The sequence below is a fragment of the Sminthopsis crassicaudata genome, chromosome 1 (genome assembly GCF_048593235.1).
Source record: "Sminthopsis crassicaudata isolate SCR6 chromosome 1, ASM4859323v1, whole genome shotgun sequence".
NCBI lineage: Eukaryota > Metazoa > Chordata > Mammalia > Dasyuromorphia > Dasyuridae > Sminthopsis > Sminthopsis crassicaudata.
The window spans coordinates 55,870,288-55,942,376 of NC_133617.1; the positions used below are offsets into that span (position 1 = coordinate 55,870,288).

The window sequence follows — 72,089 nt, forward strand, 5'->3', positions numbered from 1 at the left end:
AGGACACACACACACACACACACACACACACACACACACACACACACACACACTGTGGGGCTGTGGGCAGAAAGGAAAAGACCAAGAAAGACTTGTCCCAGAAGTAACCTTTTAAGAATGTCTTACATATCAAGGAAAGAGGGAGGGGGGCACGAGAGCATGGGGAACTCTGGGGCACAGGGGGAGTGCAATCTAAAGTCAGCTGGGCAGAAGGTATTCAGGCTGGGATACAAAATGAAGCTAGGCTGGACCTAGACCCCTCCCCCCCGGGGGTCAATGGGGAATCCTGGAAAGTATGGCATGACAGAGAGGACTTTTTCTGAATAGTGACAAGAAGTCATGAGAATATGAACCCAGGGGGCAGCTAGGTGGTGCTTGAATTCAGGAGGACCTGAGTTCAAATCTGGTCTCAAACACTTAACACTTCCTAACTGTGTGACCCTGGGCAAGTCACTTAACCCCAGCCTCAGGGGGGAAAAAAAAAGAGAGAGAGAGAGAATGAACCCAGAGTAAGACCAAATAATTTCCTAGAAATATTTTTAAAAGGATAATCCACGAGAGGATTCCGGATGGGAGTCTAAGGTGTGTTTGGAGTCAATGGCGCCATGAAAAGAGGCAAAGGGAGTGACCCTTCACTAGCTGTGTGACTTCAGTAAGCCACCGAGCCTCTCTGAGCCTCTGCCTCCTTATTCAAAATAAGGGGTTCAGACTACATTCTATGAGTGAAGAGAAGGTGAAGTTAAAGATGACAGGCATCCCTCCTGGAAGCTAGGATCAGTACCTTTACGGAGTCAGAGATGGGGATGCTGGGTGCCTTGAATTTCCTGAGACACCAGAAAGAATTAAGGTTCGGAATCAAAAATGGGAACTGGTTTTCCATTTGTTGCAGAAATTTGTATAGAGAAAGATGCAAGAAAGAACTGGAAACTAAGAGGATGCCCATCAACTGATGGAACAAATTGAGGCGTGTGATTATGACGGAATACTCTTGTTCTATAAGAAATGATGAGCATAGGGCAGCCAAATGGAGTAATGACAGAGCATGGTGCCTGGGGTCAGGAGGACCTGAGTTCAAGTCAGACACTTTACTAGCTGTGTGAACCTGGGCAAGCCATTTAACCAATTGCCTGCCTCACACACACACAAAAAGAAATAATGAGCAGGATGCTGTCAGAAAAACCTGGAAAATCCTCCACGAGCACATGCAAAGTGAAATGCATGTGTACAAAGTAATAGCAATGTTGTGGGATGATTAGTTGTAAATGGCTTTTCTATTCTCAGCAATACAAAGATCCAAGACCATTCCAAAGAACTTATGAAGAATTTTATTCATACCACAGGAAAAACTGTGTCTGAATATAGACTAAAGCATACTTTTTAAACTTTATTTTTCTTGGGGGTGGGGAGGTTAGGGAAGAAGGGAGAGAATCTGAAACTTTAAGTTTTAAAAATAAATGTAAAAAAAAAAATGGCTTTACATGTAATCAGGAAAAATAAAATGTTAAAAAAATAAAAGTTTTTTAAAAAGGAAAACAATAGAAAAAAGAACTTGCTACAATGCTTCTCCTACGCTGGTATTCCCTAACAGAACTGTGAGCAATAGTCCTCCAAGGACCCATGTATTTTACATTCCACATATCTGGGAGCTTTGGCAACAGCATATATAAGCAAATTTGTAGCTCCCAAACTCATATACTATCAGGTCCTTCTTAGAAGGCCAAAGTGTAAATAAATCAAGCACTGAGAATTAAAATGCATGTTGATTGGAGAATTTTAGAAAAGTCAATTCACCTCTAATGTTTAGCTTACTTATCTGTAAAATATATCTGTATCACCTGTGCCACGTGGTTATGATCAAATTAAATAATATATGTAATCTGCTAACTTAAAAGACTAATATAAATGTCAATTATTATATTATTAGAAACTTTAATAACTATCATTAGTTCTCATGCATGTGACCATTCAGTGCTTACTATGGACTAGCCAACCAATAACCACAACCAAAGTCTCTGAACTGACAGGAGGGCCCTCACTCCTACCCCCCCAGTAAGCAGACACATGATGGATGGGGTGGAACAGAGAGAGGTAAGGATTATGAACAGGAGAGGAAACACCATGAAGATTTACTGGCACAGGAGAGGAGGCTGCAGGTCACATTGTAGGTACCTCTGAGAAAACAAGGTAGAAGAGTAGAATACCTTTCGGAGGGTCTATGGGAACCATTCCTGCTGCGGTCTGTTAAAGTTCCAAGTTGGGCAGAAACAGGCAAGGTCTGTCCCTTGGAGCCAGCAGTTGTTGAAGTGAGAACTCTAAGGAAGACTTCTATCCTACAAGCCTTTCTCTGCCAGTCTGCCCACTGAACTCCTCTGCCAACCAGAGATGGAGAGAAGAGCAGAATCAACCCCTCCCCCCCACAATCAGCTGTCACAAGTGGTAGAAAACCAAAAACACAATCTCTGCTCAATAGTTTTCTTAAAACTGCAGATAGTATTGTCATCCCCAGTTTTCCCAGGCAGGATCTGAGAAGAGTTCTTTGTTCCCCCTTATCTATTTCAATCTAGCTTTGCAAATACTTGTTTCTTTTCTATGAATGCAAGTTTGATAGTGGTACAGAACATCATGAAACACTGGGTATCTTCTTCAAGGACTAAGGACTCACTGTGGAAGGTAGGGAGTAGGGACTCACTGGTACAGATGCCATGGCTAGTGGTCAGCTTGGTTAAATCTGGTTGGGGCTGGTTTCTTTTCATTCTGGGCAAAATCTGGTCTCGGAATTGCTTTGCAAGCTCTTTTCAGGGCAAAGAATTGGCAATGGAGGGCATGCCCATCAATTGGGGAATGGTTGAATAAATTGTGGTATGGGATTATGAAGCAATATTATTCTATAAGAAATGAGGAAGGAGGATGCTCTCAGAAAAACCTGGGAAATCCTCCATGACTCAAAGTGAAACTTACTGTGTACATTTTAACAGCAAAGTTATGGGATGATCAGCTGTGAATGACTTTGTTATTCTTTATTACTTTTTGTTTTGGGGGAGAGATCTTTCTTTTGCAACATGACTTTTATGTTAAAGTTTTGCAAAGCTTCACATGGACCTTCTCAATGAGTGGGGGGAGAGGAAGAAAAAGGGAGAATCTGAAACTCAAAATTTCAAAAACAAATGTTAAAAAAATTGTTTTACATGCAACTGGGGAAAATTTCAAAAATTAAATTTAAAACAACTGGGGAGGGGGGAAGGGCCTGGTGGAGAATTGTCTTTGCAATAAGCATTTGAGGGACTACCCTGTGCAGGGCTCTCATTATAATAATAAAGGCACTAAGAACTGCTCTTATTTACTTTCCACTGAGTAACCTAACATGTACAGAAGACTAGACAGAATACCAATGGAATATGCACAAAATAAATTTTGGAAGGCAGGGCTGAGAACACTTAATCCGAGGGTTCAGAAAAGGTCTCCTCACACACGAGGTAGTACCTGAGCTGTTCCTTAAATTGAAGTTAGGAATCCTACCAGGTGAAGAAATCCTACCAGGCTCCTGGAGAGTACCTGTACAAATGGAGAAACCAGAAATGGGATGTCCAGGACAGGACACAATAAGTGGGACATTATGGTTCTTCCAATGTCATTAATCAAGGACCCTTTCTGTCCACTCTTTTCTCATTTCATAATCCCTCTACAACCATCATTTCCTCCTTTATTCTGATGCCCATGTACCCTTTCCAGACTTCGAAATGCACTTAGGATTTGCTCCTTCTGGTTTTCTCCAATGAATTGCCTCCACAATAATTTCCTTCTTTTCTGATTTGATCTCTACCTTTGGTTTCCTTTCTTGTTATTTTTAACAGGTCAGTCTTCCTCAACCTTTTAAAATCCGTAATAGGTCCTGCTTTTTCTGTTTATTTGTCCTTTGTCCCTCCCTCCCTTTCCCAACCAACTCTGAAAATGTTGGTTCCATTCAGTGACTCCACTTCCTCACTGTTCTTAACCCTGTGCAATCTGGCTTCTTAAATGAGACTGCTTATTTGTTGTTTGTTGTTCAGTTGTATCCAACTCTGTGACTCCATTTGGGGTTTTCTAGCCAAAGATACTGGTTTGCCATTTCCGTCTGCCTATTTTACAGATGAGGAAATTGAGGAAAACACTATCACACAGCTAAAAAGTGTCTGAGGCTAGATTTGGTCTTACATTCTCCTGACCCCAGGCCTGGCCACCTAATACCTTCTCTTCAAAAGTAAGAGATCTTCTAGTAGAAGTGAGAACTTGAAAATATTGTCCCATTTCTTAGGGGCAGTTGATCTCTTTAGAATATAGCAAAAGGTTCGGCACTATAAAGAATCAGGGCAGAGATAGAAGCCAGAAGTCACTGAATCAGGAGATATAACAGAAGGAAAATGGAAGTTCTTAACCTAGGAGCTAAGATCTTATTTTTTTTCCAAAGATTTTGATAACTATTTCACTATAATTGGTTTCCTTTGAAATTCTGTTTATCTTATGGATTTCAAAGCATCCTAAGAAGGGAAGGTCTCTAGGCTGAAGTAATAGCAAAAGATCTCCCAGACACCCAAAAAGCACTTGGGAGTCTTACCAAAAGTTTTAAAACAATCTGCTCCTGGCAACTGGGTTAGAGATTATTTGGTTGTTTGGGTTTTTTGGAGGCTGTCAGGGTCACCTGTCCAGAGTCACACAGCAAATAGGTTTTTAAGGCCAGATTGGAACTTGAGTGCTCCATACCCTGTGCCACCTAGTTGCCTCAGTACTTATTTTTTTGGGTTAAATTTTATTTTCAATAGAAAGTTCTCTTCATTTCACCTCTCCTCCCCCTCCAACTCCCATCTCCTATTGAGAGAAAAACAAAACCTATTACTAACATGTATAGTGAGAAACATTCCTACATTACTCCTATCCCCCCAAATCTGCTGATTCCATGTAATTAGAATGTAGGTAAATAGCATGTCTCATGTCCTCTTGAATCCTGATTATTGTGCTGCTCAGTTCCCAAACAATAAATCCGGGGGGCAGCTAGGTGGGGCTGTGGAAATTAGACCAGCCCTAAAGTCAGAAGGACCCGAGTTCAAATGTGACCTCAGACATATAACACTTCCTAGCTGTGTGACCCCAGGCAAATTACTTAACCCCAGTTGCCTCTGCAAAAACAAAAAAATCTCTAATTGCAAAATCCAGTGACTTGTCTCAATCTCTTCACCTCTTATTCTACTCCTTGGTTTTGCAGACATTGCTCTTTCCTGGACTGTCACCTACACGTCCTTTCTTTCCCAATTTTCCTTTGCTGGATCATTCATCATCCATGTCACAGGTCTAAGGTTCTGTTCTAGACCCTCCTCTGACCTAAAGACTAAAGACCACCTCTATGAGAAAACTAGGTGCAACAGTGAGGAGATAGAAAGTACTGGGCCTCTAAAGAGATTTGAGCTCAAATGACTACAGATAACCAGTTGTTTGATCCTGGCCAAAAAATATAACTTATGCGATTTTTTCCCCCTCAATTGTAAGGATAATTTTAGCATCTATCTGCAGGGTTGTTTTGGAAAAAATTATAAAGCACTTAGCTAAGCAAGTGCCTAGTACATAGACTATCAATTGGGGAATGGCTGAATAAGTTATGGCATATGAATGTAATGGATTATTGTTCTAGAAGAAATGAGCAGGCCGGATTTCAGAAAAGCCTGAAAAGATATGAACTTATGCTGACTTAAGAACATTCTACATAATAACAAGATTATGTGATCAACTGTGATGAACTTGGTTTTCCTCCGCAAGGTAGTAATTCAAGACAATTCCAGTAGCTTTGGGATTCATCACCTTCCAGACAGAACTATTGGAAACTGAATGAGGATCGAAGCATATTTTATTTGCTTCTCATGGTCTTTCCCTTTCACAAGTATGAAAATATGAATTTAAAATGATTGTATAATCTTGCTTTCTGGGGGAGTTAAGGAGAAAAATTTACAACTCAAAAGTCAAAAAAATAAAAATCAATGCTGAAAACTTTCCATGTGTATTGAGAAAAAATTTTAATGCTTATTCCTTTCCCTTCCACTAAGCATAAGTACCAGATTTCCATATCTTCAGTCCCAGTCTGGCATAACTACATAATCAATATTTTACTGCATATCCCAGATTCAAACTCAACATGTGTGGAGGCATATTTAAAACCCTTTCTTTTCAGTTTAACTGAAGGTATTAATAGGTCCTCCCAGACTTTTCCCCTTTAGGGAAAGTATGTAAAAGAACAAAAATAAAAATGCTAAAGTGTGTCTGTAAAATAGATTATCAAATTCAGAACAAAACACATGGAAAAAATGGAGGAAAGAGGAATTTACAAGGGGAACTTTCCTCCATTCTGAAGGGATTATGGTATTACTTAGGAGAAACATGGTAAGAGGGGGCCAAGAAGGAATTGAGCAGTTTTAAAAACTAATGCTCTAATCAGATAAAAGACTCATTGATCTTTTCCTAAATTAAAGATTCCCAAAAAGTTCCGTTATCTCGTACATTCAAAGATTTGGGAAGATAACATTTTGGACAGTAATTTATAGGATAGAAATGACTGACTCTAATGGTACCCCCCCCAAACAACAGGGCTCATCTTTCTCCCTAAAACAACCTATCTTTCAAATTCTACTCCCAACCCGGTTGGACCCTCTCTGCTATTATAGCTAATCAGCAGATAGAGCAATATTACAATCCTTTGTGCATTTGCTTATGGTCTCCCTGGAAGGTAAGATGCCAAGAAGGTGGCCTCTTCCACTCCCAGCAGGCATTTAGCAGTGTATTCCTTATGCCAAGTACTACTGAGCACAAAATGCTTCACGCTTGCCGTTTCATAAATCTATATGTGAACTATAAACTCCTCAATGAGGTCTGGGTGGCCATCTCCAGGTCATAAGGAACAGCAAGTGTAATACTTGGAATCTTGGAAAGATTAAATCCAACCAAGCACTCTTAAACAGGTCTACTCTTTCCTTATTCCTTGAGACAAGGTTTCTAAGACACCTCATTCTAACTAATGCTGTGACCAGAATCGGAACTACTTTATTCTACATCCAAGTCCTCTTACCTTCCAGTTAAAAAATAAAACAAAAAAACCTCAAGGTCCATTTCTATCCCTGTTCTCCCCAAATCGCCCCCTCAAGTCACCAGCAGATATTAGGTTGGCAGAATCACAGAAAACCACAGTTCAGCCCTGTGAATTAATGAAGATGAATAATTAACCCAACAGCTGCTATCCTGGGCATCCCCATGGGGCTGATTAGAGAAGGGGAAATGCTGCCTTCAGCTAGACTAATCTCTGGGGGGCAAGCCTTGAAACCAACCTAGCCTGGGAGATTATACAAACAGAATCAAAGCTGGGAAACTGGGTCATGAGCAAGGAGGGATGTAATGGGTATTTTCCGGCAACTTCCCATGAAAAAACAAACCCATTCATTTCAGTCACAGCCTCCCACCCTAACAGGTCAGGTGTTAGAAAATAATCACACTTTTAATTAAGAACCTTCTTGTTTTTATTGTTAGGATTTGGGTTACTTGAGAGGGATGAAGCGAGAGGAGTGGGTAGCTCCAATACCCGGCCGACCATGTTTCACAGGCTTATAGGTGATAGAGAATTCTCCCAAGTAGTGTCCAATCATCTCGGGCTGAAAGACAAGATGGATAGCTCATTGTTTACAAATAAGCTGCTGTGGAGGAGGGAAGGTACATTATTCTGTCCAAGGTTACCATCTTTGTCACAAAGGCTTGTTGTGATATTGTGAGTATTAAAGAATATGGAGCATGGAGTCTGGAGAGACCTGTCTTTAGAGCTACCATTCACGACAGATTACTGAGCCTCTTTCCCCACCTGGAAAAGTGCTTACAACTCAAGTCTTTATTGTTTTACCAAGTCACAGAAGCAGCAAAAAACAGAACTGCCATTCAAGTCCAGGGCTTTGAATCCAAGTTCAGTTCTCTAAAATAAACCCCAACAATTTGTGCAGACAAATTAACTGATTGAATAAAATTTGATAGACTGAATTCATAGAAACCATGTCCTATTTTTGGCTCTGTATTCTTAAGTTGTTTTGTCTCCTCCTTAGACCAGTACTTAAAGAACTAAGTAATCTCTTTTAAAAAAGTGTTCCCCTGGCAAAGCACCTTGTGATGCACTCCAGTAGTTGATAACCACAGGATTAACAACTGACCTTGGGACAATTCTCAGATGAGAAAACTGAGGCTCAGAAATAATGATCTGAGCTAATACGGTTTGGTTGTGAGTATTGTACACGAACAAGGAAGACCTGGCGATCCTTATTTATTCAGCTATTAACAGTGCCTGGGCCCTAGTATGTGGTTAATAGTTACTGATATTTCTCAGACACATACTAACAGTTGTAATCCTAAGCAAGTCATCTAATCTCATCTGAACAGTGACTATGGAATGGATTTAACCTCGTCGGCGAGGTCTCTTCGGTCTCCACATTTCCATCTCTGCTGCGTTTGGTCGTATATATGAGAACGTTTCCGCGTGCTCTTCTCCCCTCCAGTATCGTCAGTGGAGTCCTAACACCCTCTACTAGCCAAAGGACCGGAGGGGCTGCTGGCGCTTACCTTAATTTCTACCTGATTGAAGGTCTTGCCGTTATAGACGCCTACCATGCTCCCCACCATCTCGGGCAGGATGATCATGTCTCGAAGGTGAGTCTTCACCACCTCTGGCTTTTCCATGGGGGGTGCCTCCTTCTTGGCCTTCCTCAGGCGCTTCAGGAGGGAGTGCTGCTTGCGCCGCAGACCCCGGTTGAGTCTCCGACGCTGTCGAGCACTGTACAACTGCATGAGTTGTTCACTGTAGGACATCGGGAGGAGAGAAACAAGTTAGCAGGACCACCCAGGCAATGGAGGAAAACCAAAATCCACCTTATTTTTATTTTGGGGAGTGGGAAGAACAACACTAGGAGCAGAGACAACCAAATGGCACCCTTTTATAGTGGGGGACTGGGAACCAGGAAGTTTGGAATCCTGCCTCAGATTCCCAGTCACGGGCAAGTCCTCTTATTTCTCTCAACTGCAAAATTGGAATGGCGGCACGTGGACCATGAGGTACTTGGGAGGATCAAGAGAACAGATAATGTGCTTGAAGATAAACAAAAGCCCCAGAACTCAGAAGGCTTCCTTCTCCTTCCTCAGTCACACACAACTCCCCATTTCTGAGTTTTGCAAAATCTAGTTTAAATATTTCCAGGGCACAAGGATCTAATGTATTAAAAAGGTTTGACGGTGTAGAAACAACGGGGAAGCAGCAATATGGAAGAAACCACTAGAAAGGTCAGCAACATCTTTGCCCTCCCCCTAAAAACAACCCAGGAGAGCAAGCTCAGGAGGTTCGGCCAAAGGGACCAGAGATTACTTGGCCCAAATACTAATTTCACCTAAGAAAACGAGGACGAACGGAGGAGAGGGACCCTCTGGGACTCCCGGTAGTGGGCTTTTTCTGTGTACTTGAGCCAGGGCTCCGTGGGGAACAGATGGGGCTGGCGGCCCCGGCCCCAGTCCTCCTAGCTCAGGAGGAGTCACTTTTCTCCAAACTGGGTGCCCGGCTCCGGGCCGTGCGCTGCCTCCGCCCCCCCTCCTGGCGGCACTCTAGTTCTCCCGGGGAGTGAGCGGATGCGAATGGTCCGGGCACTGCTGCCGCCCGGCCGGAGACCGCCAGGGGGGGCCTCGCGAGGTCCTCTAGGAATACGGCTCAAAGCCAACAATCAAGCAACCCTGGTGTGAGGGATGGGGGAAGGGAGGGCCCAGGACCACCTAGGACAACGGGCAGGCCTAGGCCCGGGTGGGGAGCCGGCTCTTACTAGGACATGTCCAGCAGCTGATCCAGGTCCACGCCGCGGTAGGTGAACTTCCGGAAGGTTCGCTTCTTCTTCTGCTCCACTTCCGCCTGTTAAGAAACGAGGACACGGGTGACTCCCCGCCCGCGGCCCCCGTGGGGCTCCCGGGAGCCCGGGTCTCTCCTCTCCCCCGCCTCCGGCCCACATAACGCCAAGGCCGCCCCGCACAGGGCCTAGGCCCGCCACACCCTCGCTGGGGACCCGGAGGACCGAGACACGGCAGGGCCTCCTGCCGACTCTGCCCGCCCTTCAAGACACGGCGGCTGAAAAGCCCCGGAGAGCCTCCTAGGGAAGCCGAAGTCTCCCGCTCCGAGCGGGCCGTCTCGATTCTGGATGGGGATGGATACAAAATGCCCGCCCGCTCTCCCCCGGTCTCTCAGCAACAGCACCTACCATCTTGTCTGCTGTTAGGAAAAGACCGCTCCCGATAGCGCAGGCGCAGATATCGCGTGACGGCACCCTACGCCGGCGTGCAGCGGTCCCGCCTACCTCTACGTCATACGCAGGCCCCCGCCTCTTCCGTTTCTCCTTCGCGGGCTGGGAGTGCGTCCCCTCCTGGCCTGGAGGCTTAAAGCGGAATGTGTAGTGTTGAGGACTTTCGAATCCTGCTTCAGAGCTTTAGGGCCGCTCGTTGAGACCCTTTGAGGTCGCGCCCCTGGGTAGAAAAAAGTCTTAACTCGTTCGGGGAGCCCCCGCAGGTCTGGTCCCGGGGGCCGAGCCGTACCCCCAGTGACCCCTAGAGCAGTTCTGGGCTCCGCCCCACGGTTCATGCCTACGTCCCAGGTTCCGGGAGCCTCTCCCAGCCCCGCCTCGGACTGGTGCGCTCGTTGGGGCCCACGTGGCCCCCTGCTCTCTCCTCGCAGGGCCGGGCCGCGAAGGCAGGTGGCCAAGGAGGGGAGCATGTGTGCGGGAGTCTCCCGGGAGCCCGGCAGCCCCAGAGGTACCTTCCTTCCTCGGGCGCAAACACGCGAGCCCGGGAGGGAGCCAGGTGTTTCCAGAACCTCTCTCCCCCGAGGTCCCGGGCCTGGGCTCGGGAGCCCGCCCCGCCCCCCGTAAGCCAATCCTCCCGAGAGACTCAGCCGAATCGAATTGAGATCCGGGCCAGCTGCGCCGAGGCTCTTACTGTGGAGCGGCGAGCGTTTTTTTAACCTTTTATTCTAATTTTACTTGTTCTAACGCTTATTTTAGGCATTTTTAGGTTTGCCCACAAACTGGCGGCTTAATCCAACCCCCTTGTTTTTTTAGTTTTGGAGGCAGTTGGGGCTAAATGACGTGCTCGGGATCACGGGTCACCCGACTAAGACGTCCCCGAGGTCGCACCCGAGTCTTGACTCCCGGGCCGGTACTTCAGCCACTCACCGCCCGTTTTGTTTTACGGGTTGAAAGCCAATTTAGCAATTGGACGTGATTTGGCCAATCAACGTCTAGAATTGAAAACAGGTTTGCAAATCCCTAGTTTCCGCCTGGAGGGAGTAGTGGGGGCCCAATTTCCTTGCCCGATTAATAGGTTGCTTCTGTCCTTTGGGCCCCTGGACCCCGGAGTCTCACCAGGCACCCCCCCCTCCCCGGCCACAATTCCCTCAAGAACCAAACTTAGGTTTTCTATTGCCCTGTGCCTTGTGGTAGGAGGGAAAAAACAAAACCCTGGCCTGGAAAGTCCCCCTGGGGTCCCGGACTCCTGGCTCTCCAGCAGCTTGGCCCAGCCCCCTCCCAGCTCGTCCATTCCGTTTCCTAACAATGATGTTGTATAGATAGATGCATGGATTTAAGATTTTTTCCCTTGGAGATTGGCTCTTGTTTTACAGATGAGGGGATGACCTGGGGTTTCCCGTTGTGACTCCCGTGTTCTGAAGCCTCCCTACTCGGAAGCGCTAAGAAAGTACAAGGCTTCAATTTAGCCAGGGAAGAAAACTGTCAAATGACTGAGGCTCTGAATCTTCCCTCGAACAAGATCCGTCTGACATCGAAAACACCCGAGGCTGGTGGGAAAGGTCTGTGTGCAGCCGCCGAGGACTCACATTGATGTTGCACTGCGTGGCCTTGCACAGCACTCCGGTGGGAATTTTAGCATACGGTGCAAAGTACTGTTGGCTCCCTTCTCAGCTCCGTGTTCTCTTATGTTCTCCTCTCCCCGAGGAGGTCCAGCCTTCAGACCTCACCTTTCTTCAGCATCCCTTAGCAAAGCCAGCCGTGCATTTGTTGGCCCCGTATAAGCAAAGGCTCAGAACCCCATTCCATTTGGAGAACTAGATGTCCTGGGTGTTATTGTCCAGTTCTATTTTGTGAGCAAGGGCAGGATTAAGTAAATGACTTATAAAATGCAGCAGCTGCAGATTTCTATGGAGGAGCATGAAAAGCTGGTACCAAGAAAGAACGGCCTGGTTGCAAACCAGGCTGATGGAAAAACTAAAAAAATAAAAAAAATTAAAAAAAAAAAAAAAGGCAACCTGCCAATCACAACTCACAGCTTCCCAGAGCATCAAAGGAGAGGTCGCAGCCCAGAACCCACATGGGAGACTATTTTAGAAAGCAGTGCTTTCTGAAGTGTCAGTCCAAGTCTGGGCAGAGATGTGCTGCTTTGTTTTTGGTTTGTGTTTTTAAAATATAACAAATTTCCAGTCCCTCGAATCATATTAAGTTGGTCTAAAAGGTGAGCTACACTTAGATAATTTCTAGATACTAAATTGCACTGCAAATATGTACTTTCATGTTGATTGGTTCATGGAATTGAGTTAAAACTTGTTAAAAATGGTAGTCCCAATAACTAATTTTTCAATCATCTTTTCATGTATTACTTCAGGGAGAGGAGCCAGTCTCTGAAGTGAATTACCAAGTAGAAATGGCTTGAATGTCATGAAGACCAACCAGTTCTATTCCTTTTTTCCTCCTGACCTTATCTGAGTCTTTGGAGGCAGGGAAAGGGTCAAGGTACATTGGGGTTGGGGTGGGGATGGCTTGTGAGGCCCTCAGAGAGAACATTTAGAGAAATCAGAACACTAATTCCTGCTTGAAATAGGTATCTGTGGGAGTCCTTCCTACTGATGGGTGCTGTAAGACATCAAAAATGATGGCTTAGGCTGTGTCCATCTATATATCCCTTTACCTAATTTATTAAGAATCATAGGGATATGACAAAAAAAAGTATTGACATCCTTACCCTTTTCCATGTCACCTTTGGCAGCCCAGAAGGGCCTGTGGATTCCTTTTCAAAATCAGTTTTCAGTTGAAGGAATTTGCAAATTATCAGTTTAGTCAATATAAAATTTTCCCAATCTAGTACACAAAGCCTGGGGTTTAAAATTCTGCTTTGGTGCAGAAGCCAGGCAAGAGTTTTTAGTGACTTGACCAAGATTGGAACCCATGTTTCCAACTGCTAGTTAAGCATTCTTTTCAACAGATACTTGTTTGCTGAGCAGATAGGTGTTAACATTTCATTGATTTCTATAGTCTTGCTAGCCTTTCTAGCCCCAATCTGAAGAAAAAGGCATTGTTTCCAGGAAGCCTTCCTTGGATCTCCTAGGGCTTAGAATGAACTTTGCTCCTTGGAACTCACATAATTCTTCCATACTGCTAATGTGCTTGTATAAAAGATACAGTACTCATGACTTTCCATTGCCTATGGAAAGATCAAAAGCCACACAGTATCGTAGCTAGTACTGAGTTTAGATCCAGCTTCAGATACTATAACCATGAGACCCTGGCCCAAATTACTTAAGCCAATAACATATAAAAGATTAAAAAAAAAGAAAAAAAAAAAAAAAAAGAAAAGAAAAATCACACAGAGAATTACAAGAAATGTAATGCCCTGGTATACAAACATTAAAAGGCCTAACTAGAGAGGCAAGCCTTTAGCATACTGGGTGGACATGTGGATAAGCAGCTCAGGTAAAAACAGAATGGTTAGGCTACAATATAAAGTTATCAAGGAATTACCGTCATCTCATTAGTTCCAAGAGCAAGCCTGTAAGCTCTAAATATAATCATCTAGTACTTAGCCAATGTTGACTAACCCAAGGTAGACTTAGGCTGTCTAGCCCATTTCCCTCCCCCCTTTCTAGTGTTTTAGACTCCAAAGCAAGAGAAAATATTAGTTTGGCTATTTTTATGGGGGGAGGAAGGGGAAGGGGAAGGCAGAGGTGTAAAAATCTTGTTTTGACCTGGGATTTCATTAATGAATGACCCCTGAAGTGAGCAGACTTGCCAATGAAGAATGACATTTATTTGGACATTAAGAAGTCAAGTCAGTTTATCCAGATTTCCCTGACTCAGGATAGTTGCCATTTGTGCTGGGGCAGATCATTTCCTTGAGGTACAAAATGCAGCCTCCAATTCACCTCCAACGTCCAGGGCCAAAAAACTTACAACTGACAAACTGGTGAGGTCCACAAACATCAACACTAAAGAAGTCAACAATATGTTTGGACTGGCCTTCCCTAAGGAACTGCTATTTTAAGCAAGTGCTTCTTGTCACAATGCCCCCTACCAATCAGGAGAGGTTTTCTTTCAATACTCATAGAGCAATAATCGCAGCATATTTTACCTGGAACCTGGGGTGGCATTCAATCAAGATGCTCAGGATGCCCAAGCTTTCCTAAAGCTGCCCAGAGGCAAGTCCCCCCACAATGAAAGCCTCTCCATGGGTACCAGCCAGAGTACACCGAATTTCACTGACATGCCTCCCTCCCCCCTTCCCAGCACAGAATCTCAATCCCTGCCAGCTGCCTTATTCATTTGAAGATGTCTCTACACCCGTTTGAGGGCAGATACTGCAGTATTAAGTTTGTGATAGGTGGAATGGTACAAGAATTAGTGTCAGTAAACATCTAAAACCACTCTGTGAAAAATCATTAGAGTGCACAGGGAAGGTCTCAGAGGTCACCTAATCCAACCCCTTCACATTACAGATACCTGAAAGGTTTAATGAGTTGCCCATGTGTACTCAATGTGAACTTGTAGGAGGCGCAGGATTAAAATCCAAGTCTCAAAATTCATTCTATTATCTCATCATTGGGATGGGTTTTTTTTTTTTGGAATATGGAGTTCCCCCTAGAATCACAAGAGAAAGCTGATAGCATCTTAAGGACCCAAATTAGATCTAAATCCAACAAGAGCAACTAATTCAGACTCTTCCTCCTTTTGATGAATTGGTACTGGTCACCAGAACACAAAGCTATAGGGTATATCCCTTCCCCACCCCTTCCTCCCATTTACTAGTTAGGTATGTTCTTATATCCTTTGTACTTGGTGAAATGTGGTAGATGAAACTGTGTACAGCAAACTGCTGCCAGGCTATGAAATATTCAGAGAAATCTGAATGCTGTATGCTGGACTCAAGAAATAACCATTTCTTCCCCCCCCCCCCCTGCCCACCTAAGCAGTCAAGATCCAGATCACATCCCCCACGCTGGACACCCAGACCCACATTCCCCACCCAAACTTTGCCTAATTCCAACTGGTGCTCCTAACCCCTCCCAAGGGATCTTGCCAGGCAGAGTTGGAAGGAATCTTTTGTGATCATCTAGTTTAACTCATTTTATAGGTGAGGAAACAGGTGCCCATAGAAGGGAAAGGGGCCTACCCCAAATTCAGCCAGCTTATAAATATCACAAGGTGAGAAGTTTCTAAAGGATCAGCCCGATACCAAAGCCTTCAGGATTCCACAAGCAAGTTCAAAGGCGAAGTCAACTTTCAAGGGCCACTGTTTTTTCAAAGTGCTATCTATTCAAGACAACTGGCAGAATCTTCAAGTCTTACTTGGTCACAAGAAGGCATCTTTTGGAACCAAATTCTGCTATACATGGAGTATTGTGAGGCAGAAGGGTGAAATAGAACATTTGATTGGGAGTCAAAGCCCAAGGTTGCAATCCTCTGAAATCTATTGTGAACTTGGAAAAGTAATTCAATTTCTTTGAGCCTCAGTTTCCTCACATGTAAAATGAAGGCACTGGACAAACAGGACCATTTTCAAAGTATTATGTTGAATTTATTATATGCTTTAAAAAAAAAAAAAAAAAAAAAAAAACAATAGCCATGAACTGTACATAACAGATTCACAGCTTCACATTATCAGTCCTTTATTTCTACTTTGTATGTAGATTTATTTTTGGTGTTTATCAGATTTGAGATTTTTTCTTTAAAAAATGTAAGATTTAAAATGAGAGGATTGGACTAGATGACCTCTAAGGTCCCTTCCAGCTCTAATCTATGATCCTATGGTTGGGGTTCCAGCAGACAATAACTAGCCTTATGACCCTGGACAAGTCATTTAATCAGAGTCTCAGTTTCCTCATCTGCTAAATGGGCTAATAACTTTTATCACCTACCTCATAGGACCAATTTTGAGGAAAGCACTTCATAAATCTTAAAGCACTATAGAAATGTAAATTATTATTATTACTTGTGCATTTAATCTCCAACAGGCACCAAAATAGAAACAAATCAAGATTAGACAATCCACCAAGGGTGGGTGTGTTGAGAACAACAACACTAGCAGGGAGGGCAGGGGGAAAAAATGGAATACAAACTTGTGTTTCTAATCCAAATGTACTTTTCTTTATTCAAACCAGGGGTAATCACTGGTTAGTGCAAAATGCACCAGAACTTTCCGCCTGAGGAAAATCTACGTCTCACCAAGGCCTCCATGACCCCCCAATGAAATCCACAAACCGGATTTAAAAGTTTTGAAGCACAGATCGAAATGCCTGTGCCCTTCCTAAGTGACCCTGTGCGCATCAACACGCCTGCAATGCTACCACAGTTAGTCAGGTGGCAAAAGCAAAACCACAACCAAACTCAGTAGATTTCTTCTTTGAACTCCCAGAGTTTCTGGACCAACTGCCCCAACCCCCAAAGCCAGGAGTAAGGGCTTTAAAACTGACCCTCACTTCCACCAGAACTAACGGAAACCCTGTATTAAATTAAAAAATAAGCCAGCATACATAGTAGAAAATTTCTCTTAAAAATTTCACAATCTGTAAATGTATATTTTTTTCTTTAAACATAAAAGTTTACAATATACGGTAAAACAAAAGGCTCAGGAAGAATCATTTAAAAAAAAAGAAAAGGAAAAAAAAAGAAAGAAAAAAAAAAGAAACCTGAAGTTCTGAATTAAAGCTGAAGACTTTTTTTAAAACCCTGTAGTTTGAACCAGTGACGTTTTGTTTTATTTGTGCTGATGGGCTAGAGAAAGGAATATATTTAAAAACTGCAGTCCAAACACCCACAGCTTTGCCTTCAAAAGCCATTCGCCCCTCCCCACCTCCCCACCCACCCCCCAAATGGTTTATTAAGTTGTTCTCCATCAAGTATGTGATTGTCACAAGTTCACAAGTTTGGAATTCCCGGTTTCAGCTGGTACCAGATATCCCATTGTGGACAGAATTCCCTGATTTCTAGCCCAGGCTAGCGTCTATAAGGGTGAAATCCTTGCACGTTATGGTTCTGTCCTCGTCCAAAACCACTTCCTCCTGCAGGTGGGCCACCTGATCCGGGCACCGAGGGTCCTCCGTAGGAGGGGGGTTGCTGGCTGGGATCTGAGAAACCCTGTCCAAAGCCACTCAAGTCCTGTCCGTAACCTGCTGAGAAGAGAGAGATTACAGTGAGCTTTGATCAAAAAACTGACCTGAATTCAAGACAGGGAGGACATTGACAAGACCACAGTCAAAGCAGTACTTCCCCTCTACCTCCTCCCCCACTAAATGGGTTAACTGGGGAAAATAATTTGATTGGCTTCAAACATAATTCTTATTCATCAAAGTAGACAGGTGACTTGAGTGGGAGATGGAAATTCTTATTTTTTTTACATAGCAATATTAAGAATTCAAATTCAAGTCACTGGCTTATGTTGCTAAAGGCCTAAGTGGCGAAGTTGAGTTTATGTTAAAGCAGTTATCCACTAAAAGCTGAAATTGTCACAAACCCCTCATCCCTTTTGGCTATTCATATCTGCAGAAAATACAGAACAGACATTAAGACTTACCTCCCCCTTTTATCCCACTTGTTCTTAGTAACCCCCTCCCACTGACACCAAGGGCACGTTCTTGTAGGCAGAAGGGTGAAGGCTTCGCATATGTTGCGTCACCTTGTCCCTTGGGTTAAACAGGGGCCCGAGGTTTCAGTTTCCATTGCCAACCTGGCACCCAGTATTAACATTCAGTTCTCTGGATGAGAGAAAACTGTTGTATACCCCCTCTAGAAAGAGATATGGGAAACAGAAAAGATCTAGTTGGGGAATCTATTTTCTAAACCCTTTTATCACCTTCAATAACCATATCCAATTCCAGCCAAGTCACCAAAGCAATGGGAATGTGGGAAGTATGGGAGGGTCAACATACTTCCACATGCAACCACTAGCAGGGTGGTAAGCAAAAGGAATAATCCTCAGTGTCTCTCTTTAAAACCATCCCCCGGTAATGCCTGAGACGTTGCTCAAAGTGGATCGTGGACAGATTTGCTCAAGCACAGAAAGGAAAATTCACTTCAGAGAACTTGATGTAACCAAGAGACCTGCTCCAAGCCCAATTCTTCCTCCTGCTCCTTCAAAAAGGGTCATGTGAAGTGGTTTCTATTGACAAGGAATGAGGTCCAATGGGTTTCTAAAAAGCAGGATGAAGAGATGAATGGCAGTATAGTAAAGTGGGAAGAGGACTGAACTAGGATTCAGGTTCCAGTCCTAGCTTCTCCATGATATGACTTAGGGCATGTCACAACCTCTCTCAGTGTGTTTTCTTATCTGTAAAATAGTACTTATGGTACCTATACCTCACAAGGATACTGTAAGGATCAAGTAAGTGATCTGTAACCACAAAGTGCTATACCTACAAATGTAATATATAAAATGCTATCTAAACAATTTTTCCTTTTGTATAGAAGAGTTTTCGTTTTTCTTTGATGGCATGCCAACATTGGATCTTTAAAGAAAACTTGCTGAAATTAAGATATCTAATTGGCCTATTAGTTCCTGTGATTAGGAAATGTAAAAAAATGCCAATTAACCACAGGATTCACACATACATATACATATATATGTAAAATCCAGACACCACAAAGTCTATACAACCACAATATGGTGCCATAATACTACTTTTAGATGTACAACGTTAATATTGATTTCCAGTATGAGAAGACTTCTTGGGATAACTACAATATTGGTGCCTCTAGTTTTGTTAGCCTGTTAAGACCTGCCTATTTCTAGTAACATTGGTCAATGCATTTGTTACAAGCTGTTTAGGGACTTGACCCTCTTGAACTACTTAATTCAGCATTGTAATGCAAAGGTCAATCATCCATCACAAATATACTTCAAGTCCCCAATGTAGTTGGTGGTGAAGCTCAAGATTTTTACCCCCCCCAAAAAAGACAGAGACAGAGACAGACACGGGAAGGAGGAAGGAAGGAAAGGAACGAAAAGAAGAAAAAAGAAAAAAGGAAAGGAAGGAAGGAACATCTCTCTCATGGCACTGGAAGTTAGAGGGCAACTCTGGATCTGTGGACCACATGCCCTGATCAGAACTCACAACTGTTCTGAATAGAGTCTTACCCAATTAATTTCCCTCTAAGTTCTCTTATTCATTAGGTAGTGATCAACTCCTCTGTTCCAGACCCTTAGGGGGTAATTCCCTACCTGCATCCAAAACATTCAAGTCCAATGGGCCCACAATAGAGGGCAAATGATAAATCAGTACTTCATGGTAAACTTAGTTCAGTCGGCAGAGGTCCGATGAACACTAGCAGCGCAATGACTTGGTCAATGAAGAATGGGATAGGGGTTTTTGGACATTCAAGCTCTTTGTGCTTTAAGATAGTGATAGATTTGTTATGCATTGCTTCAAAACAAAACAAAACAAACAAACAAAAAAAACCAAACCAGCTGAGGCCAGCTGATAATTATAGCCAGTAAAGATCCTCAAACCAGCAAAAGCAAACATTTCAGAGCTGTACCGCTAATTTCCACCCCCACCCAAAATGAAAACAAAGATAGAAGAGACCCTGTTAAGAAACATTCATTTCCCAAGTGCAGATACAGTAAGAGCATTGGTTATAAATAGGCTCCACCTACCTAGGATATATCACTGCTCAGCCTGACCATAAGAGTGTAAACAAAGTATTGGCCCGAAGCCTGAAGGGTCTTGAGAATAGGTACCCAGCCCTAGTAAGAAATGAGGAGACCAGGGTGACTAACCCCAAGACAGCCTTGTACAGATAGTAACTTTTTTTAGGGTGGGGAAGACAAATATACCAGGGCTTACTGTTACTCTACACCCGAAGGTTTACATATACAGCAGTGCTTTAAGGTGCAGTAAATAACTTCTACACAAATGCAAAATCATGATATAGTTCAATATTTTTAAAATTTAGCAATGCTTTTTCCCCTTAGGCATTTTGCTTTAACTATGAATGAAACAAAATACATGCAGTGTTGGTAAACTGCCTTTGGGGCAGTAATCCAGTAAATAAAACTGCAAAGGACATGCATGGGATAAAAGGGGTGCTTCTATTGTCATCTTTAAAGACTCTAAGAAAACCCAGCCCTAACAATGAAAAGGAAGAAAAAACTTTCAGCTTTGGAAATTTGATACTAAGGGGCAGTGTTTTTTACAGAAAGTTTGCTGCCAGATGTGGAACTTCAGGTCCCAAATCTAAGGGCATCCTAGCTACTTCACCCACAACACTTGCTGACTGTTCCTTCCCTGAGAATGGACAAAAGGCAGCATGCAGCATTTCATCCATATTTCCCAAGAAAGTCCTGACAGAACTAGAAAAACAGGTTCTACCGAGATACCTTCTTACAGCATTGTATTAATATCACTTCTCTGAGTAAATGGAGAATTGGGCCTAACTTCTTAAGCTCTCAGTAAGCTCTACCTCCTGCAAGAGCAGTTGAGGCAAATTTACTTTCTACATAGGAAAGAGAGGGGGAAGCTAGTTTCTAGGGACAAGAAAATCTGCTGACAAATTAAAAGATAGGCATTGTGGTATTGGGAAGAGCACTGAATGGCAAGTTGGGAAGCCTGGGTTCTGGTTCTGGTTCTGCTGCTCTCTCTTGCCATGGGCCTGGGGCAAGTTGCTGAAGCTCCCTCTTCACAATCTCAAACTAAAAAGGACCCTGCATCAGGTGAGCCTCTCATGACCCTTTTCTAGCCTGTCACTTTTTTCATACACTCCACCCCAATTTGGGTAATACTCTGCCATTTATTTTCAAGTTCTGAGATCCTGACTGAATCCTGATTCATTGTCTACACCATAGGAGTCACTAATGAGTACTGATTTCACTTGAAGCATTCAGACACAGTGCCCCCTCACCCTGGGGGACTTTGGAGAAAGATGTTGCTGAGGTTGTCACTCTCTCCAGAACTGCTCCTTAAGGTACTTGGGATCAAGCTCTAGCTACCAACTAGAGAAGCTACTTAAAGCATAGTGCCGAGGATTACCCTGACTTCACTCGATCCCTGGGTCATTCAGCATCCCCCAATTCCCCCTGCAGCTGAGGCCAGCATTTGACACTTCAAAACAAAAGCAGCAGGCAAGCTCCTAGAAGTCAAGTTCATCCTGCAATGCTGCTCGGCTAGGATCAGCAGAGCAACTGAAGCCCTGGAGCATGAAATCTTACTCCCCACACAGTCTTCCTGGGCTTTCAGAGTCACATAATGAAATCTCACCTTGACCCTGCTAACTCTCCTTGACCACTTACAGCCTCGAGTTCCACAAACTGACAATGCCCTGAAGGATTTGTTACAGAATTGACTGCTTTTCTATTGCAAGTGCCTTGTATTCTTACTCTTCTGAGACTGAGCAAAAAAACAAACAAACAAACAAACAAACAACAATAACAACAACAAAAAAAAACACCCCAAAACATGCTGAAAGTTTTTCTATAACCTTTGGTAGTTTTGATTTCTTCTCCACCAATTTCTTACTCCACCTTTTTTTCCTAGCGAGCAGCTGGAAGCTCCCAATCTCTTACTAACACTGTGAAGTTTCTTTCTGGGCCTCTCTTGTTTTCCCTACCTCCTATTTCTTATGCACCTTTAAGGTGAGGCACACAGACTTGGCTGGCACTGAGGCTATCTTGGATCAACTCATCAAGAGAAAACATCTGACTTTCAAGGACAATGTTCTGCTAATTTCTATACCAGCTCAAATACAGTTGGGAAATCAGAATGAAAGGGAAGAAGATACAAAACTAGTCAGTGCACACATTCCTGTCCTTCACCATCATAAGTACTCCCTCTTACTGTCTCTCTGGGTATTTGGGGAGCCAGAAAACTTAGCATTAGCTCAGAAAACAAGTACAGGAAGAATGCTGTGTATGAGAACCCTGAAAGGCTGTAGTCAGGCTTTTTAAGAGTTTTTAAAATCATGATGCGCTTATGCTTGGATTATGTGGACCAGTCTGGAGACCTCAACATGTGCACCCAACACATTAACACTACAGGAAAAGCACAGGATTGGGGGGAGAAGCGCAATTCCTAACGACTTACCATACTGACTGTAAGGGAAATCGGGCTGGGCCGCTGGGGGTTTGCTCATGTCCTGAGCTGCCTGAGATGGTGGTGGTGGGAAAGCTAGCGGTGCTGCCCCTGGAGTGGCAGGTGGAGGAGGCACTCCCGGAGGGGCAAATTGATCAGGTGGAGGTGGTGGAGGTCCATAGCCAAAACCTGAAAAGAAAAAGCAAAAGAAAAGAAAATAGAAGATATATAATTGACAAATAAGTAACAAAAGACAGGCAAGTTCTGACTTCTCAGGTTGTCAAAATGATCTTCTGAGGCAATGACAGAATACAAAGAATAGAAGACTTGAAGCCAGGAAATCTGGGTTCCAATCTTGGCTCTATCATGTCTCGTCTCTGGCCCTCAAGTTTCCTTACCTGTAAAAGGGGGATGATGACAACAATTGTATTACATACCTCTCAGGGTTGTCAGGAAAGCCCTTTGTAAACAGTAAAGTGCTACTATCATCTTGGTTAGATTTCCATATGCAAAATATGTTTGCTCTTAAGCCTACTAAAGGTTAAAGGAAAAGCCCATTAGTCTGCAGCTGCCTTTAAAGTGAGCTAGATGCTGCTGGGATTTAGAGGGTATGCTTCAGATAAGGCAAGAACAATTTTTGACAACTTGACTGACACCCAGGGTAGGACTCAAGAGTACCGGATCAGTCTTGACAGAGTGATGGTAAACTGATGCTTTTTCTCAAAATACACACATCTTAGTCCTTCTCCAAATGACCAGCCCAGGCTGTTCCTTGGGTCCAACATTTCAGTTATCTTAGAGTTCACATCTCCCAATCTGAAATTCAAGATGTCTAAGTGGCACTAGACATTCTGGTTCTCTGAAAAGGCGGTTTATATCACATCAGTCTTGAAACACAAAGCCTTAATTATATCACGAAAAACAACTACAATAATCACCCATTCTTTCTAGACCTCGTTTTTTTTCACCTACAAATACTTTTTGCTGCCCCTACTTACACATCCCTCAAAAGACTTGGTGAAAGACTATAACAAATTAAGGACTTGGGATTTCCTGGTAAGGGTGTCCACTCCACAGCTGTAGCCTGAAATCCTCTCTGCCTCACTCAACAGCCTTCGAGGGTTAATCACCTAGATCACTATTCAGACACCAGATACCATCTGCCACCTGGCCTATAGATGAAGCCCCTAGCAGGTGGGTCTTGCAGGGCCTGTGGCTCCACTGATACAGCCTTCAAAAATAAGTAACATTATGCTACTGGGTTTGTATCCCAAAGAGATCTTAAAGAAGGGAAAGGAGCCTGTATGTGCAAGAATGTTTGTGGCAGCCCTCTTTGTAGTGGCCAGAAACTGGAAACTACGTGGATGCCCATCAATTGGAGATTGGCTGAATAAGTTATGGTATATGAATATTATGGAATATTATTGTTCTGTAAGAAATGACCAGCAGGATGATTTCAGAGAGGCCTGGACTGATGCTGAGTGAAATGAGCAGAACCAAGAGATCATTATATACTTCAACAACACTATATGATGATCAATTCTGATGGACGTGGCCCTCTTCAACAATGAGATGAACCAAATCAGCTCCAATAGATCAGTAATGAACTGAACCAGCTACACCCAGCGAAAGAACTCTGGGAGATGACTATGAACCTCTACATAGAATTCCCAATAGCCCTATTTTTATCTGCCTGCATTTTGGATTTCCTTCACAGGCTAATTGTACACTATTTCAACGTCCAATTCTTTTTGTACAGCAAAACAACTGTTTGGTCATGTATACATATATTGTATTTAATTTATGCTCTAATATATTTAACATGTATTGGTCAACCTGCCATCTTGGGGGGGGGAGGGGAAAAATTAGAACAAAAGCTTTGGCAATTGTCAATGTTGTAAAATTACCCATGCATATGTCTGGTAAATAAAAACTATTAAAAATAATAATAATAAAATAAAATAAAATAACACTAGTGGCACCACCACAAAGTATCTTCAGCTTTAGAGAAAGACTGGGAAAAAAACACAGCCCAAACTTTCCCTCAAACTTCTTATAAGACCTGCAATTATAACAACTAGCAGAAAAATAAATGAAACAAAGAAAAGGAAAAAAAGAGGAATTACTCAAAAAGCGGTTACTTTAACTGAATTCACTGATGATTTGATGTCAGTCACTGGGTAGAACATAATTTCTACACTAAGAACTCTACCAGGCCAATCTTCTATAAGTTAATAGCTGTACTAAAATTTCTTTATTGCACATTTATAAGCAGGTTCCAAGTTGAAAATTCAAACTATAAGGTAAAATCATTTCAAAATAAAATGGTTTTAATCAGTACCTCATTATTTCAGGCACTCAAGTGAATATGAATTCTGCTAAAATACAATGATCTAAGAATTAAATTAAAATTGCTCTCTCTAGAATTTTCAGGTGAAAACTGGGAAAAACAACATGGATACAAATTCTATACAGTTCCCTTGTTCTTGTTCCTTGTTCTTGTTCAAAGGAAGTAATAAGTTGTCAGTACAGAAAATATTAGAAAAAAAATCAAGGCATTAACGAAAAAATCTCTGCTTACAAAAAAACAAAATTTTCAATTGTCTACCCAGATAATAATTCTTATTGGGGGGAAAGAAAAGTAAAACAAATTCTTCACACTTAAAACTGCAATGCTCTGCAAAACTACTGACAGCTGGATAGCAAATCCTAGTGATATGGGTTCTTATTCCATATGGCTTACTGTAATAACCTAATCAAGTCTTCCTGCTTCTACTTTCCCTCAATCTACTATGTGTCTCATATTGGTAGAATCATCTTTAAAAAAAAAAAAAAAAAAAAAAAAACCCACGATCAGATCACTCTTTTTAGGGGCTCTCAGCTTCAAAAAAGTTCCAATTCTTTTTTGTTTAGTCAAAGCCCTCCAGAATTCAAGGATACCCTTTTTTCCCCAGTTTTCTCTTCCCTCCAAGAACCCCTATTCCAGTTAAATTAGGATATTCTCTTGCTTAATAAGAAGCATTCTCCTCTGTACTTTCACCACCTGTGTTTGTGCTATATATCTCAAATGCTCTCCCCTACTGTTGGAGTCCCACTTCATGTTAAAAATCTATTTCCCCACATCTTAATATCTTAAGAACCTATAATACCATTCTGTCCCTCTGATGCTAATTATGTTATTTTTATCAGTATTGGTAAATTACTCCTTAACTTGGATTTTAAGATCTTTCAAAGACCATGTCTTATATGGATTTCATTTAAAGACTTAGCTCAGGACATAATAGATCTATCAAAGGTGGGTTTGTTTAGGGACATTCTCATATAATCAGTATTATGAAAGATTTGAATCCAAATTATTTCCCCATATGATCCCATGGAAGACTTACTGAACTGAGGAGGGGTACCGTACCCCTGTGGAAAGCCTTGGGGAGGGGGAAACCCTCCTGGAGGCGTGGATACAATGTATGAGGTAAAAGGAGGAGGTGGAGGTGGAGCTCCCCTTCCTGCAGGAGGCGGCCCATAACCACCTGGAAAAACAAAGAAATAGCATGGTAAGGAAAAGGAGAAAAAAAAGAATATACTCATCCTCAACCTAAAAAAAACCTACCTCATCTGACCTTTTCAGTTAGAGAAGGGGATCCTGGATTCTGTAAGGTCTAGTCCCAGATATTATTAACAAGCACGTGTGACAACCCCACCTATCTTGGTTTATCTTTTCATTGCCCTTCTGTAAAATGACCCACTTCTTCAAGGTACCCAGCCAGCTCAAAGGCCAGTGGAATTAGGCTGACTGAGTTGGGAAGATCTCATTCCCTATCCAGGTTTTGCTACTGGCCTATAGGGTAGCCTTACACAAGACCCCAAAGGAACCCTCCTTGGATCTCATCCTATAATAACAACAACACAGTGTTTTGCTCTTATGTAGTTATTGGCTTTGGCTGGCCATATTAATACTTTATCCTCATTGTAAATTACATTAAGGTTTTTAGCTTGAATCGCCTACAATTATCATAATATCCATATTTCCTGATTTTCAAAGATACTCTTCTCATACTTCACAACAAAGTGCTCTTTTCTAATGCAATACTGTGCATTAATGAAACACGGTGTGTTATTCTCCTGCAAGTTCTTATGTCCTAAAATGTGCTTTATACATAGTGTTTACTAAATGTTTGCTGATGATCAGTTGTTTGTGAAATCAACATCTTTTCAACTAACCTGGAATGTCATAAATCAGTTTTATCATTATAATTTAAAGCCACAACTTCTGCCTTATTATTACTGCTGCCAATCTAGATAGAATATATATAACCTCCTCCTATAACATGCTATTTGAGAGGCTAGATTCCCAGCTAATTCTGTGACCCGTCTATTTAAAAAAAAAAAAAAAAAAAGTTACTTACCAATAGCCTGCCCTGCTGGCACCCACATTCCTAAAACAACGAAACAAACAAAGAAAATGATCGATATTCCCCAGTCATGAAGTCAGTTATTCAAGAAGCAAATTTAGTGTCATTTAGAAAATGAATCAAATTTAAATTCCAGTGGCAGCTAGGTGGCACAATGGATAGAGCACCAGCCTTGAATTCAGGAGGACTTGAGTTCAAATCTGGTCTCAGACACTTAACATTTCCTAGCTGTGTGACCCTGGGCAAGTCACTTAACCCCAGCCTCAAAAATATAAATTTAAATTCCATTTAATTGCCAAGGGATTTGAAGAATACTAAGACCACATCAAAGTTCTACTATATCCTATAATATTTAGGATTTTGTTTTTCCCTTTTCCAATCCCTTTCTGTGTGGTTTGAACATCAGGAATGAGAAACTTTTTCTTCTCAGTTCTAGAAAGAAATGGATCCAGTGTCTGTCTACTTGGATCTAACAAGAATGCTCTCAGATAACTCAAAGCAATGACCAAATATTTGTTATCCACGGATAGATGGAGTCATCTTAGATGTGGCAGAAGAAGCAGGGGGATTTAGCAGATAAAAATGCTAGATGAAGCCTCAGAGAACTTAGGATCAAGTTCTGGTTCTGCTAATCACTAGCCCTATTTGGCCAAGACTAAGCCACCTGACCTTCCTGAGCAGTAATTTCCTCATATATAAACTGAGGTTAGTAAATGTACTCCCTTCCTTATTGCCTTATGAATGTAGAAGTTTGAAACACCACAAAATATTATTTATGCAATAAATTTAAGCAAATATTTATTCCAGAAACGCCATGCTCCCTGATTGTGTTTAACGTATTATAAAAACATCAAAGTCATAGTTGTGTCTGCAGAGTTAACAATGGAAGAGAAAAAGGAAATTAACTGCTCCCTTTGAGCATGATCTAGGACATCTTAACTTAGAAGTGTTTGTTAACACTCCCATCTCCACCTTTCTCTCAGTGGGAAATTTATCCTGCAAAAACATGTATCCCCTTTAGCTGGCAAAACCAACTACAAACATTAAGTCCATATTTTATTATAAAATGTTAACTACTTAGGAGAATTACTCAGAACAAAGATTAACTCTTCCTTATAATGCTTGAAAAACAGAAATGGCTTAAGCCTAATGGGGGCCTTCTGGAGAGTAAGGGCCACTTCCCCCAGTGATGTCTAGTGCCCATCCTGCTATCTGACTGGAGCAGGAAAAAAGGAAGGCAGTTTTCATATCAAGGCTCTTCAGCTGCCTCTTCTTCTCACCCAAAGCAATATATTCTACCCCAACTGTAGAGTTACTTCTTGGCAGGCAACACCAGGACTTGAGCAAAGTTGTAGATGAGCATATTGAATTTTAAGGATTACCCTAGTGCAATGCTTTGGATCAAATTGACTATTCAGATCTGAGGAAATTTCTAAAGAATTTTTAAAAACCTAAAAGCAAAGTTTCTAAGAATGATGTTTGCATTTCAGATTTGGACTAAGATTATTTCTATTGTGTCTAAAAATAGCAATAATTCACTGAAGAATTCAAATGTGGAAGCAGGGGAATGGGGGTGGGGTAACTATAAATTGTAAACTCCTGCTTTTAAATCTGCCTTTCAAGTTGTAATAGCAAGTATACCACATGATGTCTAGTAAAAACCCAGAGCTCTAGATTAGTGGGATCCAACTCATGAAAGGGGAAATGAATGGGGATGGGGGCACAAATGCTGCATTGCATTTTTTTCTTTCAGGCAGTGGGCTACTCAAATTTGATATAGGTCACCCAACTACTTGTGTACCATGATGGAAGTTAGATGAGGATGACATTACCTTGTGGGCCATATCCCTGTTGCCAAGTAGGAGGGGGCTGACCTGCCCAACCATTGGCAGCATTTGGCATGAGCCTGCTTCCCCACTGGCTGGCACCCGGCTGTCCTGGAACTTGGCTTTTGCTATCTCGAGGTTCTGCACGTTTTACCTCCACCTAAACAAACAGAATACCAATTTAAGAAAGATGCTGTGTGTTAATACACCCCCCTTCCCTTTATATACACCCTTAGTTACACTTACAACTACACTTAGCACCTTATGACTTAAATCTAAATACTTAATTATAAAACTTATTTAGGCCAGTAGATTGTTTTGTTTTGTATTTTTTTTTTAATGTTTCTCAGGTACAATAGATGCAATTGTAAGACACAGCAAGTCCTACACATGAATATAAGTATTTAGAGCTAAGAGAATCCTTAAATCTTATTTCCGATATAATAAAAGGTCATTGACTTTTCTACTTTAAAACAGCAGTATCCTCTTTCAATAATCTCTCAACCTATTTTAATATGCTCAGAAATCTTAAGTAATTATGGTCTTTTAAAAAACCATCTGATAATGTTCACTTTCAGATAAACCACCTTAGTGAGCAGGTCACCGTCTCACTTGGAAGAGAGTTTTTTTCCTGAATGAGGGTACTAATGTTTTAAACCATTAATGATACTGGTTGTTGCATTTCGAAGCTAAGCTAAACTTAAAAAGCCCACCCAGTCTGCCTATAATTTTAGCTCTGCTCATACCTGAGAAACACAAGTCTGGTTTTGTTTGGTTTATTTATATTTTGTTTTGTTTTTAAACTTAGGTTTTAATTTTGTTTAAATGTCTAATGGAAGATAAAGACTTACCTTCCCCAGGCTAAGGCTTAAAGAATCTCAATTAACTCAAAATTATGTCAGAGGGAATGGATGTGATAAGAGAATCAATCTTACATTACATCTAACAAAAAAAGTAAACAGACATGCAAATAAATGGACAGTGGAATCAGTAAGCAAAATCTTCATACTGTGTTAGGTCAGTAGCCCAGACCCTGATTTTTGGGAATGCTCTCTAAGCCACAACACTTTATTGTCAATAATAAAAATGAGTGGCTTGGGACAGCTGGGAAGAAAGGAACTTGACCTACTTCTGCTAAGCTGTACGTCCAAAATCAAGCCCTTTCTTCAAAACAATCACTTCTCCCCACCAAAACCTTTCCCCCAATCCAATTTTTTATTCAATGAAGCTCTCTGCATTCATGTCATCAGAATTTTAAAAATTTTATTATAAATTTTAATGGGGGGGTCTGTATAGAAAGGAAACAAATCTGAACTATCAATGGAGGCTTTGCAATAGTGCAGCAGGCATTTTGTATTCAGAATTCTGTCTGCTTTGCTTTACAGGTCTAGCACAGGGACAAAGGTTTAGTATTCCCCGCCTTTCTGCCCCAAGGACATTATACATGATGGTAACAAAATCTCTGTGAGCTGAAAAAAGATCTGCTATATAGCAGAATCAAGGGACTTTTTCAAAGAACTCAAATTAATGAGTCTTCATACACTTTTCCTAAGGGGAATTTGGTTCCTGCTTACAAAGCAAAGTAGTTCTTGTAATTTAAAATTTTTTTACCCTTAACAATGGAATATATATAGATGCAGTCACCCCAGTAATACATTTTTAATCATCAGATGAGATTTCAGGCATTTTAAAAGCTTAATATAGCCAATATATAACCAACTGTTATGGGAAGGGAAGCATCCCAATTGTCTATAAATAAGTTTGATTTTGACCTATGTGTAAATGAGAATTTGGATTGCTTCAGACTTCTAGCCCAAGAGCCAGACTCCTTAAGCAATATACATTTACTTCTTTTCAGGTACCTATACCTAATCTACATGTTGGGTGAAGTAACTTCAAAGTGTTATGCCAAATCAGTTTTGGTATGAAACTTTCTCAAAAATCACTGTTTAACATCAGTAGAAGAGCCCACTGGAATCCTACTAGTAGACACTAGCTAATCTATTAATTCAGCAAAACACATTTTGCTCCATATATAAAGATTACACTTTTTTCAAATTATAAATGTTCAATACTATGTCACAGTACCTTAAAATATTGAACGCAGACTCCTTTGAACTTGTGTTCATAATTGTCATGCATCCTTGCAATCTGTATGCTAATTTTAAACTTAAAAGCTTCAATAAATATCAGTACAAGATATATTTTTTTTCCTGTTTTAGGTAGGTTCAAATAGATTTCATTAAAACTTTGACAAATTCTAAACCACCTATATATAAAAATAATCACACATACACTGAACTGTATAGAGAAATTTAAAATTTTAACACCATCTTTTTTTTTTTTTCCCCAGGGGGAGATTAGTGAATTGATGACATTAACTCTACCACCATCAAAATATTTTAACCATCAGCCAAAGAAATGCCTGTGAGACTAAAGACAAAATAATGTTCTGCATTCAAATTGGGTTCAAAAAACAAAACATTTCATGGCTTTGGGTTATAAATAGGAAAATATATGGCATTATTACTGAAATGGACTATATCCTAATGTACTAATAGGGATTTTTTTTTTAAAAAAGGTGAACCAAACTAAACACAAATTCAGATCCTATATTATCTCTGGTACTAACAAGAAATGCATGTCCCAGTTATTCATTTTAGAGCTCCTTTTGTAGAAATCATAAGGATCCAAGTAAAATGAAGATTTGGGTACTGATTTTGCATAGATGCTCAAATAGGCTCATCTATAGATGATGTTCAGTGTTCACAGTGGAACAGAGTAATCAAGGGGGCTGGGGCTAGGGGTGGGCAGGCCTTCAACTTCCTATTACTATCTTCACATAATGGCAACACAGTATGAAGATATAACAACCAGAGGTCACTTAACTGCATTGTGGTTAAATACTATAATAAAGTCTGTGGGTTTGTACCGAAGTATCACAGTAAGTGACCCAATTTAAAAAAACCAATCCTTCATGATGTTTCATTATTTATTTGCTTTCCTTTTAAATTTTAACTTGGGATTCTTAAAGACTCATTTCTACTCACTTATCAAGTCAAGTGCTAAACAATTTGAATATGAAATCCACATCTGAAGGAGTGGTATCTTAAACCGAACCTTAGACAACACAGAGAGTTCACTGGAAGCCAGACTGAAAACACAGACTCAGACTAAACACCTTTCTCTCCTGCTGAATTTCCCACTCTCATTTTATTTTAGGCATTGCACATCCAAAAGCAATTCTCAAAGAATGGTGTCATTTAGCCAAAAGAACACTTCTTAGGGCAAGTTGTGCCAAAACTTCCTGAAGACCTTATGTCAAATGGAATAGCATCTCTTGACCTGGTTTTTGTCAAATGATCTATTATACTCAAGTTACCTACTCTTTCCCTTCCCGTGAGAAAACCGTCAACTATATACTTATTTACCAGTGAAATCCCCAGTTGCCCAAGACTTGGTTTGGTCTTAAGGTAAAATAAAACTACAACTACACACTTTTTTGCCCATGATGTCGTGAAAATGCATGTTGACAGCCTGGTCCACTGATTGTTCGTCCTCGAAAGTAATAAATCCAAAACCTAGCCAACGACGAAGAGTGAATCAAGGTAGCAGGGTGTTGTGACACAAAACAGGATGATGAACAGTATTAGGGGCGGACCAAGGGATCAAACAAGGGTTTCAGATAAGCCAGGTATGTTCACAAATTTCAGAAAATGTATCAGCCACCTGGAAAAGTAGCAAGGGCAGGGTGGCTCCAAGAAGCCAAGATTCTCAGTTTACCACATGCATTTATAAAACAAAATATACATGTTTTGGGTTCAGATAATTGGCTTAATAACCAAAAGGTTTGACATAGCTGGGAAACAGGCTAAGATGGGAAAAACTATTCAAAGAACAAAGGGAATTCTTTTTTTCCCCCTAAACCATCATGGTTAGTTAAAATTTTAGAGGAAGCCTACAATTTGTCATAGGAACTAATTTTAAAAAAAAGCAAAACCCTACAAACCAACTGCAATGAAAATTAACCAATCCAAATTAAAATAGGAGAAAAATATCCTTTTTAAGAATCAACAGCCAAAACATATAGGAATACTTGGATCATGAAGTGATTAAAACTTGAAGGTCTTTTTCTGTAAACCTAAGGTTTCAGCATATCTCTTTACTGAATGTATCCAATAATACCTTAAGATAGGTTGTTTTTTTCTGGGGGGCCAAAAAGATCTCTGGATCTTGAACCAGAAGAGTCCTGATCTTAAAAAATTTCCTTGCCCCTTGTTTTACAGATGAGGGACCTACACAAGGTTATTAAAAGAGTTAAATGGCAGAGCTATTTCTATCTTCTGGCTCCAAAGCCAGTTTTCCTTCCACTATGGCCAGTGCCTTCCATATACTAAGTATTCAAACAAAAACAAAATTTCTAATGAAGGATATAGAATTAACACATGTCAACCACCTGAAAGGGCTTCTGGACCATGACAAAAGGAAGATAAATTGGACACATGTAGTCTGGATGTGTGTGTGCTTTTCTGAAACCCAAGATTTTCCACCTTGGCTTGCATTTTGCTTTGCAGCTAGTGCTGACAGCAGCCATATATATATATATATATATTGCTCTAAAGCGTTAAACAGAAACACAGTATCTATAACAGTTAGTGCCTCACTAAGCTTCCCCAACTCGGTTGGGGAAGCCCAAGGAGGCCTATCAAAGGAGGTTATATATAAAATACACAAAGATACAGGCCAAAATGGATTCCAGCAGGTCAAATTCTGCTGTCAGCAGCAAGAGCAAGAGGCATCATCAAAATTTTAAAAATTAAATAAAAATCAAATAAAATAAAAATAAAAAAACAAAAAACAAAAAACAAAAAAACTTGAGCATTTCCCAAACACAAGAGTCTGGTGGTATAAACGAAGTTTGGTTGGTCTGTGATGAGAGCGACCATCCAATGGAAAGCAGCATTTCATCACAATGTATTTGTCTGTAGTGAACTGGAAAGCTTATTAGCAGCACTGCCAAGAAGACCCTCAAGTCTCTGCAGGGATCCTGGATCAGTTTAATATCAGATTTCCCCTCTAGATGCCAAGAGGAGAACAGAAGGGAGCACCCGCCACCTCCAGAGATGGTCCACTGACTCTGTTCACAAAAGAAAGACTTCGAGGAGACAGATGCCAAAGAACTTGGAAGATAGATGAAATTCTCAAAGAATTCAGTAGGGCACCAAAAGGACCAAAGATAATAAAGGCTATATACATATATATATATACACACACACATATATATATATGTATATATATATATACACACACACACATATATATACATACATATATACATATACATACATATATATTTCTTTTGCTTGTTTGCATATGGATTCCTTTGGAGGGAGAGAGAAAGAGAGAATGGCAGGTGTACATTTACCAAAACACTTCCTGCTGGCCTAGAAAGCAGGAGTGTGAAAGCAGGAAAACATTACTTTTTTGGAAAGTAGTTTAGAGTATATTTAAGAAAGGGCTTAGGACAAACTAAGGCCCTTGAGGATTAGTAGAATTTATGTACAGTCAATAGCCAAGGTCTAAACACAGTGAAGGGGAAAGGCTGAAATTATAGATTACCAGGATCACATCATACACGGTGGCTCAAGTCCAGATTACTTCAGGGAGTAAACAAAAGTAGATGAGGGGAAGCTGAGATTGGAGTTACCTGAGTCTTCAGGATATTTTAAATCAAAATACCACTGGTAAGACAATAGGCATGAAAGGAATGGGGGAGAAGCCTAAGGAAGCTGAGTTGACAAAGATTACCAGCAAAGTACAGTTGGGAATGGTTTTAGGATCAATTTGGTTTACAATTTTCAAATATATATATATATCAATATCAATCAGCAACATGACCATATAACTGAAGAGATGAAATCTGAGGTTCAAAACGATGAAGGTAGCAAATACAAAGGAGGAAGGCAAAAGTTTTAACTGATATGCAAAGGACAAGGAAAACTGCAAGGTAACTGAAGAAGGTAATTCAGAGTAGAAATGAAGGTTAGATAACAAGGTTAGGAACTGGAAAAGGGAAAATACTCAAACAGCATTATACTATGAACAGTGAGACAGGGAAGTTCTAGCAGGAATAAATGCATCTACTGAATACAAACTACAGAAATTTTGTTTTGTTTGAAATAGCATTAATGCATTACATGCAGAACATTGTGTACAAGTAGAGTTTTATTGTATCACAGAAATTCAGAAACAATGCAAAAGGTTAGAAAAATCTGAAGGTTGTTCCCTAGGGTCCATTTCTCTAAGGAAGGCAGGGGAGGATTTGACTCTCAAATCATTTTCACTACCTCACTTTTTGGATGGGGACAAACAAGGAAACACGCACGCATGCACGCAAACATATACACAAACATACATACATACAAGGGTACACGAGCTGACATATATCCCCCACTCCTTTGGTTTAAGGATGTTTAAGGATTAAGCGGAGCAATTGGCTTCCAGGTTGGGGGGAGGGAATCAAATGTCAGAGAACTCAAATGGATACCATGGGCCTATAATTATTTTAATTTGCCTAGGCTATGGAAACTACCTGCCTATTTATCCATATTCCAAAGGGTTCCCTAGTCATTTCTGGGACTGCTAACCACTATTAAAGTCTCAAAACCCTTCAACCCCAATAGCTCAGCACTGCTGCCTCTAATTCCATCCCATCTTTTAATTGGCTGGCCCATTCCTTATTTTAGTCTCTAGGTCCCAATCAACCAGACATTAACCATGGGTTCCTCATCATGACCGAAGGCAAGGATTATAAGAGTAAATGGACCTGAGTAGTGATCTGAAAATAGTGAACTCACCTCACTCTTGTGTTTATTCTTTGCAAAGCTTTTAAGTGGATGAGCTAGTCAGATAGAGAGTAGAACTTCAGATACCCCTTTTGCTAAGCTATTCCAAGATCAGGGTAAATAGTCTGAACAAATATAAGTGATGTAGCAATATGGTTAAAAAAAAAAATAGTACTTTCTCAAACTCCAGGAATGTTTTAACCAAATTAAAAAAATTTTTAAATGGGCAGCAGCAATAAGATGTGTCAAATTTCAGATTCTGGAGGCTCCTAGAACAGATTTTCTAAAGAATGCATCTTTCAGTAAGATTACATCACCAACGAAGAAGCTGAACAGAAAAATCTATTGAAACTTCGTTTACACCCCAATGCAGACAAAGCCCGTCCCTCCTCTGACTGTGGAACTGGCCTGTACCTGTGTGATATAATTTAACACCTAGGGAAGAGAAATCTAAAGAGATATCGTTAATCACAGTCAAACAATTCACAGAAAGAAAAGAAAAAAAAAAAAAAACAACTTACTTAACATTACTGTACTTTTACTATGAAACACTTGAATACGTTTCTAAGGATGTATGTCTAAATTAAAAATAAAACTAAGACTTAACAGCTTAATAAATATGAAGTGAAGAATACATTACATAATAATGGAGTCAGAGGAGAAATGAAAGTTCAAATGGCAAACTATTCTCCAGCATGTATGGAACATGCTACAGGGCAGTTGGTGCAACTAAGCTTAATGCAATCATAAAATATTGCCTCAAGTAGTCTGCAGATGGTAGATGAAGTGAATGACATGGCAATTATTTCAGACAGACCAAAACTTACAGGTTGGTTCACATAGCCTGTCTAAAAGTGATCCACTAACCAAAAACAAAGTGGGGGTTTGGGGAAGGGAAAAGGGAGAGATAAAGACTGCATGGGAATAACAGTTAACAATGACCCCCAACCCACCCCAAAATAAAAAATTAAAAACCATGACACAGAAACTGTGTCTGTCATCCCAACTCAAATTTATTTTGGAGGTGTGCTTTTGGGTAACTCAAAGTTTATTTTTACACCAACCTCACATTAAAACCATTAAGACTAAGGGGAAAAAAAAAAAAGGAATGGATTTGTTTCCAATTCAAACAGATCATATATACCAAGCGTGGGATTGGGGAATAGGTAACGGATAGGTAAGGTGGAGGTGAGGAAACAATCAGGCTGACAGCATGAAATCACACTTCCAAGTACGTTCATGTTGACTTCAAACAGGAGAGACAGGTCTTAAGCAGGATCAGTTCACCACAGTTAAAAATATCTACAAATCTTTCTACATACATTAAAAACAGAAACCATGTTGAAATTCTTTTCAGTTTTTAAAACTTCAATTAAAAAGAACTAGCAAAAAAAATTAAAAAAAAAAAAAGAAAAAGAAAAAAAGAAAAGAAAAAGGAATGCATAATGTTTGACCTTAAAAAGCACAAACACACGTAATGGATTTGTACATGAAAGACCTATATTTTCAATATTTGTCTCAAAATCTTTGAGGCAATGTTTAAAAAAAAAATCTAGCTAATTTTTTTTTTCTTTGGATGGTGTGAAATAGTTTGCCATCTGAGCAAAAGGAGAGGATGAAGAAATTTCAAGGACAAACGAGATCAGCCTTTACCTCGAGGCCTCTGCTTCTCTGCGTCATAGATCATGACAACTTCAGTGACCTGAAAGAGAGAAAGGAAATTCTACTAACGATGTTGTGCAGGGAGGGTGGGCTGGTTACAAGAAAGCAACAGGCCAGGCCAAGGCACAGTCATATCAACAAAAGACAAGCACATCAGCCTGAGAATTTCTCAGTTAACACAAATTCAAAGAAAAATGACTACTTAGGGTCACTTGGTCATGAGATGACAAAGTTTAGCACTGCCAAAAAAGAGGGTGATTTAAACAAATATACATACCTATGACACATATCAGGGAGTCATTACTAGAATGTAGAGATTGCCCTATGTGAAAGATTCTAATATGAGCAGATCTTGGAGGGGACATGTGAACAGTTCTTTCAGTCAAACTCTACCTAAAATCCCTTTAGAGACCAGTCAATTTCCAATGACTTCTGAGCAGAGGAAGTGTACTACTCTTTGTTTGCTTCTTCTTTGAACCATTACCTACACTTTCCAACTTTAAGAGGCTTTTTCATTATAAACACAATGAGCCAAATCCTGGGCCTTTCTGAATAATCACAAAAGCTTATGTGATTATCTTTTTAAAAAAATTAACAAAAATTAGATCAGAGGGAAAGCCACAAAGCTTTAGGGTTCTTTGCACTATGAACTACCATTTAAATTGTTTAATGCAGGGACAGTTAGATGGTTCAATGGATAGAGCACCAGCCCTGAAGTTGGGGACCTGAGTTCTAGTCTGACCTCAGACACTTAACACTTCCCGGGTCTGTGACCCATGGGCAAATCACTTAACCTCAACTGCCTCAGAAAAAGAAAAAAAAAAGTTTAATGCAGAAAATCCTTTCAAAATAGGGAAAAGATTAAAACAATCTTTAACCTATTTAGTAGAGTTTGGGGAGATGATTTGAAGAGAGAAGATTATTTATATATGTCATATTTTCCCTAGCAGACTTGAGACAGTTTCACTCATATAAGTTTTTTTCTCCCAAGTTCACATAAGAATATTAAATGAATATATAATAAGTCCATTTAATTCACCTTTACAAAGCACTTTATTCACAATAATTCTGTGAGGCTAGAACAATTATCTCAATTTTATAGATGAGAAAGGGAAAGGTAAGGAACATCAAACAGTTATGAAGGATGTAAACCCAAATTTCCTGAATCTGACTCTTAAGAAATACACAATTTCCCAAAGTTTTACATCATGCTTAACTACAATGCACACCTATCATCAAGCCCTGTACTTATGTTAGAATAGGGTTGGGGTTTTTGTTTTGTGTGGGGAGCTTTTTTTGGAGGGAAAGTGGGAGATTGGAGGGGAAAAAAAAAAAAAAAAAGATAATTTTGTGTTTCAATCCTGTATTAGAAAGGCAAATCGGCCAATGAGTTTTGCCCCAAATTACAGAGTTCTGCTAAAGTCCCCCAAAAGCAGCAAAATGGCTTTAAAAAAAAAAAAAAGGATGTAGAAAAGCAAGGTGTTCTTCTGGTTGTTAATATCTAACTCTTTAACCTAAGAAAGTTTGCTAATCACAGAGATATTCAGACTTTTGTGCTATAAGATATCTTGTAAAAGTACATGTAATGTAGCTCTATAAACATTCTGTTACCTCTAAAGCACTTAAGAATGAAACAAATTGGAAGTAGCTAGCTGGCTCAGTGGATGTAGCACCAGCCCTGAAGTCAGAAGACCAGAATTCAAATTTGACCTCAGACACTTAATACTTCCTGGGCAAGTCACAACCCCAATTGCCTCAGGGGAAAAAAAAAGAAAATGAAACAGATTTATTCAGAAACTAAGAACAGGCCAAAAAGGAAGGAAGTACCCCTAATAGAAACCTAAATGAAATAATATAACTCATTCCACATACTTCACAAAACAACCCCCAAGCTCTCAGAAATGTGCAACAATTTAGACCTGGCCTAAGAGATAACTTCATCCATTGTAAAGAAGTGGTTCATACACCAAAGGCCAATTTGTGGAAGCCAAATGAATTTAATTTCTCTGAAAATAGGCATATCCCTGTCTAATGCTGCTAATTAGTTCTGCAAAAACAAAACGTTAGGTGAAATGTTGCAGGGTGTAGTTGGTACTCTAATTAGGCCATCTGTTTTGTACATCAGGCAACCAGCCAAATGATATTACAATGAGGTTTTGTGACATTACAGCATTTGAAACAGGGGTATACCTGTACCTTCTACTACAGCAAAGCCATTATACTCAAACAAATCTTTAAGAGTCTACAACTGCATTTCCAAAAGCATCTCTGCAAGAAGGTAGAGACAGTATAAACCTGAATCATTCATTTTAAAGCATGTATTATTTTCAGATAAAACCAGAAAATTAGAATATTGAGAATGGCAGAAGGAACACTGATGCCATCCTGGTTTATTCATTTCAAGAAAAATAGGATGGGGGGGATTTTGAGGTGAGAAAAAAAAAAAAAAAAAAAAAAAAAAAAAAAAAAAAAAAGGGAAAATGTTTAAGCTAAGAGCTACTACCAATTAAAAATGTGTCTGACTGTCCAAGATTACAACAAACTTAACCATGTATCTGTGGGCAAAGAAAGATTTAATACCTTAATCCAATCAAAGCAACAAAACTAAGGGATGACGTCTTCTATAACAAGTCAATACCTACTGTCATGATAAATGACTCACCACTCCAAATTTCTTGAAGTATTCCCTGAGCTCCGTCTCGCCGCAATTGTGAGGGATCCCTCCAACAAAAATTTTGTTTGATTTATTGTTATCGCTCCTAGGACCTTTCTGCTGTATCAAGGAGGAGAAATTGGTTAGTTCATATTGGAAAAGTCTTCATAATCCTCTTACCTCAGCTATGTTATTATATAAAATATTTTTATTTGTACTACATCAGCCCTAAGTATAGGTCTAGAATTCTAAATGACCAAATTTCTTTTCCTGCCAAATCATCTTCTAGTCTCTACTTGAAGACCCCTAATAACAGAGTTTAACAATTCTCCTATGAATTGTTAAGCCCCATTGTCAGATATTTTGTTCATCTCAATTTTTTTCTTAATATGGAAGGGAATATAAAAAGCATGAGTAAACTATACCAACTTATAATTATGCAATAGGGTACAATAAAGTATCCAATACAGCAAGCAACATTGCCACACTTTAAAGACAAAGCTAATCTACTGACAGCTCACCTGAGTAAAAGATCTAGTTACTTCAAATACAAATGTTTTTTGTAAAGCTATACCCTAAAGTACTTCATAAAAAAGAGATGTGAAAGTGGGACTATGGATTGGCAAAGTTACCAAAGCAAATTATCAGAGGGATTTAAATTCTAATTCACCCTGATAGTCTATGATTTAACTGCTTATTGCTAATTTAAAAAAACAAAACCAGTTATCCAAGAATATCATCCTTATTTTTGTTTTCCTTTAAATATATAAATCTTCTGTCTAGCTCAGGTTAAATCAAAGATAATGCCTCAAAAAGAAAACAACAAAAACCAGGTCTGAAATGTAAAATTATTACTAACATCCTTGTTTAATGGCTATTCTTTAAAGAAAATCAAAATTTAATCACTTCAGAAAAATAACTGTTTATCTCTGTGTTTATTATATAATCTAGAGGAAGATCCATCTAATTTCCCCTGCTTTTACCAAAAGAAGCAACCTAAGCTTCTGGTTTTGTTTTCCATGAATGGTTTTGCTTTCATTCTTCTATAGCAGAGGTCCAAGGAAATAGGTATCTAGTATATTATGCTTTTACAAAAAGAGCTCTGTTTTACTTATACTGTTTTCAACAGTGATAGCTTGCAACAAAAGAAGAATTCAATAACCATTGCTTATGAGCTATAACAAACGAATGTGCATAAATCAATAGCACAAAGAGAAAGAAAAACCAAAAAGTTAAATCCTCAAAGACTAAACTGGAAGAATTCACTATCAATGTTTAATTGGGGTCATGAAACTAAAGAGCTGAAAGGGACCTCCCCAAAATACCTAGTCCAACTTCTCACTTCATAGATGAGGACAATGACTACAAACTAGTTAGTGATTTGCCCTAGGAAAGAAATGGCAGAATAGAAATTTGAACCATAACTTATTACTTTAAGTCCAGTGTTCTTTCCATCATATCAGACTGACTCAAATGTTGATGTTCAAATTCATGACCCTAACGCCAGTGACTGTTCCATTAATGGGCTTGCCTTTTAAATTATGGCAAAATCCTCATGAACAGATCCCAAAAAAACCTCTCTACCACCCAAGGACCAGCTTGGCTAAGAATAGAAAGGCTCATCACCTAAATAATGGCCATAACAATTTATTAATATATGATATAAAGTCTTGTACTATGCTTTGGGGAAAGGATTGCTCAGATTAGAAAAATTATAGCTCTCTGAAGTAGCAAGCAAAGAATCCCTCACTGCTTATAGCATGTTTTCACAATGATTTCACTGCAGTGTGAACAAAGTCCCAAGAAGCCCCTTTCCTGCTTTAGCTGTATACAAAACTTGTCTCTCCCATTAATGTGTAAGATCATCACAAGCAATAGTGTTTCATTCTTTGTATTTGTTTCTTCCTTAAACTCTAGCACAGAATTTGGCAAAGAACAAGCATTTAATAACTGTCTGATCAACTAGTTGAGCATCCCTAATAAGCTCAGTCTTTCTGCTTAAAGAGTTCTAGTATCTCACCCAGAGACAGCTAACAGATACAAATCAAATGTCTTGTCGAATTATTTACAGTAAAACCAAGACTTGCTACTATATCTTCTCATTCCTAGCCCAATTCTCTTTCCATTAAGATCAAAAAGTCTGCTACTAAAATCCAAATACATTTCAAAAACATCAAGACTACAAATGAAAGGTTCTATAGCAAGAAAAATCAACCATTGAATAGGCTTACTAGACACTTTATAGACTTAGTAGATACAGCTGATGTCTGTCAAAAAATGGTATAAAAAAATACTGCCATCTTTAATTTATAAAACATATCCTGAAAAACTCAAAATATTCATTCTATGAATGTCTCAATGTCTCTAAACAGTTTCTTGGCTAATATAACTGAGTCACTAAATACTTAAAACAATTTTCCAAGAAAATAAAGGCTCAGATGAATATTCAAGACACGTTTTATTATACTTTGATGTCTTCTATCCTAGAATTTGACAACCAAAAATTTAACCCCCCCCCAAAAAAGGCATCAAACTGGATAAGTGTTTAAAAGATGACAGAACAATTCTCCCCCCCCAAAAAAAAATAAATAAAATAATGGCTTTGGATAAACTTTCAATTATTCAATTATTCTTTACTCTGCCATTATCATTTATCAGAAACAAATCTTTTAATGTAAACTTGAAATTACTTCTTCCAAATTCACTTTTCTAGATTTACCAATATATCTAGACTTTCCTTTTACCCCTGGGCCCCACTTTCATTTCCCTTACCCATCCTTCCTTTGGTCGTGTTCTTTCTGGCTGCATTCCCCGAGGTGTGCATGGCTTTGGGTCAATCTGTAGGAAGTTTCAAACCAGCTAGTTGTGAATATGCAGACTACTTTCTCTATAAAACAAGATGTTAGCAACAGCAGCCAGTGGCAAATTACCACAACCTCATTGGGTCAGTTTACCATATATCATTATTACAATAGACATGAGAACTAAACTTCATTTTTTAAAACTTAATCCAAATTCTTAAAAGAAAAGAACTTTAGTATACAAAATACAATTTCCCCTCACAAAATTAATACTAAAAAAAGAGGGAAAAAAAAAGAAACTTACATTGCGGCCATCTAATGTATGTGGTCTGCTGGCCAGCACTGTTCCCACACAATTGGGATCTTTAAATTTGACAAACCCAAAGCCTCGAGACTGGTTGGTTGTTTTATCTTTCATGATAACACAGTCTACAACTTCTCCATATTGGGAAAAGTAGCTGCGCAGCGTTTCTAGTCAGAAATTAAAAACAAAAATACAAAAACATATAACCAGTGTTAAGCATTTATTCTCAGTGATTACCAGAAATAATAGAGCTTTATAATTTAGCAACCTGATCTCTTCCATAACACCAGTAATTGCATAGTAACTGAAAACTCTTTATCTTGACTATCCCTGCTGTTTGGATTTGACAATTTTTGGTTCGGGGGAAAAAGGAATGATAAAGGGAGTAAATACGTTTTAGTTATTTTTTGTGCTATAGAAAGATTATAAGCAACTTATCAATCACAATGAGAGAAAAACATCATTGATTTGGGACATTCAGGAAATGAACATGAAAGGAAATATTTAACAGTATAACCTGTCCAAATATTGACCAGTGCCTAGAGCACTTGCTTTGAATCTCATATAGCCAAGAATTGTTCTCCCTTTAAAAACCTACTGTAGCCTTTTAAAATACCAACTAGGAGAATGAAACCTACATAACTCCTCCTTATCTTTGATATGAAATTCAAATATGACAGTCAGTACATTATTATCAGTCCTGTACCCTTCAACCACAAGTACACTTTTGAGAATCTCATTTTTTGCACCACTAAAGACATAGTTTTTTCTTCCCCCCCCCCAAATAGATTCTGAAAAACAGAAGTAACAAACTTAGAAGCAAAAACAAATAAATAAAATTGACCTACCTTGCGTTGTGCTCCAGTCAAGGCCACCCACGAAGAGCTTTCTGTAATTCACAGAACAGAGTAATATTGTTAAAATCAACAATCTTTATTTATAAGAAGCCAAACTTAGTTAAAAAGCACTCAAGTTGACAATGCTCCAACAAGATATGTATAAGTTCATGATAATGGAGACATAAGTGGAGAAGCTTCTATTGTACAGCTATTATAACCCATTAAATAAACCTTTGTTTGGGCTTATTCCTGTTTTATCTTAATAGTACCTTCAAGAGATTAATATATTCAAAGTCATTAAAACTTGAAACTTTAGATTCCATTTCTATTACTACACCATGTCTATGAACAATTTCCCTTATGTGAAAAGAGACTTCAATAAACATTTATTAATAAGCATCTGTTATGGATAGAGCACTGGCCTGGGCATTAAACAAGATATAAAATTTGGAAAACATGGTAATTGCTTCTTTCTCAAAACAAAGTTGTATAAGGCAATTATGGTACAAGTTCTAGAGGTAATGTGTAAAAATGGGTGAAATATGCTGTATTAGGAAATCAGAAACTAGGTTAAAAATATTAGCTATACCACCAATGAGACCCCTAGGCAACACTTTGTATAAGCTTGGTTTCTAGATCTGTAGAATAAAGGGGATTGGGACTGATTAGCTGCTCTCTAAGGGCCCTTGCCTATTTAAATCTAAGCTCCTTCCCAAAAAAGCTTCAAAAGGGCTATTCAAGTCAAAGTAAATCTCCCCTTGTATTAATATTTAATTCTTATAGCTCATATTTACATGACAATATTTATTATGCTTTCCTCAGAACTGTGTGGAGTTTAAATGTATGAAGATTATTATATTTTTTGCAAATGAGCAAACAGGTTAAGAAGTTAAATGTTCTGGATCTAAATTCAAATCCTGTCTGATGCTTATAACACATATGAGCCAAGCAAATTACGATCTTTTTATATCTGTAAAATGAGGTTTCCAAATCTAAATCTAGCATCCTATGATCCTGTTAGTCCTTGGAACCTCCAGGTTTTCTTGATTACGAGTTCTGTACTCTTCTATTACATTGATGACCCAGTATAATTGTTCTAGAAAACCTGGTTCTTTCACTTACTGTATTGGTTTAAATAATGCATCCCCAAAGTAAAAGCCAGACCATTGAAATATAATCTCTTTAAGATTAAATTAACATATTATATATTAATGTCCCTATCTAAATCAGAGCTTCCTTAAATAAATTACTTTTCACAACACCTACAGCATCAAGGTACTTATTACTATCTTTACTGACATACTCTTTTCCTTAGAAATAAGGACAACCTAGAATTTACATGATGATAATCCACTTCTAGATGGGTACATTAAAGACACAAGGAAATTTTAAAGCATCAGTGCTCCATCAGCAATGATGGAAACTATCAAAAAAATTAATAAACAAGTATTTGCCTAATGTGGAAGTTCACTAGCATCTTGCCTGATTAAAGATCTTGCAAGATTACTGTCAACCCCATTAACTCTACTCAATCTTATTACTGTATAGGGCCTAATAAACAGGCAGGCTGCAATTAAGAGAAATCCCTTTACAAAAATGAGTGGAATAGCACAATTTTCAGGTGCTCTTTTCTACTGCAGTTTACATTTTCTCACTCTCTAAGGAGAAGTATTTAAAACTGGCATATGAGACAATTCTACTGCCATTACTACTAAGGCCTACTATGTTTTATCTATATATTCAATGAGAGAGAAAAAAAGGGACAAGGATGTCTTAGTTATTTCACTGACACGGCCTCCTTCCATATTCCAATTTTGAAACCAAAGGTTTCTGAGGAAGGTATATGGGACAAAAAGTCATAATGGTGCTCCAATTCAGACCTCATTAACTTAAAAATCACCAAGCTCCTGTCCATACCATTTCTAAATTAGGCCAAAGAGAATGCTGAGCTAACACTTACTTTCTCCCCATTTACCGATTAACCAAATGATGGCATCTATTTTCAGGAAGGGCATCCATTTGTCTTCCAGCTCCCCACAGTAGACTGCCGTGACACCATTTAAGCAATAGCCATTTATACTATAATCATGGGATCCTCTTTGTAGAACTTTAAAATCTAGTCTACTTTATTCAGGGTGGGAAAAGGTTTGCATGGTTTAAAAAAAAAAAAAAAAAAAAAAAAGCTAGCATTTACACTTAAAGAGATGTTTCCCAGAAGTAAAATATTTAAAGCATATTTAACATTTCAATTTATTTTCAAAAACACGAACTTTTACCAAGTATTACACCCAACAATAACAGTAACTTAATAAGCAAGTACTTCCCACAAGCAATGTAATCCTTTACATACCAGAAGAACCAGTTTGGCCAGTTAATGTGCCAACTATTATCATTATTTAAATTTTATAAACATAGGAGCCAATGCAATGTCAGAATTTAACTTCTTTTGGATTTTCAGAGTAGGTCCTATCATAGCCTGTAATATACCATCAAAATTTCTTAGAATTTGTTCTAATACTTTCAGTTCTTGTAAATAAATTTAGAAAAACCAATCTAAATAGCATTTGACCTACTAAAAAGTCTTAGATAATGTGGTATTTTACAATTTGCAAAGCAGTCTTCTCCCTACTATTCCCAGAAGAATCAACATTAGCCCCCATTATATCACTCTGCTCAGAAAGGGATGATATGAAGCCTCAATAACAAGTCTTCTGCCTTCCAGTTCGATGTTCCCCTATCCCATTTCTCTTTTGTCTTTGCTGCACTACAAAACAATACTTTGAGGAAATATTTCTAAACTTGCAGGGAAGCTCCCAGTATAAAAGAGGGTCTAGAAAGGGCTCTTAGAGAATCAGGTAACCATTTCATATTACAGATGAGAAGACCAAGAAATGACTCACCACACAAATAAATGCCAAGGCTGAGACTCAAATCCAGATCTCTGACTCCAAACCCAATACTGACTTCCATTACCCTAGGCTACCATGGCATTTTTTTATAAAATGTCTCTGCCAAGAGCCACAAAACCACAACTGAAAGGGAGAAATTTGGATTACGTGCCATAATCAAAATGTTCAATACTTAAAGAGTCTACTAAATTTTATCAATTTACTGAGCAAACAGTAACTGCCTTTGGTTAAGACTGTCACTAGTGACATGTTTAGTAAGCTTAAAAACAACAGCTTCACATGATACTGGTATGATAAAGCTTTCATGTGGTGTCTAAAAATTAGATTAGAAGATTACCAAAGGGTACAAAAGCACTTCATCCTTAAAATGTCTAAAACGTGGTCTAAAGTGGTGAAAATCATTATCAACTGATTTCAGAAAGGCCTAGAGAGACTTATATAAACTGATATTGAGTGAAATGAGCAGGACCAGGAGATCATTATATACTTCAACAACAATACTATATAATGACCAATTCTGATGGGCGTTGTCCACTTCACCAATGAGATGAAACAAATAAGCTCCAATAGAGCAGTAATGAACTGAACCAGGTACACCCAGTGAAAGAACTCTGGGAGATGACTATGAACCACTACATAGAATTCCCAATCCCTCTATTTTGTCTGCCTGCATTTTTGATTCCCTTCACAGGCTAATTGTACACTATTTCAAAGTCCGATTCTTTTTGTGCAGCAAAATAATTGTATGGACATGTATACACATATTGTATTTAACATAGACCAATACATGTTAAATATGTTAAAGTATATCTGCCATCTGGGGGAGGAGTGGGGGGGGGAGGAGAAAAATTGGAACAAAAGATTTTGCAATTGTCAATGCTTAAAAATTACCCATGTATATATCTTGTAAATAAAAAGCTATTGGGGGCAGCTAGGTGGCGCAGTGGATAGAGCATCAGACTTGAATTCAGGAGGACCCGAGTTCAAATCTGGTCTCAGATTCTTTTAACACTTCCTAGCTGTGTGACCCTGGGCAAGTCACTTAATCCCAGCCTCAGAAAAAATAAAAATAAAAAAGAAAATAAAAATCTATTTTTTAAAAAAAGAAAATCATTTATCACCTGAAGAGGGCTTTTTTGAAGCCTAAAGCTAAGTCAGTGATCTCAACACAATAGAATCACAAAAGTGATCAAGGACTTTGTATCACATCAATACGCAGACCTATTAGTTGAAATTTACGTATTTCCTGGTATAGGAAATTGGACTAATATTGTTAAAGATTTGCATTGGCAGGGCATAGTTTCAAATCAAGGATTCACAGGATAAGGAACATCAAAAAGGACATCTCTCATGAAGGCACACTCAGCAAATGACCAGACTGCTGAATTGAGGAGCAGCTGGCTATCTATGTTTCTGATCTGACATAACCATTACAATGCTGTAGTGATGAGTGGCTATCTTCCTCTTCCTAGTGCAGTGTATTTGGTATAGCATAAGCTTTTCTCAAATGCTGAATGGAATTGAATATTAACTACTAATAGACAAAGGATAGGCAGAGGGGTCTTATTTGGACCTCACCAGTCAGAAAGGCCAGTCTCAAATCCTGACTTCACCTATGAGACAGCTCCAAAAGACACGGTAAGTCATTTCAGTTTTGAGGTAAGCCCTTCTTCTGAAAAATGAGGACAATAATTCTTAATTCAGGCACGCTGGGGTTTGGGTGCAAATGAAAGAATGCATAAACTTTTGTTAAGCCCAAGAGAGCCTTGAAAAAGTAGAGTTGGCAGTCATGTAAGCACAACAATACCAAATCCAGACAACTATATCATAGCCAAAATTGCTGCCTAGCAGCTGTATGATACAGAAGGTCTGGAGTTCAAATTCACCCTCAAACATTTACTAGCTATGTGACCCTTAGCTTAGTTACTTAACATTTGTTTGCTTCCATTTCCTATAAAACAGGAATATTAATAGTATCTATCATGAAGGATCAAATGAGATATTTGTAAAGTAATTAGCACAATGTCTGACACAGTAGAAACTATATAAATATTATTCCCTTTCCCTAGATTTTTGCCCGATTCCAACCCAGTAAATGTATTGGGCTAATTTAATGATTCCTCAATACTAGGACATCTAACTGGAATACTATAAAAATGACAGGATTAAAGTATTTGAAAATAGGAATATTGTGAAATGTTAAATATTGGAAAGGCCCTAGAAGCCTGGAAATTAGCATAATGTACTGTTGGTATAATTGCTAACTGGTTCAACCACTGTGAGGAAAAATGAAAAAAATCACTAACAACCCAGCAAATACCATACCAGACATATACAGTCCTCAAGAAAGCCAAAGACAAAAGAAAAGATACCTTGTAGACGGTGGTACACTGAGCTTGGAATCTGGGAAGACAAGAGTACAAAATTCTGTCCCATTCACTTATCTGTGTGACTCTAGCTAAATCACTTACTTCTGTTTCAACTGTGAAATAAGGATAATAAAAGCACTTTATTAACCTTGAAAGGTTGTCAAGATTAAATAAGATAGGGCAGCTAGGTGGCGCAGTGGATAGAGCACCACTCTTGAATTCAGAAGGACCCCAGTTCAAATCTGCTCTCAGACACTTAACACTTCCTAGCTGTGTGACCCTGGGCAAGTCACTTAATCCCAGCCTCAGGGAAAAAAAAGATTAAATAAGGTAACTCATGTGATAAAAATGCTTATTAGCACAATGACTAACACCAATGGCTCCATAGAAATGCTTATTCCTTTTTTCCTTTTCCCCTAGAGGAAGAAAGAATACATAGATGGGTGTCTATCAAATGGAAATGGCTGAATGAATTCATGATACTCGAACACAATATTTATTATACTTTTTAAAACTACAAATATGCACAATTTATAGAAACAGGAAGACTAAGCTTCTACCCAACAGAAAAGAAAGCAGAAGCATTTGAACAATGCACACAACAAAAAATAAAGGAAAACAATGACTTGTGTTTGCACACAAGTGAATTATATGAAATTGTGAACAATCAACTTTGGAGAGCAGATAAATAAGCCTATTTACCCCCCCTTTATCAAAGGTGGCCAACTGCTAATATACAATGAGACAAATCTGACCATGAGAAATTTATGCTTTGATTCAGATAATCAAAATACATCATATTCCCAATTTATAAAAGCCAAAGTTGATGGGATATAATTTTTTAAAAACTTTTAATAGTTTAAATTTTTCCAAATACATGTAAAAACAGTTTTCAACATTTTCCTCCTTCCCTCCCTTGCTGAATACAGCAAGTAATATGATATAGATTAATATGAGCAATTCTTTTAAACATTTCCATATTTGTCAAGATGTACAAGAAAAATCAGGCCAAAAAGGGGGGGGGAACATGAGAAAAAATAAACAAATGGTAAAAATATTATGCTTCCATCAATCTCCATATTTCTCTCTGAATAAAAAGAGCCAAGTCCATCACAGTTGATCATCACATAATCTTGTTACTATATATAATGTTCTCTTGGTTCTGCTTGCTTCAGTCAGCATCAGTTCATCTAAGTTTTTCCTGGCTTTTTAAAAATCAGCCTGTTCAAGATTTCTTATAGAATAATATTCCATAACATTCATATACCAGAACTTATTCAGTCATTCCCCAACTGATGGGCATCCACTTAGTGGAATTTCCAGTTCCTTGCCACTACGAAAAGAGCTGCTACAAACATTTTTGCACGTGTGAGTCCTTTTCCCACTCTTTTATGATCTCTTTGCGATACAGACCCAGCAGAGATACTGTTGAGTTAAAGGGTATAGTTTTATAGCCCTTTGGCCATAGTTCCAAATTGCTCTCCAGAATAATTGCATCAGTTCATAACTCTACCAATAATGTATTTAGTGTCCCAAGTTTTCTCACATCCCCTCCAATATTTGTCATTATCTTTTCCTGTCATCTTAGTTAATCTGAGAAATGTAAAGTGGTACCTCAGGGTTGTCTTAATTTGTATTTCTCTAATCAATAGTGATTTAGAGCGTTTTTCATATGAATAGAAATTTCTTCATTTGAAGACCATTTATCAACTGGAGAATCCTTGTATTTCTTATGAGTGATTTCTCTATATTTTAGAAATGAGGTCTTTCAGAAACACTGCCTATAAAATTTTTTTCTCAGCTTTCTGCTTGAGGGATCCAATGTTAAAGCTGGAAGCCATTTTACACATGAGGCCTAAAGGTACCTAGAAGGAAAAGTAGCCTTCCTAAATTCATCCTGAGATAGGATTAGAACTATCCAAGTGCAATTCTTGTTTTTCTGTACAAAAATGAGATGATCTAGTCTAACCTAAAGCAAGAATCCACTGACAAGCAACTAGCTTCTACCTGAACTCCGTTGATTAAACCCACAAATAAAAAGAAAAAAATTCAAATTCCACTTTTTCTCAGCATAAATTCATAACTTTGCAGGATGAATAAATAACTACACAGGTAAAAAAAGGCTGCCATTATTCAAATATACATTGTGAGGCATGGTCAGTCAATAAGTTTAAAAAAATTTTTACACCTACTTTGTCAGATTATCAAAATCAGAGTATTCAATTACAAAACTACGTCTTTATTTTTATTTTTTAAAACAAACATCAAATTTATCATAGACCAAGAACAAATCCTAAAAGCCAGACAGAACAAAAACATTACCCCAAAATTTCAAAATGAACCAGGACCACAGCAAAGTATTCTAATTTTATTACTAGTTTCTGGTACAATGCCTGGCACATGGTAAGTGCTTAATAAATACTTGTTGATTTTTCCCATCAAAAATATCAAAACATGAGACCAGACCCAAAATGGGGTTATTACTTTTCCAGTTAAGAAAACTTTAGAACTTTTTTTCTTTATTTTTTTCATTTTATAAACTAGCCTCAAGATTTACAACTGCCTACTAGATGGTTGTTGTTTTGTTTCTAACATTTCAATAAGAGTTTTCCCTAATCTTGAAAAACCATCTGCAATCTAATTCTTGAATTTAATATTTTTCTAACATTCAGCTTAACAGAATCAGACTTTTATGAGCTAAAAAGTCTGTAAGAGATGAAAGAGCCACTACAACAAAGAATTTCAAAGTCAAATAAAAATTATGCAAACATTTCTGATTTTAAATATGGGGAAACTGAGACCCAAAAACAACTGGCAAGACTTTGGTCAAACAGAAAATCTCAGTTTCCTATGTCCTAATTCAGTATTCTTTCCATTCCAATTTCCAGATTTTCAAGTTAATTTCATTAATCAATTATGTCTTTTGTGCTAATTTATCTGTCCTCTTTTTTAATGTCGATCTTTCTATGACTTGTAGACTGATACAGTCCAGCTGTCTTTTAGAGAAACTAACAAAAATGCTGTTTTTATCTTGCCAATTAATCCTTCAACTTATTTCTGGATCTAAATCCTTCCAAATGAGCTCAAGAGCTACCAATCCAAGGTGAATGAATGGAACTGTTTGCCTGATAAAATCTTAAAGAATGCCTCTCTCTAGTCCTTTATGTCAGTAAGAATCAGTAAGGCACAACCTGGTCTCCAAAGCATGGTTCACCAGTCACTATGCCAAAGACAATAGCTGTAAAAGATCTTTGGGTTTAAAGTCGGAAGATCAGATCCAAATCCAGACTCTGAATTTGTTAAGCCATGTGACCTGAGCAAGCAAGCTAAGGAATATCACAGGGGCTCAATTTTCTCATCTGTTAAATGAGGGGGTAAGGGGATATCTGGTTTGATATTCACACTAATTTTGATATCTTAGGACTTAAGAAAGAGCAGGTCCTTTGAGCACATCTAATCTTAAACCCCTTTGTTTTGTAAAAAAGGAGACTGGGACCCTTCAAGGTAAGTGACATGTTTAAGATAACATAATTATACTTAATGGCAGAGCCAAAACCAGGACTCAGATGTTCAGCTTTTTAATCCCATACACAAGGCTGCCATAATTGCATTTCTCTGCACTTATCAAGCTTCTGGCCAGCCCACCTTTCCTAGTTTGTTGCAAATTAAAGATGGGGCTAAAGAAAGGTAATTCCATCTGGGAATCTGTGTCTCAAACAAACACATTTAAACAAGGATTTCTCTTACAAAAAATAAAGGCATTTAATAAGCAGATTTAATACTAATTCTATCTTCCATTGAAAAAAGGAATCCAACAACTCAGCTGCTTAAATAACCAGACAGGGAGCACAATAAGATCTTACTCAGTAAAAGTGCACGAAATTCTGGAAAGATAATGAAATATAGGTTAACTTATTCCAAATTTTAAACAGTGGCAACCTAAAATTCCTTATACAAGAAAGTATAAATAAATAAGCTCAAGTCTCTGAACTATAATATACCCCATGAAACAGAATTTGACTAATGACTCCAATCAGTTTCAATTCTCTTAACTACTCTAAAATTAGTAAAGGCAGCTCACATTTTATAGCACTTTTAGATCTGAAAGATACTTTCCGGAACAACACACCTGTAGTGTCTCTATTTTGGAAGAAACTGAGGCTAATAAGTGATTTGTTCAGTATCACACTTCTAGCCATTTGCTAGTAAAGTGCTCTTTCCAACTAACCCAACCAACAGTATTCAGAATACTTACCTCAAAGGGTTATTATTAGGAAAAGACTTTGTACTCCTCGAAGTGCTATGTAAAATTATTTAAAACCAGGAACACAAATCATATTTTCAAACAAACTCAGAAGATGCAAAGTTGTCAAATTCAATTTGAAGAACTTAAATGTAGTGTTTTTAAAATTAGACTTATTAATTTTCACAGGTCTCCAAAGCCAGATTCAGGAAAAACTGGAGCACCACTAAGTTAGTTAGTAGAACTAACATTTTTTCAAGAGAATAAAGAATGGAATTATGTCAGAGAAAATGAAAAATTAATTTCAACTTTGTCTACTTCTAAATAAGGTAGACTTCATAAAAAGGTAAAGAGAAATCAAGAGTTATTAAAGTTATCAGAACAATTAAAACAAAGTTCTGAAACCTGATTATCTGTTTAAACACGAAAAGGTTAAAATGCATGACTTTGATCCCAACATTAAACATACTCCCACACTCAAAATTCACCAAGCTCTCACTTCACAGGAAATTTCAAGAGCAGAGCCATTAGCATATTTAAAAAGTGGCACAAAGATTTTTGAGAATACAATATAGTGCAAAGAACTCATAGGTCCCTTAAAACTATAGCCTAAATTAATTGTCACTGTCCTCGCCTCTGGCTTTCTGTGTCTGTTTCTATTTACTTCGTAGTCTCTGCCTTTCTCTTTCAATCTCTCTGATCTACTTTCTTAGAGGTCATTTCCTCATCCCTGAGTTCCCTATACTAATGAAACCATAGATTCAATCCCTGTCCCTTCCCTAAAATTGGCTAATACTTGTATTTCAGTGGAATAAGAATGGTCTTTTATCATCTACAGAATGAGACTGGACTAGATGATCCCTAATAATCAAAGAGGCAGCAACCAACATTACTCTGTGCTGGTCCTTAAGATTTAAAAGTGCTTTACATTGCAATATTTAATCTTTACCAAAATCTATGATCAAAAACCTAGCTATTTCCATTTAATGACAAAGAAACTAAGGCTCATAAAAGTGAAGGGAATCGTCATTGCAAGTGATAAACATTTCCACTATAGCACTTTCAAGTCTGTTCAGCATTCTTACCTTGATTCTCTCACCCAAATCTCACAACAATCCTATTGAGCATGTTCAACAGACAGGAATATTGTTTCCCATTTTACAAATGGGAAAACAACTTCAAAAAGATTAAATTAATTGGTCATGGTCACCCAGCTAATAAATGTAATATTATTCAAACTCAGATCTCTCCAGATTCCAAGTGGAGATTTTTTCCCCTACCCAACTACAAGTTGCTCCTCTAATGCAGCTAAGTTATCTTCTAGTTCAAAAATTTAATTATTCAGATTGTGAGCAAAGCTAGTTTTAGACTCAAAGGTGAATAAGTTCACAGTTAACCATGGGTAAATTTAACCTTGCTAACTTTGCTTTAGTAGGAACTTCTAGGAACATAGTAGGAACATACTTCAGATAGTGGTGTGAGAAAGAAATGAATTGATTTAATATATGTAGAGCACTCTGAAAACTTTAGATAATGATGTCAGGTATGAGAATAAAACAAAAGTCTTAAATTGATCTTGTAAAAAATCAGGCTAAAAGCCACAGCACATTAAGTAAATCTGCTGGAAAATATGACAGACAAGGACGATCATTTAACAGAATGAGATAGGAATTAGTTCATGTAATGTGTCCAGAGCATGGAGATCAAAAACTTATTGGAGAAATTTCTAGTTTACATTTGGATTGCTAGTTTACCCATCAAGATAGCTTTAGGGTTTTCAAGTGATTGTAAACTTCTTTGTAAAGAAACAATACTCATGCCATGCAGGTGGCCCTGGAGAACATCTCACTCACCTATATTAAACAACCCAGGAAGGTACATTTCTATATTGTACTTACCACACAGGGCTACTGAGAGCCCTAACAAATGTTTGTAAATTGCTTTGACAATTATTTCCTAATGCTAAGGCTAGTCTAATTCTCTATTTTCTGTCAAAAAAAACTTTAATATACAGTAATGGGAAAGAACAGTATATTAATTAAAATATACCATGTGACAACAAATTCCTTTTATTTATTTACTGTATTAAGCAAATAAAATTAGTGTTCTAAATTCTTTGGCCTTGGATTCAAAAAGCCTCTTCTGAAGTGAAGACAAGAAAGCTGGCCACTTCACTACACCAAATAACAAAATTTTTTTAGTGCTCTTTATGATGCAAATTAGTTATTTTAGAGACTGAATACTCTGAAATCTGTTTCATTGCAAACTAAAACTACCTTTACTTATTTGGAATTAAATTTTCTCCATCTACTGGGACAACTTATTTTAGGAGGAAAACAAATTTGTGTAGAGATTCTGTTAAATCTTTCTTGAACTTGATTATCAGCCCAAAGACAAGTTTCTTTTTTTTTTTCTTTTGGAGGGAATCTGGGCAACACAGCTCTAGATCTTTTACAACCGGCCCGGGGAGGGCAAAGACGGGACTACAACGATGTTTGCCATTTCTACAATTCATCCCCTTCTTCTCCACCCCCCCCCACTTATACAAGTGACGTTACTAACTTTCAAACATCAAACAAAATAGCTATTCGGGTGCTCGGAACAGCTAAAAGTATAGGTAGAAGGCACAAGAGATTCAAAGTCCCAAAGATCTCTGTGAAAGAGCCCCAGAGCCAGAGAAGCTTCTCCAGCCTTCCCCAAGCTAAGGGTTAGTTTCTCCGGCCTTACCACCACGTGGGCTGCCTGGCACTTCGTCTCCACTTCCTCCTAGCCTAAACCAAAGGATCTGGGGAGGTTTCAAGTAGGTGCCAAGCCCCACTTCCTCCAGGGTCTAAATCTACTTCTTAAACACTTTCCCTTAAAGTTGGGAATAAAAGGAAGAGCCCGGCTCCAATTCGGTGAGAACCAGCCCCAGGGAGGGACGCAATAAAGGCTCTGGTCGGAGGAAAAGAGAATTGCGTCTCCCAAACCTCACATTCAGGTCCCCCAATCCAAATAGATCAAAGGTCGCACCCCAAACTAGAGAGGAAAAGGGGGGGCAGCCTCAGGAAGGCTGGCAAATGGCGGCCAGGGTACCCCACAGGAATGTCTGATTCACAAGCCGACTCCGTCTTCCCCCCAATTCCCCAGCTTGCCTTCCTCTCAAACTTGGGGAAAACAACTTCCCAGATCCGATTTAACTTCGCCTTCTTCCCCACCTCCAAATACAACAAAGGGCCTGCCCCCCGCCTTCTAATGCTTTCGGGGGCTGGAGGTAGCTCCGAAGCTCCAGGCTCTGGGGTTAAAGAACCAGCTTCCTAACTTACTCCGCCCGGGATCCATCCCCCTCCTCACCCAGATTAATAGCCCGGCAGCGAGGGCAGGTGCGAGTTAGACAGCTTTTTTCCCCTTGCCCCCGGCGGCCCCGGATAAACCAACGGCCTACCGTACACCCCAAATTAAGAGGCGGCTCTGGGGCGGCGGGCAAATGGTGGCCTAGCCCTGGGTGCAGGCGCGCTTCCCCCACCCCTTTCCCTCCCGCCCCGGATAAACCAATGGGCTTGCCTCCTCCTCCAAGTTAATGGAGGCAGCGGCACGGAAGGTGGCAAATGGTGGCCAAGCCCGGCCCGGGTCAGGGAATGGGGGGCGGGGAGACGGACTGGAGCTCCTTCCCGGAGCAACCAGGGCTCCCCCCCAGCCCAGTCTAAGAAGCCGGGGCCTCACCGGGTCGCGTAAGGGAGGCCCCGGTAAATCCGCTCCCGGCCTCAGGTTTTTCAGCCTCCCGTCCTCGAAGACCAGGTTATTAAGGGCCCGAGAGCCGCCCCACGGGCCCGTGGCTGGCTCCCGGGGGGCTGCCCCCTCCTCCAGGGGGGGCTACTCCGGCCTCTCCTGCCTCGGGGTGGGGGGGGGCGGACTTCCCGGGCCCTCGCCGTGACCTTGAGGCGGGCTGCGGCAGCAGGGCCGCGCGGGGGGGCCCCGGGGTGGGGGTGGGGGGTCCACGGCCGCTGGGGTTTCCGGGGTCCCCACAGGGTCGGGCCCAGCCGGGCCGGGACAGGAGGAAGGAAGGGAAGGAAGGAGGCCTGCGCCGGGCCTCTTACCCGATCTCATCGGCCCCCGAGTTGTTCATGGCGGCGGCGCTGCTCCGTGTCCCCCCCCGGGCCTGGGCCTCGCTCCCTCCTCCGGAAGGTCACAAGCTCCCGTCGCCCTCTCCACAGCCCCAGCCCGGATCTGCGCAACGGCGGCGGCAGCGGCGGCGGCGACGGCGGCGGCGGCGGCAGCTCCTCCTGCCTCCTCCCCTCAGCGCCAACGGTCACCGCGCGCCCCCGCGCCGTGCCGCCCCCTTCGCCGGCGCTGCGCCCGTGCGCGCTCCCGCATGGAACGTCGGGGGCGGGGCCACGTCACGTCATGCGTCCTCGGCGCGTTCCCCTGTCCCTTCTTCCTCCTCTCCGCCTCTCGTTCCATTTCTTCTGCCTCCCCCTCATTCTCTTTCTCTTTCTCCTCCCTCATTATCACTCTCTCCCTTCTCTTTTTGTCTCTTCTACCTTTTCTATGTCCTCTCCTCCTTACTATTTGTTTTTCTCACTTAAGGTAGTCAGAGTGTTGCAGTGCGAAGAGGACGGACTGAAGAGGGTCTGATGGCCTTTTAACAAGTCATTTCACCTCCTCGGGACTCAGTTTCTTCATCTGTAAAATGAAGGGTTGGGTCGGACCGGCCATCCTTTCTTTCTGATCTCCCTTTCTTTCCTTCCCCTGAGTCACTTCCCTTCTTCCACTCTAATTCATCCCTCTTACACCTCCTCCCTGCTTAAAGCGACCCTTGCGGCTGCCCAGGCGGACTTGAGCGTGGTCCGAAGCCCCTCTAAATACCCTTGAAAAGTGAGAGGAAGCGCCCCTGAAGACCTCCAGCGAGGAGGAGTCCGCGGGGGGCTAGTGATTCTAGCGCAGACGCCGGGTCTGATCCTCGCTCTCTCCCACGCTAACCACGCCGGGCTGCTGCTGCCGCCAGTCCTGTAGGAGCCAGGCTCATTGCATCCCCTCTGGCCTGAATTTGATCTTGTCTCCCTGAAAGAAGCTGCTCAGAATGGACCCAGTACTCATACGCACGGCCTTACCGGGGGCTGCTCGCTATCCCGCTTTTGGACACTCACCTACCCATGGGGCATAATTTGCTGCAGTCCACTAACCCCGCCCACTTCCCCCCGGGCCAGCTTAGACTTAGAGCTAGGAGAAACCTCCGAGGTCATCCCGCCTGACCCGTCTTTTCTGAGGGTCAAAGAGTTCCAACAGCTCTAAACAGGACTTGAACCCAGGTCCCCTCCCTCCCTTTCTCCCCCTCCCCCCGCTGGTTCTGCGCGCGCCCGACTCTAGGCCATTCGCGAGGCAGCCTGGGAAATTGAGTCCGCAGCTTCTCCGCGCCGGCCTCCTCCTCCTCGCACTGGCCCGAGCTGAACCCGGCCACGTGCTTGCAGGCAGGCTTGGCAGGGCGCGCGCGCTGCAGCACAGGCTGGGGAGAAAGGAAGCGGGGCGGGGGTGGCCGGGTATGCGCTCCGAGCTGGGGGCTTCGCTGGGAGGAGCGGTCCCTAGACCGAAGCCGGTTAGTGCAGGGGGAGGAAAAGGGAAGCAGCACTGTCCCAGACACCGGTGGTAGCGGACAAAGTGTCCGGGGAAGGGCGCTGAAGTCGTGCGGGAGCCAACTTTGGAGCCAAGGAGCCAGGGGGGCCATGCGTCTGTCACCTTGGCAACTCCCGTAAAGTCGGCGAGCCTCAGTCTCCCCATTTGGCAGGAGAAAGAGACGGAGACAGATCAATTTCAGGGAGACGTTGAACTAAATTAAAAAAAAAAAAAACCCTTTATTTTCACTAACCTCTTAACTGAAATTTAGCGGTTTTTCCCTCAATTTATTTGAAAACCTTGTAACAAGCAGGGGTCCATAAGCATCATCACACAGCCACTCGGGCCCATGACACAAATGGTTAAGATTTCCCTGGGACTAGGAGCTGGAAAGGACCTTAGAGGTACATTTAGCGTTAGGGTTAGAAAGGTGGGGAAACCGAAGATTTAAGGGAGGCTCTGAGAGCCTCCACTCATCCACAGCCACGTGGCTGCTCTGTGCACTGGGAGCCTCTGTCAGAATGAGGATTCCGGCCCTAAGTTAGGGGAATCAAAAGAGAATATTGGAAAAAAAATGAATGAATTCGAAATACTTAACCTTAAAAGAGTATTTAAGTGTTAACTGTGTGGTCCATCAATGCATAGGCATTGTACTAACATTAGGATGGTGGTGAGATGGAAGAGACTTCACGGGAAAGAGCTGCAGAAGTCCAATGAGATCTAGAGGAGGAGAAAAATGTGGAACAAGGGTTTGCAAAGTGAATTTTGAAAATTAGTTTTGCTTGTATTATGAAAATAAAAGGCTACTACTTAAAAAAATAATTCCAGTGAGGGTGTACAAGAGCATATTTATGTATATACATATGTATATATGTGTATGCAAGCAAGGGCACACAAGCACATGTACATCTTTCTATGCACACATATAGAGTGATGTACAAAGGAAGGATATATGTGTGACCTTATAGTAGATAGTATATGTGTGTGTGTGTGTGTATACACATATTCCTATCTATTTCAATCTAGATCTCTGAGAAACCTCTCAAACCCAACCTGTCCAAAATTTTAAATAGTTATAGATATGCACTTGTATAACCCTTTTGCTCTGTGTGTGATCATTTTATCATTTCTTTTTCTCAGAAAATAAGTTAATATTATACTTTAACATATTTAACATGTATTGGTCAACCTGCCATTAGGGGAAGGAGTGGGGGGAAGGAGGGGGAAAATTGGAACAAAAGGTTTTGTAATTGTCAATGCTGGAAAATTACCCATGCATATATCTGGTAAATAAAAAGCCATAATAAAAAAAAGAAAAGAAGTTAATACTGTTGTGTGGAATCTTCAGAATGTCTAGCCATTAAAAAGAAATCTTCACCCTGCAAAAGTCTATCCTGGATCAAAGGCTCTGCCCCTTAAAAAGAATGATCTTAGGGAAGTCAGTCAATCAAGAAAAAAAAAAAAAAAATCATTATTAAGTGCCTACTCCATAAAATCTAGCCCTCTGTTTTTCTCTTCTATACAGTGAGAAAGTTGGAATGTTGGCTAATGATCCTTCTTGCTATGACATTCTGTGTTCTAAGATTTCTCCCAGCGCCAACATTCTGTGTTCTGTGTTTAAGACACTCCCAGCTCAGACATCCTAGGGCCTTTGTACCACCTAGCAGCACAGTATACAAAGCCTGGGCAGAGTCAGAAATGTTGTTATTGATTAGTCTTTTCAATTATATCAGTCTATGATCCTATTTGGGGTTTTCTTGGCAAAAATACTGGCGTAGTTTACTCATTTGACAGATGAGTAAACTGAGGCAAACAGATTTAGTGACTTGTCCAGAGTCACCCAGCCAGGCCAGATTTTAGGGAATTCAACCCAGATCTTCCTGACTTCAGGCCCAGGTCTATTGTGCTGCATAGATTCTGGAGGCAGGAAGACCTTGAGTTGAAATCCAAAATCTGACCTTAGACATTTATTGGCTCTATGACCCTGCTTGTCTCAGTTTCCTCAAGTGTAAAATGGTGATAACAGCACCTATGTTTCAGAGTTGTATCAAATGAAATAATATTTGGAAAGAACTTAGCATAGTGCCTGGCACAGAGCACCTTAAAAATGCCTTGTTCCTTCTGACCCTGTTCTAAGGACTCTCAAAGCTTCTACATTCTAGGTTCTGAAGTCCTTTCTGTGCCCCCTCCCCCCAGATATAATGAATGCTTGTTAATAGGCTGATGACATTCCATGTTCCCAGATTCCTCCCAACTCTTACTCAATCTGAGACTCTAACTTCTTTATGAATTGTCTGCGTGAAAAGCATAAAGATTAGTTAGCAGAAACTCCTGCATATTCACCCCACTACATAGAAACCTTCAATGTCTTCCACTAGAAAGTTTGGCCAGGCTTCCAAAGTCTCAGACATTATCTTCATCTCCTTAGGCTTTAGTCACTGTTTCCCTCACTTATTTCACCCACTTGGAAGGTTCTGATGGCTCAACTCTTTAAATTCTCTTTGCCTTCTCAAACCCTCTGTTGCACTTGACACTGTTGGCCATTCTCTCCTACTGGATAATCTTGTCTTTCTGGTCTTGCATGACTCTATTCTCCCTTGGTTCTCATCCTATGTGTCTTATTTCTCCTTTTCAGTCTACTTTGTTGGTTTATCATCTATATCACACCCCCTAACTTGTGTTCCCCAAGACTGTCCTAAATCCTATTCTCTTTCTGTACATCCTTTTTTTTTTTTTTAAGGTGGTGCTTGAGCTGAATTTTTTTTATTTATAAATTTTTGACAGTATATATGCATGAGTAATTTTTTAATAACATTATCCCTTGTATTCATTTTTCCAAATTATCCCCTCCCTCCCTCCACTCCCTCCCCCCCGATGACAGGCAATCCCATACATTTTACATGTGTTACAATATAACCTAGATACAATATATGTGTGTAAATACCATTTTCTTGTTGCACATTAAGTATTAGATTCCGAATGTATAAGTAACCTGGGTAGATAGACAGTAGTGTTAACAGTTTACATTCGCTTCCCAGTGTTCCTTCTCTGGGTGTAGTTATTTCTGTCCATCATTGATCAACTGGAAGTGAGTTGGATCTTCTTTATGTTGAAGATTTCCACTTCCATCAGAATACCTCTTCATACAGCATTGAAGTTGTACATCCTTTCTTGATGACTTCTTCAGTTCCCAAGAGTTTAAATTATTACCTTAGGAGCTAACTCACAGATCTATACCTCTAACCCTAGTCTCTCTTCTAAATCTAGTTCCATATTCCTAATTTCTTGTGTGTTATTTCATCGGAATTTTTTTTTTATTCTAAACTTAACATAAAATAAAAGGAGAATTTCCATATACAAAATAGAATAGAAAAAAGAGGATTATATATGATTCTGGGAATCTTATTACATATAGCTTGCTTTTTCCTTTTAATTTATATGTTAAATTCAACATTAACTTTTAAAATTGTATTTCTTGTTTGTGGTTTGTTCTGATCCTCCTCTTTAAAGCAGCTTAAAAATAATTCAGTGACAATTTGTATTAAAAATTAATAAATTTACTAGAAAAAATAATTCAGTGACTCTATTTCTTTTTCTGCTTCCTTTTTTTTGGTGGGGGGCTGGAGGTAAATTTTGTTGCTAATTCTTCACTCCCACATTCCCAATATATCCAATTAGTTGTCAAGTATATCCACTTCTATTTCCATAACATCTCTCACATCCCCTTACTCACATAACCAGTACTTTCAGTCCCCTCTTCCCCTCTCATCTGGATTGTTGGAGTAGATTCTTTACTGAGACCCTTGCCAACTCCATACTATTGCCAAAGTGACTCTCCTGCCCTACCAATCTGACCATCACCTTCCCCTCCTCAATAAACTTTACTAGCTACTAATTAACTAATATCCCCTAGAATAAAATATAAACTCTTTGGTTTTTACAGCCCCTAATAACCGAGCCTTGACCTGTCTAGTCATACATTATACCATTTTATACTCAACAATACAACAAAACTCTTTTGTTCTGCTCACCTGGTATTCTGCTTTTTCTCTCTAAGCCTTTACCCTGGCCATCATCCATGCCTGGAATGGACTCCCTCATCATGGGAGTCCTGTCTATCTCACAGAGTTCCTTACTTACTTCAAGAGGAGGCTCAAGCATTCCTCTCTACAACTGTACCATCTCTTTATAGGATCACAGAACTGAAGGAGGCCTTTAAGATTAGCTACTCCAAATGCTTTATTATTTTACAAATGGACAAAGCCCCAGGAAAGTTAGCTGCTCTGCTAAAAGTCAGACAAGGACAGAACAACTAAGCTTGGTCCTCTAACTCCCAGCCAAGGGTTCTCCACCGTATCATAAATTGAATTACATTCCTGCATAAATGCCCTTGCTCATAAGATTTCTTTCTTTTTTTTTTTTTTCACTTTTCCTTTTATTTTAAATACACATTCCTTTATGAATCATAATGGGAGAGAAAAATCAGAACAAAAGGGAAAAACCATGGGAGAAAAAAAAACAGAAAAAAGCAAACATAGCATATGTTGATTTACATTCTATCTCATAGTTCTTTTTCTGGATGCAGATTTTCTGTCCAAAGTCTATTGGAATTGCTTTGGAGTTCACAAGATTTCTGCACCGTTTATAAACACCCAACCTTGCCCTCCCTAACCCTCTTCCTTTACCCAAATACCAACTACTTGAAAAAGCCTAGTTCAAGTCCCAACTCTAGCCTTCCTCTGAACTCTGCAGAACACAATTAAGCACTTAATTACATTTTGCCTTTCATCATTTGCTATGCATAATCACAAAATGTATAATTGCAGGAATGAAAAGTACCCTAGACTATACATGTCAGAACTCACAAGGGCTTTACAAGGTAGAATGTCAGAGCTGAGAAGGCCTTTAGGACCAAAAATGGGCCCTTTAGAGCCCTTAGATCCCTGGAAGTCTGAGCTGAGAGGACTCTGACAACACAGAATGTCAAAGGCTGGGAGGGTCCTTAGGATAAAATATGCAGAGCTGGAGGGTTCTTAGAACAGGAATTCTTGGAAGCCGTCCTTGGAGCTGGAACTGTGGTCCTGTGACTGAGGTCAATAGCAGGCAATGTGTATTAAAAATAAATAAATAAAAATGTTAAATGCACAAATTCTTAAATTTTCTTTATTTCCTAAAATTTATAAAACTGCTAAAACCATTTTCTTATTAGATTCTTATTTTTTTTTTAAACATATCACTGAAAAAATAGTAGAGTGCTGGGCTTGAAGTCAGAAAGAACTGAGCTCAAATATAACTTGAAGTAGCAGAGAGTTGGTATGGGAGCTGTCCCTCTGGAAGACCCAGGCAGATAAATTTGAGATTCATTACAAAAAAATTACCAAATGTTAAAAGTCAAAGGTCTCCATGCCATTGTAGTATCAGCAGACACAGTCTGTTATCCAAGGGATGACTGATAATGCTCTAGTCTGGAGCATGCTTTGAGACCTGGCTTCCTATCTACTTTTGCAGAAATGACTGCAACTTGGACTTTCAAAAAATACAATCATCTGTCACTCCCATGTGTGCCAGGGGGTCCCATCAGTGGAGAGCTGATTCCTAACTAGCAGCAGGACTAATGCTAATAAGCCTAGAGAAGGGCTGAAGTATTGAAACAATTTGTGGAAGGTCCATAGATCTTCTTACATCGGCCTGACCTTGTACTTGTTATTATCCCAGACAAGACCAATTCAGCAACCCTGAATTCATTAAAGAATGTATCTCCTTAACATACTCAAAAGAACAACTTTTCCAGTTTATGCTGAAGAAGATTTTATATATATATATATATATATATATATATATATGTGTGTGTGTGTGTGTGTGTGTGTGTGTGTGTATGAAATACAAATATAATGTCATAATATGACATTTTAACATCAATATAATGTTCTAACAATTTATGTAACATAATATAATATAATAAATTATAATATAATTAAATGTATAATAAATATATGAACATATTTAATATAATACATAAAAATAAATAGATAAATAATATTTTATAATGTAACAAACATGTAAAATACATACATATATATAATTTTTAAATTGATGGATTGTTGAATTAAGTTTTAGACTTGATTCTTCTATAGTAGATGATTTCTGAGACCATTAAAATGGTGCAAACAGGACTCATCACAAAGTAGATGCTTACTAAATGCTTGTTGACTTACTGAGTGATTGGTTCAATATATCATAGTTCCCATAGAGTTTAGTTCAGTTCTTGTTCCACTGCTCCTTACTAATATGGTTCCTTGGTCTATAAGTCATTTAATGTAGTTGTACTGTTATATAGACCCTGAGCCAAGACATAGTCACAGCAGCCTACAGTTGCATATTAGGCCACTATTTATTGTACTATTTATGCATTTCTTAAATACATAATTTCTCCCAACATGATTCACAAAGCAATGTGTATTTAAAATAAATAAATAAAATTTTAAATTCTTAATTTTCTATCTTAAATTTTATAAAATTGATAAAATAATTTTCTTATTAGATTCTTTTTTTTTTTTTTTAACATATCACTGAAGAAATAGTAAAGTGCTAGACTTGAAGTTAGAAAGAATTAAGCTCAAATATAACTTCAGATATTTACTAATTATGTGACTAGGCAAGTCACTTAACCTTGTTTGCCTCAGGTTCCTTACCTGTTAAATGAACTGAAGAAGGAAATGGCTAGCCACTCTTGTATCTTGGCCAAGAAAACTCCAAATAGGGTCATGAAGAGTTGGACATGATGGAAAACAATTTAATGGCAACACAGTTATACATACAAGTCTACAATATGTAGACTATTTGTTATATCATGAATAATAAGAGAAAAATTTTTTTTTTCTGTATGCCATGTTGTATATCTGCATTAAATAAAGGGAATATGATGTCTGATATCAGAAATAAAATCAATGTAATCACCAGCTACCCCCTGCTTATATCATTGTGAGGTACAGTTTTACTAAAATGTATTTTTACATAAAACTATATTTTGTCTTATCTCCACAATAACCCTAGATAATATTAACAATCCCATTTTGCAGATGAAAAAAATGAGGCAGACAGAGATTAAGTGACTGGCTCACAGTCAGTCAGTAAATTTCTGAGATTTTACTGGAATTCAGATATTCAGAAATTGAGTGCAACCGTGCTCCTAAGCTGCAAAAGTATGGATTTTAACAAAATACTGTTATGTTTCCCTTTCAATGTATATCCCCCCAAAAATCTATTGGTCAGGATTCATGTGTGCCTTCAACTGTCTATAACTAACTGATTTTATGGGTTTTTTCCTCTCTGTACAATTTAAATGGTGAAATTCAATGTCAAGCTTGGGCTTGTGATGTTTTGTGTAACTATAGTAACAGGAGACAGCTAGATGGTCCTAGAGTCAGAAAGATCTGAATTCAAATCTAGCCTCAGATACTAGCTATGGGACCTTGGCCAAGTCACCTAACCTGATTGCCTCAAAAGAAAAAATTTTAAAAAGTAAATACAATAATATTAGAATTCTTATTTCCTTTTTCTAAAAAAAAAAAAAAAAAAAAAGAATAGAAAAATAATTAGGGGTTCTTTAGCTGCGGTCCAAAACATTTTTCCTAAAAAATGATTTTTATACATTTATAAGACCTCTAGTTGGACTCCTTATGTGTTTCAAGGATTCTCCTAGAGGAAATCGTGGGTTGTCTTCTGTTGGTGTAGGGACCCAGTGGATTTTTACAGCATTAATGCAAAATAAAAAAGCTTTACCAAAGAAGGGGAAAAAGAAGGGTTTAAGTTGAGTGCCATACCTAATAAATCTACCTTCCACTTGGGGTCAAGGTCAATTCCAGCAGAAATTTCCAAAAAAAAGAGAGAGAGAGACAGAGACAAAGACAGAGAAAGAGAGAGAGACAGAGAGACAGAGAGACAGAGAGACAGAGAGACAGAGAGACAGAGAGACAGACAGAGCTAGAGAGGGTAAGGATCCTGGGGGTTTCTACATAAGAACCCAATTGCTGTGGCTTCACCAGAAGAGGGTGACTTTTAGGTCCCAGGAAATTGTGCATATTTCCCTCTAAGAAGAGAAGCTTGATTTTCTTTTCTTTAAAAGAAAAAAAAATTATGTTAGGATTGAGAATTGAGAAAGACTTTTTTTTGGAACAACCAGATAAGCATTAAACTATTACAGGGGTTCTTAACCTTTTTAGTGTCATGGGTCCCTTTTAGCAGCCTGGTGAAGTCTATGGGGCTGAATCATGCTTTTAAATAAATTTTAAATACATAGCATTTCAAAGAAAATTAATTCTATTGAAGCACAGTTATCAAAAAAAAATTTTTTTTAAACCAAATTCATAAACCTCCAGTTAAGAACTCATCCTCTAGGGCAGCCAGGTGCACAGTGGATAGAGCACCAGTTCTGAAGTCAGGAGGACCTGAATTCAAATATGGTCTCAGACACTTAATACTTCCTGGCTGTGTGACTCTAGGCAAGTCACTTAACCCCAATTACCTCAGAAGAAAAAAGAAAAAAACTCAACATCTAATAGAAATTTCACTTTTGCTTTATTAAAATAAAATTGGACTTCCATACTCAAATAAAAAGCATTTCTACATGCACAACAGAGACTATGGATTTCCATTTCATTTGACTTACTTTAAAAAATATGATTATTTATGTTTAAAAGAATCACACATATTTAATTTATATCAGATTACTTGCTGCCTTGGGGAGGAGGGAGGGAAAAAAAAACATGGAACACAATATCTTACAAAAATGAATGTTGGAAACTATTTTTATATGTATTTAGAAAAAATAAAAAAATAAGAAATATGACCATTGTTGTTATTCCTATTATATGAAATAAGCCTTTTGTGCACATGGCTAAATCACCTAAGACAGAAACTGCTCCTACCCACGTGGTGCGAGATCTCTGGAGAGCTTTTTTCAGAAGCAGTTCTCTCCCATATAGGGTTTCTCCATCTTAGATGATTTGGGCGTGTGTATCAAAGCCCTGTTCCTTTTCTTTGCTTTCTTGCTTTCTTGCTTGCTTTCTTGCTTGCTTTCTTTCTTGCTTTCTTTCCTGCTTTCTTTCCTGCTTTCTTGCTTGCTTTCTTTCTTTCTTGCTTTCTTTCTTTCCTTTTTAAGTCTAACTACAAATAAATTCCACATGTTACTTTCTTTTATTTTTTCTTATTTTTATTTATTTATTTGTTTTTTGAGGCTGGGGTTAAGTGACTTGCCCAGGGTCACACAGCTAGGAAGTGTTAAGTGTCTGAGACCAGATTTGAACTCCGGTCCTCCTGAATTCAGGGCTGGTGTTCTATCCACTGCGCCACCTAGCTGCCACCTAGCTGCCCCCTAGCTGCCCCCTAGCTGCCCCCCCCACATGTTACTTACAAAACTCTCTGATTTGTCTGTTTCCTTCTGAACTTCTTTCCATTTTTTCCTATGCATCTTTACAAAATATAATTGGTGTTTCTCTAGCAACCCTCTCTCCAGTTTAAAACTAAGAGAAAGGAACTTTTTTCTGCATCAATTCAACTTATCCAGGATTCTCTGCTGTCTTTTTAGTCCTTTCTTAGTGTGCAATAATATTCCATTTCATCCTTGTACAATAATTATTTAGCCATTCCCAAGACACAATCTAAGACACTCCTTTAGATTCTAGATCTGTTCTGTTCTTTCCTTCCCTTCCTCTTTTTAATTCTCCACCCTTTTAACGAAGAGAGACTTTATTCCATTTCTTCTCATTATTATCTTTCTTCTCAACCGCATGCTTCTATATTTCTTTTTCCCCGCTGGGTGTAATTCGTTCTACAACTATTTGTGAATGTAGTTGAGTCTTTGATCAATTAAGATAAACGAGGTTCATCTGATCCTGGTCCCCTTCATTAGACTTGAGGACAGGATCTATTTTTGTCTTTATCCCCAGAGCTTAGCGCCCTTCCTGGGTCCATAGTAGGCATTTAACAAATGCTATTTACCTGGGTGGTGCAGTGGACAGACTCAGCTTCCTGAGTTCAGTCTTAGACACTGACTAGCTGTGTGTAAATAGAATCTACCCCGTTTGCCTCAGTTTCCTCATCTGTAAAATGAGATGATAATAGCATTTACCTCCCAGGGTTGACATTGACATTTAGCATGTAATTTGCCATTTCCTTCTCCAGCGGATTAATGACTTGCCCATGATCACACAGCTAGTAAGTGTCCAAGTAGGGCTCTGAACTCAGGAACACTGAACCACTTAGCTGCCTTTGCCCAGAATCTAGTTTGCTGTTATTTGTTTGTTTCAGTTGTGGGGGTTTTCTTGACAAAGATATTGCCATAGTTTGTGATTTCCTTCTCCAGCCCATTTTACCGATGAGGAAACTGAGGCAAGCTGGGTAAGTCACTTGCCCAGGGTCACAATCCTATTTGTATTCAGGTAGATGAGTCTTTCTGACCCTAGGTGCAACCTTCTGCGCACTACGGCGCCCCCTAGCTGTCCTCGAGGTGTCGTTGATCGCGGTCTCCTTGAAGGTGAGGTACCGCGTTTCAGGGTACCGCTCTGGCTCACGCAGCTCCATCACTGCACAGATGCTCCAGGTAGACGCGTGGAGGGGCGGTGTCTCCGGCTTTGCCTTCTCGTCTGGCTTTGAGCTCCGGTGGCTCGCTTTTTTGACCGGGCGGGCAGCCTACGCAGCCCAGTCCTGTCCCTGTATCTTCGGAGGGATCTGGAGAGTGTCCTTGAAATGCTTCTTCTTGCCCTCCACTTGAGCGTCAGCCTTGTGTGAATTCTCAGTAAATAGTTTTTTAGGCTGAGAGAAATGATTCTTTTCCTCTTATTAATAACCAAATTAAGATGGAGGTTATTTCCCATCTCCTCATGCAGGGACCAGTCCTTGTAGGTCAGCCAGTCTCTGAAGGTCGGGGCTGATGATGAGATTGGCAAACTCCTCAGGGAGCATTCTCCTCAGTCTTGGGCAGAATCCACCCAACTAGGATAGCTTACTTCTGATTAAAGTGTAAATAGAATCTAATCTAGGTGAATTTCAGCGCAAAGCATTGGGCTCCTGCCCTTGAAATCCCCTCCACCAGCCTTGTTTAACTTGAGTGGTCTGTCTGGGTAGAGATGGATTCTTTTGTCTGAGAATGCTGGAGGCTTCTGAGTTTCATGCTCAAATCAGGTTCTGAGCAGAAGAATGGAAGACTTTATCCCACTTTATTAATATATCTGTCCCTCATGAATGGCTCACCAATCAAAGCTGATTTCTACCTGTTGGGGCATTTAAACATTCAGGGACCCCCTTGGCTTTATCTTTGGTTACTCAGAGAGACCACTGATCACCAATTTATTACTTGCTAATCTAATTAATAAATGGATTGTTAATTACCCAGAAACTCTGTCTCTTGGACGGTTCATTTATCACACAGCAAATGTGCATTTGGCATTCAAACACCATGGGCAGCCCATCAGAGTTTCACTCTCCGTGGTAGAGTTGGAATAAGTGGCATTTCAGCTCAAGAAAGACCCTCAAATGCTCTAAATCGTTGTTTAGTGCACTAAATCGCTCAGAAAAATGCAAATTAAGACAACTTTGAGACACCACTACATACCTCCCAGAATGGCTAAGATGACAGGAATAGACAATGATGAAGGTTGGAGGGGATGTGGGGAAAGTGGGACAGATACATTGTTGGTGGAATTGTGAACTGATCCAACCATTCTGGAGAGCAATTTAGAACTATGCCCAAAGGGCTATAAAACTGTGCATACCCTCTGACCCAGCAGTGTTTCCATTGGGATTATATCCCAAAGGGATCTTAAAGGAGAGAAAGGGACCTGAATGTGCAAAAATGTTTGTGGCAAGAAACTGGAAACTGAGTGGATGGATGCTCATCAATTGGAGAATGGCTGAATAAGTTATGGTACATGAATGTCATGGAATGTTATTGTTCTTTAGAAATGACCACCAGGACCATTTCAGAGAGTCCCGGGGAGACTTACATGAACTGATGCTGAGTGAAGTGAGCAGAATCAGAAGGTCATTGTACACAACAATAAGATTATATGATACTCAGTTCTAATGGACGTGGCTCTCTTCAACAATGAGATGATTCAGGCCAGTTCCAAAGATCTTGTGATAAAGAGCACCATCTACACCCAGAAAGAAGACTGTGGGAACTGTGTGGATCACAAAAGAACATTTTTATTTTTTGTTGTTCTCTGCTTGCATTTTATTTTCTTTCTCATTTTTTCCTTTTTGATTTGATTTTTCTTGTGCAGCAAGATAATTGTATAGGTATATATGCATATATTGGATTTAACATATATTGGATTGCTTGCCATATAGAGGAGGGGGTGGAAGGAAGGGGGGAAATTGGAACACCAGATTTTGCTAGGGTTAATGTTGAAAAATTAACCATGCATATGCTTTGAAAATTAAAAAGCTTTAATAAAAAAGAAAGAAAGAAAGACACTCAATGTCCAGTACATTATCTTGCCAAAAGAGCTTCAGAATCTTCCTGAGACAATGTAAATGGAAGCAATTCAGTTCCCTGGCATGGTGCTAATATACTGTTCAGGTTTCACAGGCATACAACAATGAGGTCAGCATAATGGCTCTGTGGACTTTCAGTTTGAGAGGCAGTCTAATAGTTCTCTCCTACACTTTCCTTCAGAGCTTCCCAAGCAGCAAGTTCTGCCTTAATGGAGCTGGAAAAAACCTTAGAATACAGAACCATAGAGTGTTAAGAGTTTTCTCATTTTGCAAACAAGGAAACTGAATCCTAGAGAATGTAAGTAATATATACAGATTTGTGCAGTGAGGGAATGTTGTTGATTGCCTTTTGCTCCTGAAGACAACCAAGACATCAGAAAAGTGATGCTATGACATGCAAGTGAATTGGATTGAAATAAGGGAGGGCTGTACAAAGTTACCAGCCTCACTTTCCCCTTCAGAGCCATCTGGATCTAGTGACAAGATACAGATCAGGACAAGGGGAGATGGTCCTGGATGCAGTGGGAGACCTTGGCCTTTTTTAGCTAAAGTCTTTAACCTCTCAGTTTGACTTATGCAGTGCCCATTTAGTGATTATGGCTAGGTAAGAATTAAGGTAAAGAATGGCCTTTTTTTACCTAGTCAAAAAAAAAAAAATCTAATCTGAGAGAGGAAGACTCTTAGGATTTCTGGACAAAAGAGAAACAATTGCTACTTACCTTTACTCCGAGTTAATCTGGGCCCAAGCAATGAATGCCAAAAGGAACACCTATTCTGATTTCTAATCCAGG

At 39.6% G+C, this 72,089-nt stretch overlaps 2 protein-coding genes and 1 long non-coding RNA gene across 12 annotated transcripts; 1 reads left to right on the forward strand and 2 right to left on the reverse strand.

Annotated features, from left to right (window-relative positions):
* Positions 1–7,511: 7,511 nt before the first annotated feature.
* On the reverse strand, positions 7,512–10,973 carry RPS15 (ribosomal protein S15). The gene is made up of 5 exons (XM_074304648.1): positions 10,832–10,973; positions 10,281–10,542; positions 9,852–9,937; positions 8,611–8,845; positions 7,512–7,661 (listed from the first exon to the last, which is right to left on the reverse strand). Exons 2-5 carry the CDS (start codon positions 10,281–10,283, stop codon positions 7,548–7,550), a joined length of 438 nt encoding a protein of 145 aa, XP_074160749.1. The 5' UTR covers positions 10,284–10,542; positions 10,832–10,973; the 3' UTR covers positions 7,512–7,547.
* Positions 10,531–12,211, forward strand: LOC141563478 (uncharacterized). Its single transcript, XR_012488429.1, has 3 exons — positions 10,531–10,827; positions 11,133–11,327; positions 11,693–12,211. It is a non-coding gene; the product is annotated as an uncharacterized LOC141563478 (long non-coding RNA).
* Positions 12,212–16,416: 4,205 nt separating this feature from the next.
* On the reverse strand, positions 16,417–57,562 carry DAZAP1 (DAZ associated protein 1). Of its 10 annotated transcripts, none has more exons than XM_074304707.1 (13): positions 57,291–57,561; positions 43,703–43,743; positions 42,855–43,021; positions 42,522–42,587; positions 39,759–39,869; positions 37,088–37,136; positions 32,088–32,170; positions 28,596–28,749; positions 26,758–26,787; positions 25,741–25,881; positions 22,367–22,543; positions 19,945–20,034; positions 16,837–17,461 (listed from the first exon to the last, which is right to left on the reverse strand). In XM_074304707.1, exons 1-12 carry the CDS (start codon positions 57,317–57,319, stop codon positions 19,955–19,957), a joined length of 1,128 nt encoding a protein of 375 aa, XP_074160808.1. In that variant the 5' UTR covers positions 57,320–57,561; the 3' UTR covers positions 16,837–17,461; positions 19,945–19,954. The 10 variants fall into 10 exon arrangements, with proteins under 10 accessions (XP_074160787.1, XP_074160781.1, XP_074160773.1 ...); XM_074304698.1 differs by having other exon boundaries at positions 16,837–17,464; XM_074304719.1 differs by having other exon boundaries at positions 16,837–17,464; positions 39,759–39,866; positions 57,291–57,558.
* Positions 57,563–72,089: the final 14,527 nt, after the last annotated feature.

Bases quoted from the DNA above. Each gene is read 5' to 3' on its own strand.
- RPS15 (XM_074304648.1), bottom strand. The intron at 8,846-9,851 runs GTAAGAGCCGGC...GATGTCCTACAG, and splicing joins CAGCTGCTGGACATGTCCTA to TGAACAACTCATGCAGTTGT. The intron at 7,662-8,610 runs GTAAGCGCCAGC...CTTGTCTTTCAG, and splicing joins TCAATCAGGTAGAAATTAAG to CCCGAGATGATTGGACACTA.
- DAZAP1 (XM_074304672.1), bottom strand. From the start codon at position 57,319: ATGAACAACTCGGGGGCCGATGAGATCGG. The intron at 39,870-42,521 runs GTAAGGGAAATG...TCCTTGATACAG, and splicing joins CACGACCAAAGGAAGGATGG to CAGAAAGGTCCTAGGAGCGA. The intron at 26,788-28,595 runs GTAATGTCATCC...TCGTTGTTTTAG, and splicing joins ACAGGGATATGGCCCACAAG to GAATGTGGGTGCCAGCAGGG.